This window comes from Camelina sativa, chromosome 9 (genome assembly GCF_030686135.1).
Source record: "Camelina sativa cultivar CO46 ecotype springtype chromosome 9, ASM3068613v1".
In the NCBI taxonomy this organism is placed as follows: domain Eukaryota; kingdom Viridiplantae; phylum Streptophyta; class Magnoliopsida; order Brassicales; family Brassicaceae; genus Camelina; species Camelina sativa.
In genome coordinates this window covers 20,826,682-20,887,629 of record NC_141888.1, presented here as the reverse complement: position 1 = coordinate 20,887,629, position 60,948 = coordinate 20,826,682, and the positions used below count along the sequence as shown (strand labels likewise).

At 36.9% G+C, this 60,948-nt stretch overlaps 6 protein-coding genes, 1 non-coding gene and 4 pseudogenes across 13 annotated transcripts; 5 read left to right on the top strand and 6 right to left on the bottom strand.

Moving 5' to 3' along the window:
• Nucleotides 1-3,311: 3,311 nt before the first annotated feature.
• LOC104711118 (transcription factor LUX-like) lies at nt 3,312-11,636 on the bottom strand. 5 transcript variants are annotated; one of them, XM_087465115.1, is made up of 4 exons: nt 10,327-11,573; nt 9,332-9,514; nt 8,266-8,704; nt 5,694-6,695 (listed from the first exon to the last, which is right to left on the bottom strand). In XM_087465115.1, exon 1 carries the CDS (start codon nt 11,385-11,387, stop codon nt 10,377-10,379), a length of 1,011 nt encoding a protein of 336 aa, XP_087321241.1. In that variant the 5' UTR covers nt 11,388-11,573; the 3' UTR covers nt 5,694-6,695; nt 8,266-8,704; nt 9,332-9,514; nt 10,327-10,376. The 5 variants fall into 5 exon arrangements, with proteins under 5 accessions (XP_087321242.1, XP_087321243.1, XP_087321241.1 ...); XM_087465116.1 differs by lacking the exons at nt 5,694-6,695; nt 8,266-8,704 and adding an exon at nt 3,312-4,205 and having other exon boundaries at nt 10,327-11,622; XM_087465117.1 differs by lacking the exons at nt 5,694-6,695; nt 8,266-8,704 and adding an exon at nt 3,312-4,694 and having other exon boundaries at nt 10,327-11,548.
• On the top strand, nt 3,642-5,392 carry LOC109126534 (UDP-glycosyltransferase 76E6-like; annotated as a pseudogene). The gene is made up of 2 exons (XR_015566110.1): nt 3,642-4,143; nt 4,431-5,392. The product of XR_015566110.1 is annotated as a UDP-glycosyltransferase 76E6-like (transcript).
• A 497-nt stretch (nt 11,637-12,133) lies between the features above and the next one.
• Nucleotides 12,134-13,914, top strand: LOC104711117 (protein DCL homolog, chloroplastic-like). Its single transcript, XM_010427800.3, has 3 exons — nt 12,134-12,685; nt 13,255-13,369; nt 13,596-13,914. The coding sequence occupies exons 1-3, from the start codon at nt 12,354-12,356 to the stop codon at nt 13,764-13,766; spliced, it is 618 nt and encodes a 205-aa protein (XP_010426102.1). The 5' UTR covers nt 12,134-12,353; the 3' UTR covers nt 13,767-13,914.
• A 127-nt stretch (nt 13,915-14,041) lies between these two features.
• On the top strand, nt 14,042-16,278 carry LOC104711116 (E3 ubiquitin-protein ligase RDUF1). Its single transcript, XM_010427799.3, has one exon. It carries the CDS (start codon nt 14,923-14,925, stop codon nt 16,144-16,146), a length of 1,224 nt encoding a protein of 407 aa, XP_010426101.2. The 5' UTR covers nt 14,042-14,922; the 3' UTR covers nt 16,147-16,278.
• A 1,420-nt stretch (nt 16,279-17,698) lies between these two features.
• LOC104711115 (small polypeptide DEVIL 15 pseudogene) lies at nt 17,699-18,622 on the bottom strand (annotated as a pseudogene).
• A 3,050-nt stretch (nt 18,623-21,672) lies between these two features.
• On the top strand, nt 21,673-24,294 carry LOC104711113 (protein LOW PHOTOSYNTHETIC EFFICIENCY 1, chloroplastic). The gene has a single exon (XM_010427795.3). It carries the CDS (start codon nt 21,964-21,966, stop codon nt 23,965-23,967), a length of 2,004 nt encoding a protein of 667 aa, XP_010426097.2. The 5' UTR covers nt 21,673-21,963; the 3' UTR covers nt 23,968-24,294.
• On the bottom strand, nt 24,265-26,758 carry LOC104711114 (scarecrow-like protein 30). The gene has a single exon (XM_010427796.3). The coding sequence runs from the start codon at nt 26,125-26,127 to the stop codon at nt 24,406-24,408; it is 1,722 nt and encodes a 573-aa protein (XP_010426098.2). The 5' UTR covers nt 26,128-26,758; the 3' UTR covers nt 24,265-24,405.
• A 69-nt stretch (nt 26,759-26,827) lies between these two features.
• Nucleotides 26,828-30,717, bottom strand: LOC104780467 (telomere repeat-binding protein 2). Of its 2 annotated transcripts, none has more exons than XM_019229231.2 (10): nt 30,038-30,717; nt 29,407-29,564; nt 28,663-29,281; nt 28,438-28,581; nt 28,285-28,347; nt 28,109-28,188; nt 27,832-28,028; nt 27,443-27,739; nt 27,296-27,359; nt 26,828-27,207 (listed from the first exon to the last, which is right to left on the bottom strand). In XM_019229231.2, the coding sequence occupies exons 2-10, from the start codon at nt 29,485-29,487 to the stop codon at nt 27,028-27,030; spliced, it is 1,725 nt and encodes a 574-aa protein (XP_019084776.2). In that variant the 5' UTR covers nt 29,488-29,564; nt 30,038-30,717; the 3' UTR covers nt 26,828-27,027. The 2 variants fall into 2 exon arrangements, with proteins under 2 accessions (XP_019084776.2, XP_019084775.2); XM_019229230.2 differs by having other exon boundaries at nt 28,438-28,584; nt 30,038-30,694.
• A 5,197-nt stretch (nt 30,718-35,914) lies between these two features.
• Nucleotides 35,915-35,986, bottom strand: TRNAG-UCC (transfer RNA glycine (anticodon UCC)). The gene has a single exon. It is a non-coding gene; the product is annotated as a tRNA-Gly (tRNA).
• A 1,555-nt stretch (nt 35,987-37,541) lies between these two features.
• LOC147938405 (putative F-box protein At1g50870 pseudogene) lies at nt 37,542-38,769 on the top strand (annotated as a pseudogene).
• A 3,137-nt stretch (nt 38,770-41,906) lies between these two features.
• On the bottom strand, nt 41,907-42,007 carry LOC147938404 (small nucleolar RNA R71; annotated as a pseudogene).
• Nucleotides 42,008-60,948: the final 18,941 nt, after the last annotated feature.

Below are 60,948 nucleotides of genomic sequence, written 5' to 3'. Positions count from 1 at the left end.
TTCAATTTTGTTGGTTTCATAACTTTCAAAATATTGAGAATTCGAGTTTGATTCCTTCTCCAATATTATAGATCTTTGCTTTATCTTTATATTGATGCAAGTTTCAGTATTTTCTGGGTTTATGACTTTGTTGTTCATCATGTGTTCTTGTGAGTAGTTGTTTAGGATCTTAGGATGGGTTAGGCTAGATTGTGTTTGTGGTTTGTTTGATTTGGTCAAGCTTGATTGTAGTAGATCTCTTCTAGGCTAGATGTTCTTAATGCTGATCATATAACTGAGAGGGTAGGGTTTGATTTCAAACCTCTTAGCATCACACCAATGTCTAAGGAGCATAGATAAGGCTAGATCTAGAGTTTATCATTAGGCTTACTAAGAGATTAGAGGTCTTGTTTGGTATTTGACATATTGCTTAATGTTTGCTTGTGTAGATTCTTTACTTTTTGAGAACAAGTCTAGAAATATATGAGCTTGATTGTTTTTTGCCATGAGAGTGGATTAAACATGTTCTTAGAAACTATTGTCTAGAGATTAGCTCAAGTTGTTTGAGATTTGTTGACCAAGTTAGATAACCACAATCATTAGTCCAGCCCATGAATCCCTCCTCAAGACCTTCCTTGTTTATTGATTTCCTAGCTTAAATCCTGTTGTTTGATCGTTGTTTGATTCGCTTTTGTATTGCTCTGTTTTACTTGCATTGCTCTGTTTTACGTTTCTGTCCAGCTCGACCCTGCACTCGATCTACACTCGATCGAGTGCTTGCTCGAGTTCATCCCCAAAATTCTTGTTTATGCTTTGTAGTTGTCCTGTCTCAATTCCTGTTTCATTCTAGTTGCATTTCAGTAGTATTCACTTAGTATTCTGTTCATTACTTGTCTTGCATTAGTCCTTTATTTGCATTATCATAGCTTCTATTTCAGTTCCTGTTTCATCATAGCTTTGATTAGTCTGTTCTCTTTACATTTAGCATCTAGTTCTAGTAGCTTTTACTTTCTGCATTTTACATTTCATCATTAGGTTGTTAGTGACAAACATCCTTCACATTTGGCTTGACTTAGACATAAATGCACATCCTGCTTGCTTGCAAACACTCAGATTGGATTGACACCTCTTATACTACAACTGCATAAGGGGAATTGAAACACTCTGCCTTCCATTCATTTCATATCTAATCATTCCATACATTCATCATCACACCCACAAATAGATGTGTTTCATTACACGTGAGCGACATTTGTTCAAGAGATTTGAAGAGCAGTTTTGCCATAAATTAAAGACACCTAAGCCAAAAAACTTGAGAAAGTATAGGAAGAACAGAAAGTAGGTTAAAGTGAAAGAAGATGGAGGTAAAGTAGGTGTAAGTAAGTTCTAATCTCCCATATTTATATCAGAAACATACTTCTTTGAATAAATCTCAGAGGTACATTCAAAGAAGGTGAGGACCCAAACTCACAAAGCACGGAGATTGTGTAAATTCTTTGGAGATTGAAGTGACACTTATCTGTCAATTTCTTTATTTAAATGAAAGTTACATTAGCTGGTTTGTTGTGCTCTTCAACACACCAAAACAATTGTTAAATTCTGCTAAAGTTTAGTGTTATTAGTTTGCGATTTGTAAAAAGTCATTTAAAATCTTAACAAATTTGAGTTATTGGATTCAGAATTTTATAATGTCATTAAAAGTTTTGTGTTATTCAATTAGAACAAAAGAATCTAAGATTGTTAATGAATTTAATTATTGTGTTACTGATTCATGATTTTATACATTTTCTTTACAAAATAAAGTCATGCAAAGTATCACAAAAATACAGAGATTGTTTGGAACATCCTACTATATTAATTGAAAGTACAAATATGAAACTAACCTTAAAATGTGTAAAAAGTTACATTCAATTGCCATTAGACAAATTTAATTAAGATTAATTAATTAATTAAATAAATATAAGTAATTTAAAATAAAAACGCTGACAGATCAAATATATAAAAAATCTGAAAAAGCAAAAGAAATCTATTCAAATCAAAACTAATTTGAACTTGAAAAAAAATATATATATAACTGCTAATATAATAGAGTTTATTTTCTTCTTTAATTTTACATTGTCATGCCATTGATTTTAAATAATTATTAGTTTTTAAAAAATATTTTCTCTCTCTAATAAATTATAGACGAAAATTACAAAATATTTAAAAAATATATATAAACAAATCAGAATTTTAAAAACTAAGATTTTATATCCAAGAAGTCAATATAATTATTTTGAATAACAAGATTTCAAATATTTTGTTAAAATTTCAAATTATGATTCTCCTATCATCTTTCTTTTATTTTATTTACAAATTGTTTAGAATTTTCATATAATACTTATAATTAAATTTATGCAGATTTTTTTCTTCATATGTTGTGATTTAAACTTTTAGAAACAAATATATATTACTCGATCTGTAAAAATAAAATGTGTGTTTTAATTTTTACACTGGCGGTTTGGTAAAACTAAATTTATATAGCTGATAAAATAATAAATTTTATTTGAACATAATTGTAATATTAAAATTACTACTTCATATGTCACAAAATAATGATGCAAATACAACAAACAAACAATATAAAACTGTAAAATACGTCAAAAATAAAATACTATTATATTCTAAAATAATTAGTATTTAAAAATATATATAGATTTACAGAATAATTAAAAATAAATATTATCTCAAACAAAATAAAAAATACAACAATAACTTTTATTATTCTATTATAATTTTTTTTTAAATGGTGATTTGTGCTTTAAGCACGGGATATTGCCTAGTTTTACAAAATTTGAGAAAACTAATCAACAAAACTATAGAATACTCTCTAGCAATTCTTAAAAAATATATATTTATTTACTATAGGGATTATTGGTTTGAGATTTAAATAGAGTTTTAAAGACTTTAAATGTTATGCAGAATCTGTTGTTATTAGATCAAGATTTTGTTAAAATCTGCTTAAGTTTAGTGTTATTAGTTTGTGATTTGTAAAAAATCATTTAAAATCTTAACAAATTTGAGTTATTGGATTCAGACTTTTATAAAGTCATTAAAAGTTTTGTGTTATTCAATTAGAACAAAAGAATCTAGGATTGTTAATGAATTCAATTATTGAGTTACTCATTCATGATTTTATATATTTTCTTTACAAAATAAAGTCATGCAAAGTATCACAAAAATACAGATATTGTTCGGAATATTTTACAAAATTTTAAAAAACTAATCAACAAAAACTATAGAATATTTTCTAGCAATTTTAATTATCAATTTTATTTATTTATTTTTGATGATTATGTTGAAGTTTTTAAAATTTATTATAAATTAGAATCCAACAAGTGTGAAAAATGGTCACGCACCAATAAGTATATATCAACTCTTTGGACTCTCATGCAATAATTGAGTTAGCTTAGGTGGCTTCCACCAGGAAAAAGGAAACATGCACGTTTTTCTTGTTAAATAAATGTCACTTTCTCTTCCTTTAACTAAACGCCCATGCAAATTAATTTTCAATAATAGTAGTAAGTTGGATCAGTTATTTAAAGATGTTCCGCAATGCAAACCTGAAACGATAGAAAGAGCAAGAGAGTGAGAGAGAGAGAAATAGCCAAATAAGTTAAGCAATGGAGAATAAGGAAGCTGAGAGAAGGGTAGTGTTAGTTCCAGTTCCAGTTCCAGCACAAGGTCATGTAACTCCAATGATGCAACTTGGGAAAGCCCTTTACTCCATTGGTTTCTCGATTACAGTTGTTGAGGGACACTTCAATCAAGTAAGCTCTTCTTCTCAACACTTCCCTGGTTTTCAGTTTGTCACCATCAAAGAAAGCTTACCAGAGTCTGAATTCGAGAAACTTGGACCACTCGAGTTTGGGATGAAGCTCAACAGAACCAGTGAGGCAAGCTTCAAGGACTTTATAGCTCAGTTGTTGCTGCAACAAGGCAATGATATTGCATGTATCATCTACAACGAGTTCATGTACTTCAGTGCAGCAGCAGCTAAGGATTTCAACCTTCCGAGTGTCATCTTCAGCACTACTAGTGCTACAAATTATGCTTCCCGACGTGTACTAAGCGAACTCAATGCCGACAAGTTCTTGGTCGATATGGAAGGTGCCCAAAACCAGCTTAATAACCCATCCCGAAACCATTTGTTTCACTTAACCTTGGTTTGTCTTTTTTTGTAGATCCTGAAATGCAAGACCAGATGGTGATGCAGAGCCGGACTTGACCCCATTAAATTGAAACATTGCAATGGGGCCTCCACATTTTTTGCAAAATTTTTGGTTACAATGAGGCCCCTAAATACTCAAAAAATGTTATTTTTAGTCTATAGTTTTTAGACTATAAAAATTATGACTATAATTCTGTATAATTTGTATGGAACCCCCAAATACTTTGGCCCGGCTCTGTGGTGATGGAAAGTTTGTATCCATTACGATACAAAGACCTACCGGTTTCAGGAATGGGGCCACTAGAACAAGTTCTTGACGTCTGTAGGAAAGTAGCGAACAAAAGAACAGCTTCCGCTGATCAACACGGTGAGCTGTCTAGAGAACTCGTCTCTGTCATGGTCGGAACAAAACATTGGAATTCCGATGTACCCTATAGGCCCTCTTCACATGACATTTTCCCCACCTTCTAGCTTACTTGAAGAGGACAGGAGCTGCATTGAATGGCTGAACAAGCAGAAACCAAAGTCAGTCATTTACATAAGCCTGGGAAGCATATTTGACATGGTCACCAAGGAACTTTTGGAGATGGCTTGGGGGTTGTGTGATAGTAACCAATCTTTTTTATGGGTCATCCGACATGGCTCCGAGTCATTGCCAGAGGAACTCAGTACGGTGGTCTCAGAAAGAGGAGGATATATTGTGAAATGGGTACCGCAGATTAATGTACTTGGACATCCTGTAGTGGGAGGCTTCTGGAGCCACTGTGGATGGAACTCAATACTTGAGAGCATAGCAGAAGGAGTTCCAATGATTTGTAGGCCCTTTCATGGCGAGCAGAAATTGAACGCAATGTATATAGAAAGTGTTTGGAGAATAGGGTTTCAGGTGGAAGGTAGTAAAGTGGATAGAGGAGAGGTTGAGAGAGCTGTGAAAAGGTTGATGGTGGACGATGAAGGAGCCAGGATGCAGGAGAGAGCCCTCGTTCTAAAAGAGAAGCTCAAAGCCTCTATGAAAAGTGGGGGTACCTCATGCAACGCTTTTGATGAGCTTGTCAAGTACTTGAAGACAATGTAAAGATGTTGAACGACATGTATCTATCTATATATACATTCTGGATTCTACCTTTTTATTTGTACTTATTTAAACTTCTATTTTGCAATGTTGGTCCCTAAATAATTATCTATATATACATTTTTGAAGTACATTTTGGGTTCTACCTTTTTATTTGTACTTATTTAAACTTCTATTTTGCAATGTTGGTCCCTAAATAATTAAAAAAAAAAACTCAATTAAGACAATTAGAGAAATCAACCACAACTATTAAATTCTATTACCAAAATCTCTCAAACTCAGATTACTATATTCTCTCCAAATCTGAATTATACAACCGATTAGCAGCCTATTTCTTAAATCTAATGCATAATTAATACCCTGTTAAATTCATATTTTCCAAACAAATACATAACCTTACCACCAAGACAAACATTTAATTCTCTAAATATCTTCTTTGGAAAGTAAATCTTAGAATGTGTTAACATTTTAATAATAAATAAATGTTAACATTTTACAGTAAAATCGACAGAATGTGTTAACATCTCAATCACAGTTGTTCAAACCAAGTTCAATCACTTAATCCCTTCAGATGACTTCACTGATATTCAGTTTGTCACTATCCCAGAAAGCTTACCGGAGTCTGCTTTGAAGGATCTCGGAGCACTACGGTTTCTGCTTAAGCTCAACAAATAGTGTCAGGTAAGCTTCAAGAACTCTTTTGTGTCAGTTGCTGCTGCAACAAAGTAATGAGATCTCATGTGTTATCTACGATGTACTTTGCTGAAGCTGCAGCCAAGGAATTTAAGCTTCCAACTGTCATTTTCAGCACAACACGTGCCACGGCTTTTGCTTGTCGCTCCGTATTTGACAAACTCTATGCGAACAACGACCTGGCTGATTTGGAAAGGAACCCTAAAATTCTCTGTTTCGGGTTTTCCTAGTCTCTATACTGTTGTATCACAATGGTTTTGACCTTTCCGCAGAACCCAAAGGATAACAGGATGAGCTAGTTCCAGAGTTTCATCCTCTGAGATATAAAGACTTTCCGGTTTCACGATTTGCATCACTAGAAAGCACAATGGAGTTGTATAGGAATTCAGTTGACAAACGTACAGCTTCCACTGTGATAATCAACACATCAAGCTGTCTAGAGAGCTCATCTCTATCGTTTCTGCAACAACAGCTAGAAATTCCAGTATATCCTATAGGCCCTCTTCACATGGTAGCCTCAGCTACTACAAGTCTGCTTGAAGAGAACAATAGCTGTATCGAATGGTTGAACAAACACAAGGTAAACTCGGTGATATACATAAGCTTAGGAAGCTTAGAGGTGATGGAAACTGCTTTGGGATTAGTTGCTAGCAATCAACACTTCTTATGGGTGATCCGACCAGGGTCGATACATGGTTCAGAATGGACAGAGTCTTTGCCTGAAGAGTTTAGTAAGACGGTCTCGAATGAGACTAGACAACAATCCTTTCAAACCTGTGTGGAAACAATGGGAATTGAAGCTAAGGGTGATCTACTTTTAGATGTTTCAACTAGGTGGAACTCAACTCACCTTATGCTCTCAAGAGCAATCATCTATAAGGAAGCCCTTCGGCATCTTGCAGAGATTGATACAAGTTATCAATCTTTCCCTTCTGATGTTGAGTGGACAAGAGCAGAGTTGATCTTTGAGCTGTTGACCCCATTTGCAGAGATGACGAATCTGATCTCTGGTTCATCTTATCCAACTGCCAATTTGTATTTCAATCAGGTATGATCGACATAATAACTTTGATTTGTCATTGGTTTATGTATTAACTTTGATTTCGGTATTCAAAATATTAACTTTGATTTGTCATTGGTTTAGGTATGGAAAATTGAAACTTGGCTGAAAGCTCAAGAGTACTCTTATGACGATGTGATTTGTGAGATGGTGAAAGAGATGAAGGAGAAATTTGACAAGTATTGGGAGGATTACAGTGACGTACTTGCTTTAGCTGCTGTCTTTGATCCTAGATTGAAGTTTACTTATATAGAGTACTGCTTCAATACTCTTGATGCGTCAACTAGTAAAGCAAGGGTGGATCACTTGCGTAAGAAGCTGAAGAAGCTTTTTGATGTTTATAAGAAGAACCCGACAAAAACAGCAGCTGGAAGTTCAAAGTCAAACAAAACAGTTGGTGCTGGATATGATGTAAGTATTCTGTTCAAATTACTTTGTTTTTGTATCGATTGTGTTTTGAGCTGTTTCAGTTTTGAATCATAATTTCAGGGCTTTTATGCTTACATCTCCCAAACAATTGGTGCTAATGGTAAGTCAGCATTAGACAAGTACTTGGATGAACTAGCATTTAAGAGCTTGGATATTTTGAAGTATTGGAAGGACAATGCAAACCGTTTTCAAGAACTGTCTTCTATGGCTTGTGACATCCTTAGCATCCCTATTACAACCGTAGCTGCAGAATCATCATTCAGCATTGGAAGCCGAGTTTTAAGTAAGTATCGGAGTTCACTCCTTCCTTCTAATGTCCAAGCTCTAATTTGCGCTAGAAATTGGCTTAGAGGTTTTGAAGAGATTGTTGATCCATTCGAAGAAGGCAAAGAAGGACAAGGAGAAGGAGAAGGAGAAGGAGTTTGAAATATGTGTGTCATTGTGTTTGCTTTATTGCTTTTGGATGTTGATCATTGTGTTTTAGATGTTTATCATTGTGTTTTGGATGTTTATCATTGTGTTTTGGATGTTGATCATTGTGTTTGGATGTTTATCATTGTGTTTGGATGTTTATCATTACTTTTGGATCCATCTTTTATGTTTTATGTTTATGTTCTAAGCTAATTACACAATTTTTTCTCATTTTACAAAATCTGTTATATTTTTGTCCAATGGACATCCATGGAAAGCCCATAAAAAAATGGGCATAAGTGGGCATGGTCGTTAATGGACCGGACGTTAATAGACACGGACACCTATTTGTCCAAAATAAAAGTGGACAATATTGGACGGATCAAAATGGACGTGGACGCCCATTTTGACAGCTCTAGATAGAGGTTACATTGTGAAATGGGCTCCACAGAAGAAAGTACTTGCTCATCCCGCAATAGGAGGATTTTGGAGCCATTGTGGATGGAACTCAACACTAGAAAGCATCAGCGAAGGAGTTCCCATGATCTGCTGGCCATCTACGAGTGATCAAAAGGTGAACGCGAGATACTTGGAGTGTGTTTGGAAAATTGGGATTCAAGTGGAGGGTGAGCTAGACAGAGGAGTGGTCTAGAGAGCTGTGAAGAGATTAATGGTGGACGAAGAAGGAGAGGATATGAGGAAGATAGCTGTCAGTTTGAAAGAGCAGCTTAGAGCCTATGTTATAAGTGGAGGTTCATCACAGAGCTCGCTAGAAGAGCTTGTACACTTGATGAGGACTCTGTGAAGCAAATTAGAAATTAGTCTCTGTTTTACTTCACCATATCTGCCACTGAACACATAACGTTAAAATGTAATATGTTGAAGAGAATAATTACTTGTGTGGATATATTAAGTAATAAATGCACCTTTCTGTTCTAGAAGAATCTTGCTACTATATAAGAAATAAATCAAAGGGGTGGCAAAAGTGATATGAGGATAAGGTTCGTCACTAAATGTATGATGTTCTGAGAATCTTATATAAGTGATAAATAGATTACGATCTTATATTGGAGACGAAGAAAGCTTAAAATATTTATCTAAACCTCGAACTAGAACCCTACGTGGCTAAAACCAATATAACACTATGTCAGCAAGAAAAACAGAAAGAAAAAAAAAGAAGGCTTTTGCTTTTGTTGGAATGTCACTTTCTACTTTTTGGTTGGAACTTTCATTGGTTTGTGGCTCTCCAATCAATCGTAAGGTTATCAGTAAAGAGAAAAGGTCGTCATATGAATATGATTGTATTAAAAATGGCCTCTTTAGAAACATTTGATTGGTTTATAAAAATTTAAAGTAAATAAAAAGTAAAAAGATTGTGTCTGACGCCACCTCAAAGAAATAAACAATTAACAACAATGCGAACCAGATGCGCTCTTTCAATTATCTTTACAAGAAGCCTACAGAAAAAGGGAGTTACCTCACAAGAAAGTAAACGAGTATATGAAACTTGTCAAGAAGTCTTCAAGTATGCATTGGTGCTCCAAGAGTACTGACTGCTTTAACATGTTTGTTCGATCTCTCCTTGGGGTGGAAAACTCGACGTAAGATAAGAAATTTTTGAAGATGTGACAAAGTGGAAAAAGTACGAGAAGCCAAAAACCTGTACCAACAATCAAATATGATCAAGCCCTGTAAAGACGTAGATAACTTCGAAAAGTATAACTTATACCTACCTGAAGACATGGAATTTAACTGAGGGAAAACATACGAGAGATAACGATTCTGTGATTGGAAATAAACTTAACTATTTTGTAGTTGAAAGCAGATAAATAAATGCTCATTCTACCTAGAAGCTGGTAATATCTTTGTCTATATCGAAAAAAAATCATCATAAGACTTTCCCAATGAGGAATACCAAAACAAAATAAACATGGAAGTTTGAAACTATCACACTTTAGTAACTATCTTTCTATAAGCAAAGAATAAAAGTACGCTTGTGCAGCAACAACAATATCAAGCCACATTACACATATCGCTCTCTTGGGTTTAGAGCATATCTCATGCACAGGCATTCAGTGTTTAGTTACTTAATTCTGAAGAGTGAATTAAATACACAAAATTCTCAAGAAACAATCTGCAGAACAAGTTTATAATTCCATAGATGAATCAAACCTGATCTGGATTTACATTAGGTCTCAAGTCACATGAGAGCAATTTGAATACTACTTCTCAAGAACAGGTTCAACTAAGTACGAGACTCTTACAATCAAATTCTACTCAGTTGATGATGTTAAAACTTAAAACCACCAAACAAAGTGATTAAAAAAAGCCTTTAAGACTTTTATTGTATACCATTAATAGTTAAAAAAAAAAACACAGAAACTTGATGAAATTTCGATCAAATCTTGTAAGAATCCAACTGTACTCAACAGACACTATTTATCAGAGTAACACGAGCAAAAACAAGCTCACCTATCTCTTCTTCCCCACATTGAATCCATCTTCTTGTAGACTCAGTTTTTTTAATTCTCATTCGCGCTACCACCACCAACAGAAGGATAAGAAGCCATGGATCCAAACTTATTCTGTTGCATCATATAAGGATTTGATTCAAACGCACCAGATCCACCACCACCACCAGCTCCATGATGATGATGATGATGGTAAGGATCATGACCTTGATTTTGATGATGATACCCTTGCATACCCATATGATGTGCATAAACTGGCATCTGCATCATCGGCTGCCCTCCATACGGTACCGGAATTGGCACTCTAACATGGCCGGCCGATCCATTTCCCTGACCATTACCATTACCGTTACCGCCACCGATGTCTTGAAAGCTCTGTGGAGGCACAGGTGTTGAAGAGAAGAGCTTATCGGAAGCAGAGGGACCTTCGTTAGTCAATCCCTGCATCCGTTTAAGGTAAAGCCTATACTTCTGGAGATGAGACGCAACGTTCTCTCGAGTTAGCCCTTCTACGTTCATCAGCTGCATGATCGTCTTCGGAACCGCGTTTTTGATCCCTAAGTGAGCCACAACATCAACGAATCTCTTGTGCAGCTGCGGCGTCCACACTAAACGCGGTCGTTTCAGTGTTTTCCCAGATAGATCTTCAGTTCCTGAATCTCCTTCCTCCGCCACCATCGCTGTATCCGGATCCACACCGCCACCGCCGTCTCCATCTCCGTCCGATGTCTTCTGTTTCTTAGAATCCGATCCAGGACTACTCGATCCGACTCGATCTTCCTCCTCCTCCACCGCGTTGCTGTTATTGTTCGACGAAGATGTGTTGGGACCTGAAGATCCGCTTCGTAGAGACGAGAGCGTCGTCTCCGATGCGCGATTCACATCCTGAACCGTACGGCTCCGCTCCGGTGTGATACTAAACGCCATCGCCAGATTCGCCGGAATCAAAGAGTAAGAAAGCGATGCTAAATCCTCGTCGCTTGGTAATCCCATTTCCCATTCAAGAACTCTATCTCCGTCGCCGGAAACATCGTAATCGCTCATCCTCACTTCTTCTCCCATTTTTTTTTTTTTTACTTTCTAATTTCTCGAAATTCAGGTAGAGATTAGCTCAGATTCGTCGGAGATAAAAGCTAAGGATAGATATTTCGTGGAGAAGTTTGGTTTGTGAAGACGACGGACGATGAGAAGAAAAAATATTCAAAAGAGAGAAATAAAAATATCTTTTTAGTGGAAAAAAAAGAAAGCAAAAAGATAAGTGAAAAAGCGTAATATCTAATTCCAAATCGGCCTTTGTGTTAGTGCCAGCGTGGACGAGTTAACAAGATATTTTAGATCTTCTAATAAATCTCTCTACAACCGAACATTTGACACGTGTATTACAATCGACGAATCTCTTCACGACACGTCTTGAGTTCACGTTCTGTAACAGTAATCGCGTTGTAGGTGATTAGTTACTAAGGAAATTACCAAATTAGGCACAAAGGAGGAGTCACGTGGATTGAGAAGGACCAAGTCAGCTATCTTCGTGGGTATTTTTTAGTAATTTACTAAACGACTTAGCAAGTTGCATTTGTGGGGCGAAGGAGAGAAAAGTGGGCAAAGCCCGGTGGGTTCGGCCAGCTGGAGAGTGGAAAGAGGAGAAAAGATTCGGTGGTGAGTAATGTACATTACTGACACGCAATGGCGTTCTCTGAGCCGTTGGATTGTTTGTTTTAGATATTTTTAGAAGCATCTAAAGATCAATCTAACGGCACAGATTTGGCAGCAATTTTTGGAAAAATGAAAATAATTATTGTGGAAAAGCCGAGAGAATCTCTTTCGTCAGATGGTTTAGCCACTCTCTTGGTTTCTTTAACGTCACGGGTTCGATTCTGAACTCCGTAACCTGAGACAGAAATCTGAACGAAACGTTATCTTCTTCCCAAATTTCTGATTTTTTGAGATTCTCTCCAACTCATCTGTGACTTGTACAGATTAGGTCCTTAGGAATTTAACTCGTTATTGTTCTCTCCTTGATTGTGGTCGATGACCTCGCTACTCCTTCTCAGAAGTCTTCCGCTACTCCGTAACGGTTTTTTAAACAACCGTCATCAAGTCGGTATCGTAGCTGGTGGATTCCTCTCTCAGCGTCAGCGTTTATGGTGTTCGCTTGCTGATAAACCACAGTTTTACGGGGATAATGGCGACTCTGCGGCGGAGCGATCCGGTGCGGCTATGAATACGGCGTCACCGGTTGTTGATGACAGCTGGCGTTTTGAAGATCCTGATTATCGGAAATGGAAGAATCTAGAGGCGGAGATACTTCGAGATATCGAACCTATTTCTCTTCTCGCTAAAGAAATTCTTCATTCCGATAGGTAAATTCGAATTTCACGGTCTATTTTGTGGAGTTGTAGTTGTGTTAAAGTTAGAACTGAATCTTCAAACAGTAGTGTCAATGTTTATAATTACAATTCCAATCGAAGTTTAGGTTGTGGTTAATCCCTGATTGTTCTTAAAGTACTTGGAATGTATTCTACAGTAGTTGTTCCATGTTTGGATTAATCCTGAAGGTATATAATTATATATGCTCATAGATTCTTCCAATATACTTGATGAACATGGGGACACTATTTAGTCTTTGATGTGAACGAATCCAAATCATGACCTGAGGTAACCAAACTGCTGTGTGAAGAGGCCAAACTAATTGTACAGAAGTTTCCCCTGTTATCGTTATTAACTTATTATTTGCTTGGGAGCTTGATCGGATTATAATGTTCACTGCAGAATTAATGATAGATGCTCTTGTATCTTCAGTATACTGGAACCATAACTGTTGTGTAGTGAACTGTTGAGATTTGAAGCTAGCTGCAGTGCGTATTTGCCCTTTTGTATAGATTAGTAGTATTACAGTCCGAGTGAACTGCTTTCCTTATTTGATAAACAGGTATTTTGATGGAGAACGGTTAGAATTTGAGGATGAGAAGGTTATAATAGAAAAGCTTCTTGCTTATCACCCCTACTCGAAAGATAAAATTGGCTGTGGTCTTGATTTTATAATGGTACGTAAGGAACCGATCTTTCTTTTTCTTTAAGCTCTACGCATAAAGAGTTATCCGGAGTTATTGTGCATATTCTTGGACCACCATGAGAGATAGATATGATTCGCATACATTCTTTATCTAAAATTGTGAGAGAAATACATGTTTATATCCATCCACAACTCTTCATTGCTTTTTTTGTCTGTGCTTGGGAATTCTTATGAGTGGGGCTACTTGTTAATGGCAGGTTGATCGGCATCCTCAATTCAGGCACTCGAGGTGCCTCTTTGTTGTCAGAACAGATGGTGGATGGATAGATTTCTCGTACCAGAAGTGTCTTCGAGCCTATGTCCGAGATAGGTACCCGTCACACGCTGAGAGGTTTATTCGTGAACATTTTAAACGTGCTAGTAGCTAAAGTCTGTAATACCGTCCCTCTCTTCATCACACAGCAACTTCTCATATAAATTTTGCTGAAATCACACACACAATCAGCTCTAAAGCATTGTTGTACAAAATTTATAATTGCTCAAATCTATTGGAAAGGCCTGAATCAGTTAAGAAAATAACAGAATAGTAGTAGTTAATTGGTTCAGAACATTTCTAGATACTTAAATCTCCAGTCTTTGGAGAAAGAAATATTTGAATATTGTAAAATCTTTTTTTTTTTTTTAATCACAAACTCTTGCCGCAATTCGAAGTAAAAATATTCAAAGTCAAATAAACTAGTTCAGACAAAAGCCCAAGATGGACAACCTCAAAAAGAAACCCAAACCAGTTATACGCCTTTGTGTGTCCAAAGTCCAAACGTTGAGTCAGCCATAAGAGACGAATCTACCTTATTCCAACCCATAATTGACTCCATATTTATATATGCAACTCATAATAAAGTCATGTTTTGGTTAACAAACTAGCATTTAGTTGACAAAATAAAAAGCTAAACCAAAAAAACAATTTAGTCCAGCTGTTATAGTATTTACTATTTACCTAAGAAAAAAATTCAATATTATGTTGATGATCAAGATGATAATAATATACAAGAACTGCACAATCACATGATTTCCAATATTCAAAGATACTTTTATATATTTCCACATCAAGACAAACACAGACAGATCTTTTACCTTCTCTTTTTTCTTTTTATTTTTTTTTTGGTTCAAAATAGATCTTTTACCTTCTAAAACCAAAATATCTCTATACAAAATTACAAAATAAAACATACTTACCCCCAATAACGACGACGTTTAGTAACTTACCAAGAAAGAAACAAAAAGTGGGCCCACGCTGATTCTTCTGAAACTTCTTCGAAGGAAACACAGATTTCACATTTGGGTCAAATCTTTCGCACACGTCAATGACGCTCTTCACTACAAAAACACACACCGTTAATAACTCCGTCATCATCTCCCCCTAGTCAAAAACACTGTCACGTGTTATCACCGTCTAAATCTAACACCGTTAACACTAAACAAAACAACGCTATATAAACCAAAAACTTTTTTCTTCTTTCCTCTCTCATTAAACTTCAGATCCTTTTCACCAGCAACACAAGTTTCTTCCCCCTTTTTCAAAAGATGATGCCAAATTCTAGATCGGCGACTATAACTCCGGCGACCGAACCAACAACCACCACCACAACGACGGTTACGACGTCGTACTGGTGTTACAGTTGTACGCGATTCATCAGCGTTTGGGAAGACCAAGACGCGAACGCTGGAGTCTTATGTCCTTATTGCAACGGTGGATTCATCGAAGAGATCGAAGATTCTTCTTCTAATAATTCTTCCGTTGCGGCGATTCCGGCGACGACGACGAATCAGGAAGTTAGATCGGTTGGAGATAGTCATAGATCTGTAATTAGACGCCGTAGATCCAATCGTCGGACGTCGTTTAATCCGGTTATTGTTTTGCACGGAGGAGGAGGAGGAGGAGGAGGAGCTGGTGAGAGTGTTGAGAACGAAGAAGGAGACGGAGCTACTAGAGAACGACGCGCTTATGAGTTTTATTACGATGATGGATCTGGTTCAGGTCTTAGACCTCTTCCTGATTCTGTTTCCGAGATCTTGATGGGATCTGGATTTGAAAGGTTGCTTGAACAATTGAGTCAGATCGAAGCGTCTGGTAACGGAATCGGTAGATCTGGGAACCCGCCGGCGTCTAAATCGGCGATTGAGTCTTTACCTAGAGTCGAGATCTCAGATTGTCATATGAAAGCGGAAGCTAATTGCGCCGTGTGCACGGAGGTCTTCGAAGCAGGTGTCGAAGGTCGTGAGATGCCGTGTAAACACATTTTTCACGGTGATTGTATCGTTCCATGGCTCTCGATTCGGAACTCGTGTCCCGTTTGTAGATTCGAGTTACCTTCGGATCCGATTCAACGGAGTAACGAGGAAGAAAACGCTGTGGGGATGACGATTTGGAGATTACCGGGAGGTGGTTTCGCTGTTGGGAGGTTTAACGCGGCGATGAGAGAAGGAGAGAGGGTTTTGCCTGTGGTGTTGACGGAGATGGATGGTGGTGGACTTGGTAGTAATGAAGGACCGAGACGTATCTCGTGGGTTAGAGCACATGAGACACCGGAGATGAGTAGAAACGGTGGGAGTTCAGGTAATGGAGGTAGATTGAGAAGAGCTGTTCGTGGAATGGTTTCGTTTATGAGAAGAGTGAGACCAAATCGTGGCTCTTCTTCTTCTTCTTCTTCTCATTCGAATGCGAATTCGAATCTTATTGATTTGGATAGTGATGGTGAAACTAGAGTAATGAATCGATCGACTTCGTTGATCAGAAGATTTTTCTGATTAGGTGAAAAAAAGAAAACAAAAGTTCATTTTTTGGTTTGTTGATTCAACAATGTATGTATATATATTTATTCAGATTGGGAAATCTCGTGTTACAATCAGATTTTATGGGAAACAAATTTCTAAGTAGTAGTATTGGTTTGCCTTTTGTTTTGGACCAAATTCTTAAAACATTTTTTTTTCATTGGATTCTGAGAAAGTGAAAGGATTGTGTTTGTTTTGTGTTCCTCGGATGGTGAGACATGACATGAATGCACGGTTGTGAAATTGATTGTTTAAAGTTACCAAATTCGAATTCAAATTCATTGTGCGAGTCAGTAGTTTCATTTTCGGGCAAATCGGGTAATAATAATGATCTCTACAAACATCAATTCCATCAGACTAGATTGAGTTACGTGGATACAACAAATTTCTCAAGAAAAAAAAAAAAAAAAAAAAAAGTTTCCCGATTTAACACATAATCCTTACATTTGTTTATTTTTGTTGTTGAACGGGATATGTATGGCATTCGTCATGACTTACATCATCAAGCTGATGATTTAAATTATTGTAACATTTAATTTGACAAAGATAAACGAATGGATAGACTTCATTCATAGACAAGGTCTTATAAATGATATCTTTTTTTTTTTGTCTTGTGACAAAAACAATGTGTGAAAGGTTCTCATCTACTCTAAATGGGTGGTCCTATAATTGTTGGAACTAATAATAAAAGTCAAGAAGTTTTGTGTTAGATATTTTTGTAACAGTAAGTCCTTGTAAATATGTGTAACCAAAGAGATCTAGATGCTTGAATGTGAAGTAATGGTAGTGGAGCTACGAGGAGTTGAGCGGACCACTTGTTCTCTATTTTACATTCTTTTTTGAAGTAACGTACTATTTCATTTTTTTTTTCTCCTCCACTAAGGAAAGTTATTTGTATACATGCGGTCCAATAGTTTTAAACTAGATTCGGAAATTTATAAACCGATTATAAGTATCACTGTGTGGTCCTGCGGAGGCATATAAAACAGTAAACATAACTCTCTGCTAGTTGCAACAGAAACAATGTAAATGTCGTTAATGCAAGAAAAAGTGGTGTAGAACCAAAGTTGTTATTGCTGGCCCAATATTCAATAAGGACTCAAAAGCCAAATTGCCCCAACGAAAATGCTTTAATTTCCTCATTTCAATGAGAGACACTTCACAAAAACTTCATTCCTATATGGAGAGACTTTCTAAAGAACACGGTGATTCCACAGGAGATTTTACTATCATATTCTTAATTAAAAGGAATGTGCAATCTCTAAGTTAACGGAGGATGCATTGGATATTCCCTCTATGTGATCCGGTTTCGAGGATCACGCTTCTAAATCACTTGCTAAGGACGTTGACGGGCCTAGTATTTGTTACTTCTCTTAGGACCATTATTCGAATAACGGTGGTACTAGAGTCTCATTGTGGGAGCGGCATTGGCTTTTGGACCACGAGTTTTCTACCTCGCCCTACTTGTGAATCTGTGATCTATCTATCTATCCCACAAATTGGTGATCATGTATCCAATACCCGGCAAAAGTAAACGCAATACAAAAACACATTCTGTAAATTCATGTCAAAGTAACAATTGAATCTAACTTTATCTAAAAACATAATACTCTAAAAGTTCATAACACTCACTTAGAACTATAAAAATGCTCCGCAACCCATTCGGTTGCTTTTCTTTACAATCAAGTTCATTTATAAATTAAGTGTTTGAAGTTAATCGGTGGACAATGTATACAGTGAATATAAAAGAACTTCAACATATATATATATGGCAACCCATATATGTATTCTTTTTTGCTTCCACAAAGATTTTTCTTCTATGTCTGGATCCAATGCAAATGACTCTCAAGAATGTTTGTGCCAGCAAACGAGCATGAAAACGCAGCGTTTGATTATGTAGAACCGGGACTTATGCTCTTTCGCCACTTTCAAGCATTTTCGCGTCACCGAAGCTCCTTTATGAGACAAGCTTCTAGAGAGATCTAAAGAAGACTTGGAAGAGAAATGATCAGCTGAAGATTTCGTGGAACAGCTTCTAGACATGAGCAAAGACTTCGAATCTTTGGGCTTTGCTGAGAAACTCCGTCTGAAAACGGGCTCCGAAGAACAAGAAGACGACGAAGACGAAGGTTTAGTTGAGAAGCTTCTCATGAAATGGGATTTGGATGATGAAGGATGAGAAGATGAAGCTTTTGTTGAGAAGCTTCTTGTGAAAATGGGGTTTGAAGAAGAAGGAGAAGATGAATCTTTGGTTGAGAAGCTTCTTTTGAAAAAGGGTTTTGAAGAAGAAGAGAAATGAGTATTTTGAAAGATGGAGTCTTTCTTTGTATGGTTCCATAGCTTTTCGACATCCATGAATCAACAATGTGCTTCCTTCTATTGATCCGAACGTTTCTATATATGCGTAGTGTGCGTGGAGAGAGAGAGAGAGAGAGAGATAGTTTAGAACAAAAATGAGTTCAAGAGTCGATCATATCTATATATATACATGATGTATATATAATAGGGTCTACATGACTACATCCTTTGCATGGATGCGGCATAAATGTGGTTGCATATGGGAATCGAATCTAAGGAAAAAATCAATGTTTAAATCATTTTGTCTATTGAAGTGAACAAATATAAATTACGCATATAATATTATTGTCAAAAACATATTTTTGAGCTAAACGCAAGTGTTTTTTTTGTTTTGAATAACTTTTACATGTATACCTCTAGATTAGGTTAAATTTTAACTTGAATATGTGTGATATCCGGATGCAATAATCTTTAGTGATGATCATATACATAAATGGGTGTAAAACTAACTAGGTATATATGAAGTATTTTGAATTTACTAAAAGGTAGTTTTATATTTGCATAGATGATAGTATCATTGAGATTTATTTATTTATCTATATACGTATAAACTTAGTTAAGAAGATTCCAGCAAAAAAACTACATATAAAAAACGTTTGGCAGTCAACGAGTGTATAACTTTGACCGCATTTATAAATGTTATTTCACTGTCTGTGTCTGTCGAGTTTTAATTATTTTCTAGTAATCTGTCGGGTAGTGATCGAACGTAACATGATTACGTGAATATTCGATTAATAAATTTCCAACACAGTAATTTTTAGCAACTTTTATTAATCCATCTAAAACTAAATATAAAATGATCAAATTAATGTAGAGTGAACTTATAATTCACTTATTTGTTAGAGTAGTTAGTTTTGTTCTTGTTCTTCAACAACTTACCTACTTAAGATGACTCGAAATATAACATTTTAATAATTCACATGTTAGACACTTAAACTGAACGTTAGTTACAAGAGACATGTTTCTCTTTACATTGAATTCCCTATTTTTGACACATTACTACATGTGTTTTTTTTCCTTCTCTCTTAAAACTGTCACATGCGAAACAGGGCAAAATACGGAAGGATCCATATGAACATTGTGGTCGATGGTCATCTAACATTATTAAGTTGGATCGTAGATATATGTATATAAAGACACTAAACTTTTGGGACCAAAAGAACATTTAATGTTTTCGGAAAGAAAAAAAGAAAAACACTTCAGACCAATTTCACATTCACATGTGAGCATGTGAGTTCTTAAAAGGCATGGTCTATGGTAGACTTCTCAGTTCCCACTACTCACATTTATCAACTAATAGTAAAATCTTATTTTCACAAAAAATATTACAATTTCTGATGTAGGTAACACTAGTGATTGTCTTAGTAAACTCAACTCTGCCGTTAATCAAATATGTAAACATAACCCTGAAAAATACATGGTAATATTGACAATCTCAGCTAATTTCGTTTTTGGAAATTGATATTTTGTTAAAATGAATATGTGTAGGGGACAAGACCACAACGAATTTGTCCAATACCCTAGCTACTACGGGATACTTATCATGTAATATAACATGGGCGAACACAATTAACACAAATTTTTTTTTGTCAAAAAAACTATATATATATATATATATATATTTCTAAAAATATGGAAAAATTCTTGATATAAATTTTTGTTATTAAAATACATAATATAAAAATAAGCAAAAATCTAAAGTTATTACTTAAAACAAAAAGAATCTATCAATACATAATTTAATTATTATCATATAAAAAAGAAATGAGAATAAATTAATAAAAATAAGTAAGACATTGACATAGTATAAACAATATAAAAAATTGTGCAATAATCATATTGTCGGAAATAATCATATGAACATTTCTAAGATAATTATATAATTAGAAAAACAAATTCTTGATACTTATAGAGTTTGGTGAGCTTATTAACTTAAAATATTCGTATTTTTATGTAAACAAATAGAAAATATAAGTACAATAATCATCAAGTAACATATATATCACATAAAAATAATTTACTTTTGTTCGAATATCTATCATCTACATATTACAAAGAAAAAAGCTAAATAAATTAGTAATATTGCTCATTAAAATAGTAATAAATTAATCAAAACATTATTCAATCATAATAAATAAATTATTACAAATCAAACTATTTTTTTTATTTAAATTAAAGATTTCTTAATTACATAATCAAAATAAATGTTTTCCTTATAGTAATTTTATATTTTGGGTTAAAAACTGCCATTGTTGGTTATTTGTTAGATTTATATTTCTACCAACACCATATATAAATTAATATATTATCAATTATTGAATCGTATATAGTTTTAGTTTTCTTTCTTATTTAAAAATTGTTAAACACATAAATAAAGTATACTAAAAATGGAAATAAAAAAATATTTTGTAAAATAAATCATAATAAAACATTAAAAAGAAATATCATTATGATGCGAGTTTTGATCCAAAAAATCTCACAATAACAGCTGGATGGATCTGAGAAAATATTTCTATTAGGGTCATATGGACAACTCTCCTTGATGGAGATCTGTAATTCTACATATATCAAATTTGCAGAAGGTAAATCTTGATTTACGTCTATTCAACAAACATGGATTCGTGAATTGACGTCGGTTTGTTTTAAAGAAATAGTGAATTGCTCACAAAAATAATCAATAAAAATTATATGACATAGCTATTGCTATTATTTATCGAAAAACTATACTTTGGATCTCAAGATTACAACGTACAGAATTTGTGTTTGTTAAGAGAAATTGTAATAATGTAGCACATTTCTTTAGCTAAGCATGCTTGTACAACAAGTAATATTTTACTTTTCTTGTTTTTCACCTTTTATATGATTTACGGATTGTTTGTATCATAACTTTATTAATTCATAAATAAATTTCTGTTTTGCTAAAAAAAAAATATTAAAAAATTTGTATAGCTACTTAATTGGTAAACTAACAAATACATTACAATAACTAAAAAATTAATAAAAAAAATTAAAAATATGTCGGTAACATCGTAGTGGTTAATTTAAAAACAAATAGTTGACAAAAAATTATGAACCGAAAACGTTTTTTTTGTTTTTGTTTTTTTGTCAGACAAATAATGAAGCTTGATTGAAGCCCATATAAGCCCAATAGCGACAAATTCTATCTCTTCTCCGCCTTTCATCACGATGATCCGCCATTGAAGTTGTTCAACTTATTTTCTAGTTACTCCACTTTCCCTCTTCCCTGCCTCCTCAATTTCGTTTCTTGTTCATATTGTAAGAGATCTTTGAGCTTCCAATTTTGTAAAATTGGAAGCGAGTGCTTCTTCCATCACGCTTCCACACTATTACGATTCCGCTCCTCAAGCGTGAATCTTGTGTATCCTTTGACGCTTCCATGCTACATAGCTTGTGTGAGACTGGGTTGGAAAAAAGATGCAAGCTTTAACCATTTGGCCATTAAAGTCTGGTCTTTTGGTTGGATCAAGATTGGAATTTGAATTGGATTGTTCTTGTTCTGTTGTAGTTAGCCCTAAGACTCGAAATAGACATTGTTTTCTTGAACAGCCTTACTTTGGTAGTAGTAGTAGTAGTATCTCTAGCGGGTTTGCCATTAACCCTACTTCAAAAGTTCTGTTTTTGTGTGAGCCAAAGAGAAGTTTGTTGGGATCATCGGTTGGGGTAGGATGGGCCACGGAGCAACGAGAGCTCGGGGAAGAAGAAGATGTTTCCACGGAAGATTCAAGTTCAGCCGTAAATGGAGGAGAAAAGAACAACAAGTCAAGAGTTAATGTTAGAGAATTAGCGTTTAGTTTACGAGGTGCTAAGACAGCTGATGATGTGGATGATGTACTCAAGGATAAGGGAGAATTGCCTCTACAAGTCTTTTGTGCTATGATTAAGGGTTTTGGCAAGGACAAGAGATTGAAGCCTGCGGTGGCGGTAGTAGATTGGCTTAAGAGGAAGAAGAGTGAATCAGGAGGTGTCATAGGTCCAAACCTTTTCATATATAACAGTCTTTTGGGTGCGATGAAACAGTTGAGGGAAGCAGAGAAGATACTGAGTGATATGGAGGAACAAGGGATTGTTCCAAACATTGTTACTTACAATACTTTGATGGTTATTTACATGGAAGAAGGGGAGTTTCTCAAGTCCCTTGGGGTTCTTGATTTAGTCAAAGAAAAAGGTTTTGAGCCTAACCCGATAACATATTCAACGGCTTTGCTCGTCTACAGAAGAATGGAAGACGGTATGGGAGCTCTCGAGTTCTTTGTTGAGTTGAGAGAAAAATACTCAAAGAGGGAGATAGGGAACGACTCCAGTTACGATTGGGAGTTTGAGTTTGTTAAGCTCGAAAACTTCATTGGTAGAATATGCTACCAAGTGATGAGGCGGTGGCTGGTGAAAGATGAAAACTGGAGTACTAGAGTGTTGAAGCTTTTGAATGCAATGGACAGTGCAGGGATTAGACCGAGCAGGGAAGAGCACGAGAGGCTTATATGGGCGTGTACTCGTGAAGAGCATTATATTGTTGGTAAAGAGTTGTATAAAAGAATTAGAGAGAGGTTTCCTGAGATAAGTCTGTCTGTCTGCAACCATTTGATTTGGCTGATGGGTAAGGCTAAGAAATGGTGGGCAGCGTTAGAGATCTATGAGAATCTTCTTGATGAAGGACCTGAACCTAACAATTTGTCTTACGAGTTAGTGGTCTCTCATTTCAGTATCTTGCTGAGTGCAGCTAGCAAGAGAGGAATATGGAGATGGGGAGTTAGGTTACTTAACAAAATGGAAGATAAAGGATTGAAACCGCAGAGCAGACATTGGAACGCTGTTCTTGTAGCGTGTTCAAAAGCCTCTGAGACTGCAGCTGCGATCCAAATCTTTAAAGCAATGGTTGACAACGGTGAAAAGCCAACGGTAATCTCATACGGTGCACTGCTCAGTGCTCTTGAGAAAGGGAAGTTATATGATGAGGCGTTTCGGGTTTGGAACCATATGGTAAAGGTAGGGATTGAGCCAAATCTTTACGCGTACACGACAATGGCTTCAGTTTTGACAGGACAGCAAAAGTTCAATCTTTTGGATACCCTTCTCAAGGAAATGGCTTCAAAGGGTATTGAGCCGAGCGTTGTGACTTACAACGCGGTTATAAGTGGTTGCGCGAGGAACGGGTTAAGTGGTGTGGCTTATGAGTGGTTTCATAAATTGAGAAGTGAGAATGTTGAGCCTAATGAGATAACTTACGAGATGTTGATCGAGGCTCTTGCAAATGATGCAAAGCCAAGGCTTGCTTATGAGTTACATTTGAAGGCTCAAAACGAAGGGCTTAAGCTCTCTTCTAAGCCATACGATGCGGTTGTCAAGTCAGCTGAGACTTATGGAGCCACCATTGATCTTAATCTTTTGGGTCCTCGACCAGACAAAAAGAAGAAAGCTTAGTCTGATGAAACACATTGTACAAAATCCAATGTTACCGTGGGGTAAGGCACATCATCCAAGGATTGCCATGTCGGGGACAGAGAACAAAGAACAATTGCAGAGGACCCTTAAAAGGGAAGAAAATTGCTATTGCAGGGAAGAAGAAAGTGTCCAAGTAATCATCTTCATGATCTCCTTATTGTTCTGTAATACTCTTTTTAGTTTCTCTAGTCTCACTGTTTAATTGTGATTTGTAATCTTCAAAACTTGTTTCCAAATCTTTAATTGTGATTTGGTTGCCATATATGTACTTTCAGGTTTCAAGAAAGTAGAGAGACTCATTCCATATATATGAGAGCAAACAGATTGTACACACACTTTAAAACCAAAAAATAAAATAAAAAACAAAGAAATGGAAAGCTAACAAAATTATGCAAATGATGATTACAGAATTGTTTACTACTTCTTAGCAGGTTTCCAACAAGAAACAGCATAAAGGACTCTTCCTTTCCAGCCTTGAAGCATCCAGTGGTTATCTTTGTCAATCACAAAATCTTTATGGTAACGTTGTTTCACTATCTCTTTCGCGTGCTTTATGATCTCTTTGTTTAGTTTCGCCGGTTTAAACCCGGCTCTTAAAATCCTAACCTGCCATTGCTTGTAGGTTTCGGGCCTTGCAAACCGTTCAGACCCTTCACATGCTATCACACTCATTGCATCTCTTACGATTAGCTCCCTCTCCACCATGGTCCTGCAATTGTCTTCTTCTGGTAATGTGGCCTCATACATGTCAAAGAGAGCCGAGCAATGGAACAGAGCTTCTCTGAACCTTGTTAGGAAGAAGGGAGAATTGTACGTACCGTTGATCTCTGCAAACACAAAGAGGTCAGGATTGATATCTCTGAATAGTTTCAGAACCGTGTCTCTCGGAGAGTTGAGGGACATGGTTTCATCAGGAGTATACTGTAGCCGGAGGATGCAGTTAACAACTGTTGTCTCTCCAGTCTTGATCACAAGCTCATCAAGAGTTATGTCCTCCCAGTTTTTGGCTATGAAACTGTACTCAAACGGGACTTTGAACTTGTCACAGAACCTCTTCAGTCTTCTACCTGTCTCTTCTACCCGCTCTGATGGACGGAAACCTGACTGAGGCAGCTCGATACCAGTCACACGGAGCAGTGGTGGTCCGCCGTCACGGTTTGACAGGGCTTGTATCAGACAAGGCAACTGAAAACCATAGAGAATCCCAAAATCAATGATGTGAAGTGTGGTTGCTTTGGAAGCAAGCTCATAGATTGTTCTGTTTGCAGTGAAGTAACACATTCTTAAAGTGGGGCAAGCTTGAACAAACCCCTTGTAGGCTTTCAAAATGTCCACCATAGATGTTCTGCTATAAGTAGCAGATATTGGTGTAGCCATGGTTCCGGTGATACGTGCTTCAAGCGCCTCGGCTAAGTGATAACCAAGTCTCTGAGTTGCATCGCCGCGGATAGAAGAGTGTTCTCTTATCTCCTTCAGTTTCTCAGCAGCTCGAGACTGGTCAAAACTCGCCACTGCTTGCGCGCATTGCATCAGGAGATCTCGCATATCTACTGGCTGTTCTGTCTTTTGTTGTTTGGATCGGTTCGATGAGCCCTTTGCTGGTTTGGTTTTGTTTGGTGATGCTTCTCCATGAGTATTCTTTTGACAGATCAACAAAACTTCCTCGTACTTTTCAGCCAGCTCATCCATCGTGGATATTGCAGGGAGCTTTGATTTCCTTCCACCCTCAAGATAATCATCTTCATCACCATCCCTATGGCGATACCTTCTCGTTGACTCCTCTGAAACTACTTCAGGCGATCCAGTGACATCTGAGCTTTGATCAGAAGTAGGAGGAGATTGATCTTGAAGCACTTCGTAGAAAGATTTCTCGGCGGCTTGTAAAGCCAAACTGTCTACCAACATACAAGGCTGACCTTCAAGATCTTCCTCCATCAACATGTCATTGATGTACTTGAAGACTGGAAGGTAATCAGAACATACCTTAGACTCGGTAGGAGAAGAAGAGTCGCTCTGAGATTCAGATTCGTCGAAACAAGTGAAGCAAGATTCATCAAGATTGTTCATTGGTTTGCAGCAAGATCCAGAACCGTTTTCGAATTTGAACCCATCAACGGGTACTTGCAAAACAGCATCCATGTAGAATCTCAATGAAGATTAAAGAAGAAGAAGGAGAGGAGGAGAGAGATAAAGAAAGTGTAGAATAAGTCAACTAACAGAAGAAATGAGATATAAAACTAGAGGGAAGATTTATGTGAACACACAAGTGGAGAGATGTTGATATATATGATAAGGTATTGTTTATTTTGGTTATTGTTTATCTTTGTCTTGGCAAAGAAGAAAAATGAAGGTTCGAGGAAACAGAGAAATGTGTGGGGGTTGAGATAAACACTAAGCCGCCACCACAAAAGGTTAGTAATAATATGTCCAAAGACTTTATCTACTGTCGTGGGTCCAAGTGACTAAAATACTATTTGTTTTCTTGTTATTGTCTTCCTTTTTGGTCACTTGTCTGGTCAACAATTTGACTTGGTACTTTGAATATCTTTCGAACATATGACCAGAACAACCTAAACCTTTAGCGTTTGGTTTGTGTATGTGATCGCCTAAAGACTATATGTTGATCCTTTAATCGCTCTACATCTCTGTTGGAGATAGTGAAGAGACAGTTGTAGGAGGGAGACCAGATTTTAACTAGTTGGTTCAGGTTGCAATAGTTGTAAGATTCTAATTGCTAATCTATTTCGAATCTTGGTTTCATCAGGATTGGCCGAGTCATCATCAATCATAGAGAGAATAAAAAAGTCACCAAAGATTTACAACCAAATCCTTCACATTGTTAGGAAGAAAAACTCAACCTTATTCCATTCCTATAGAAATACTCAACCTTATTCCAATTTTATAAAACTTTACACTTGAAAGAAAGAAAGAAAGAAAAAAAAACCGAGAAGGACTGAGACCAGAGCTTCAAGTATGTCAGAATCTTACAATGTTGATGATCATAATAATACACAAAGGTTCTATAGAACAAGAACCTGTTCAGATTAGAGCCTCTACCTGAGAGGATGGTGGTGGCTCAATCTGCAGTTGATGCATTAGGTGTTGTGACCAGTAAGCGTGTGCCTTCAGAACACGGTCCAGAAGTTCCTGTGGCACCGGCTCTCCTCTCCGCTGCTGTGGGGATATCCTTGCCGTGTGGACCAGCGTCTTCCATTTATCCTACAAAAGGCAGAGACTCAATACCAACAACAATGATAGTAACTTTCCAATATGTCAAAACTAAGACAGTTTAAGTTTAAAATTTAACCTTGAGATCAACATAAGTACGGTGCTCCGCGTCCACAAAAGCATGAACCTTAACGTCTCTCCACCTGAAGTTAACAAACAAAGATACAAAACATGGTTACTATTCAAAGAAACATAAGATAAGAATGCTATTTATTTTGCGTATTACCTTCCGGTTCCGAGATTCTCAACAGCTTGGACTAGTGCTTCTACTTCAGTAACTGAGAAAGGTCGACGAATTCTGCGATGTGCAGCTTGCTGCTGCTCAGTCCTTTTAAACTTACGGTTAGGAGTTCGAGGAGCCAACAACGCTGATGACGCAATAGGAACCAAAGCTCTAGAATCATCAGTCGATCCTAGTTTTCCAAATGAGTCAGATGGGGATGGTGTTGAGTCATGATTAGGATCCACCAACACATTGTCGCGGCATAACATTAAATCATCACAGGCATTCTCTGACAGATAACTGGCAGAGAGAAAATGAGGCCCTTAAGCCGCAATAGACTGATTTTTTATATCGATGTGGCATCTCTGAGAGTGAAGAGAAGAGTACTGAACCTGGATAACAGCGGTTGAGAGGTGGTTCCTAAACTAGGCTCAAGGCTGAAACCGAGAGAATCCAAGTGCGTGTTCTCCTCAGAGATCCCAGTCTGAAGAAGGGTTTTGCTATCATCTCGAACTTTCTTTCCTTGAACCATCAACCCGACTCGGAGTCCATCACCTAGTATGGTTGTCACTGCTTCCATCACCATCCGCTAACAATCCCAACATAAAAATAAAAATAGGGTAAGTTCTTGATCGGGATTTTCATCACAACAAGATGTTGGTATTGCACCTTCAAGGAGCCAACAGTAGCAGTTTCTGGAATCTCTATGAAAAGCTCAGGCACCCTGAAAGACTTGATCCGCAGCCTCACTAAAGAGAAACAAAAGGAAAACATTTTTAGATTATACACTGTTTCAAAGAAACAAATAGCCAACAAATGATTCAGATTGAGACACCAGTAATTACCATGATGGTCCCTTGACACAAAAGATGCATTTCGACTTTTCATGGAAGATATTGTTCTGTTTCCTGCGGACAAATTTTGTGAAATCACGTTACTAACAGCAGAGACTTGCAAACATCCTAACAAGAGAATGAGAAGATGACAATATTTTGAACCTTTATGTGTCTTCCCTTGCAAACGGTAATCATCAGAGTTCGAATCGGAAATAGTGTCAAAGTATTTCCTTTTCTTGATGGGATAACTCCTCTGATGATTGTGCAAGTAATAACTCCTCTTTGAGCAATACCATGGCTTTGCATCTGCTAATACCAAACATCAAATCACACATTAACTTAGACAATAAAACTAAACAGAAAAAAACACTAGTTAGGCAATATTACCTGTGTTGCCTCCTTTCCAATGTCTAGAAGCCAATATCTTCCTGATTCTTCTGTCTCCAATACGAGGCACAGGCCTAGTCAGACGAGGGCGAATGTACCCAGAGAAGTTTTCATCATCATCATCATCATTATCATTATTTCTACTAAATAAATGTACATCATCATCATCCCGAGAATCATTGGGACTACCGCTCCCACATGCTCTTACCTCGGTACTACTGTTACTACCTATACTAGCTACAACATCAGGTTTTACATTCACACCCGGATGATTAAGATCCTTACTAAAGTTTCTGACTTTACAAGAATCACTACCAGCACAACCCAAGTTACTAAAACCCTCAACAACCTCCTTGTCTAACTTGTCACCTACTACCAACAAGTGATTAGGATTTGTGGTAATCACAGAGCTAAATCCACACTTGCCATTGTCAAATGGGCTCGGGGATCCTGATAACACGTTTTCTTCAGCCTGGAGTTCCTTCTTTACAGTATTTTGTACAACTAGACAGTTTTCTCCACCCGCATTCACCGAGCTTTCTCCCTCGAGCAGCAAGGTTCCAGCTACGGTGGCCAATAAGTCAATCGCGCACAGTTTCTTCTCGTAAATGCGCCTCTTCTGTCAACAAAAGTGAACAATGCGAATCAGTGGCCATGAAATGTGAATGATCATTATGTAAACAGAATTGATCATCCATGTAACACAATCTGTGATAAATTCTGTAACAGCTAAGGCCATTATACCCGGAGTGATCTGGGAGCTCGAGCTTGAGCAGGCAATTTGTAACCATCGTCTCCAAATTCTAAGACTTTATGCGACACCATTACTTGGATGCATAACAACACAATGATAGTGATTGCTACGAGCGATAGAGAAATGAATGAAACTCACGCCACGATCTCTGTAGATAAGAAACAGAAACAAGAACCATAAGAATTGAAAATATGAAATTCACAGATGGTAAGGATCTGGGTTTTATCAAAATCAAAATCTGATAAACCATCCTAAAACCCTGATCAACACAAGATCCAAATCAAGAACACAAAAAGCGTAATTCAAATAAAAGCTTCGATCTTTGAATTAAAAGAACATAACAGATCAAACGTTGAGCAAAAAAATAGAGAGACACTTACAGATCGGGTACACAGATCGATAGAATGAGATTTTTTTTTTTTTTGGTTTGTATAAACAAAACGACAAAGTATCAATCGACGAAGATGACGATAACTTCAAAAACAGAAACACACAAAAACCCTTTCAAGATCCAAACCCAAAACCAACGAATTTGAAAATTCTAAGACCAAAACACAAAACTTTCGACAAAATCGAGAACACAAAAAACCCATCAAGAACAAAAGTTTAAATCTTTCTCACCTTTCAATAAATCTTCAGCTTTCCAAGAACGAGTACTCCTAGACGATTCTTCAGAGAAAATGAGAGGAACAGAGATGAAGGAATCAGAATTCTTTACACAGTGGATCAAATCTCTAACCCATGTTTTTAACCCCAAGAAAGTGATTGAAACTTTTTTTTTTTTTTTTTTTTTTACTTGTATCAAACGCTACCTATATGATGATGTTCTCTCACCACAAAAAGGATTTGATCAAATTCTCTCTTTTCTTTTTTGCGATTACCAAATTATACAAAACCCCTTAAAAGAAGTGAAGTGAAGTGAACCACCACGTCTTTCTTGCTTAAACCCCTCTCAATCTCATAGATCGATATGTAACAATAACTCAACCACCGGAGCTACCGGTATTACCAGTCCCGTTCTTACCGGGTTATAATAACCAGTAAAAAAAACATTCACCCTAAAGACTCGGTTTTCTTACCCATCACGACACACACACACTCGTAAGTCCTTAGATTTATGACACGTTGGTAAAGAACTAAAGATGATGGCTTTGGTCCGTAGCCTTTTGAGTAAATTACGTCTTGTCACTGATTTTATTAAAAACAAAACTCATTTCGGGCAAAGAAAATGTTTTTTTTTTTTGGTAATAAATATTTTAGTTTCTGTTTGGAATATTCGTTTGTGCTTTTATATTTTTCCTAAGAGAAAATAACAAAATTTTCCAGAAATATTTATGTTTTAGGAATCACGTATAAGATAAGATGGTCCCTAGTTTCTTATATTGTAATTATGAGGTACTCGATTTCTATTAATTGGGAGTACTAATTTAAAACTGAACATGGTACAGTACCTGATTCCAATTTTTTTACAGAAAAATATTTTTAAAATTTTCTATTGAAAATCAATCATGAATGTAATCTATTTAGTATATATAATATGAACCATTTTACATTGTAGATGTGACAAGAAACGTAAAAAAAAAAAAACAATTAGAGTTGTACTCGATCCAATTGAATATGGTAAAGAGCAAAGAGCCCCAGCAGTTTATGAACTTGTGTTAAATGAACGATGAGATTATGAGAATGTATCATTGTCTAAACCCCTTGTGTTTTATATTTGTTTGCTCTAACTAAATATTTCCATGTGTAAATGAATACACTCTCATAATTAATTAAGTTCATACGTCGATGTTTCTAACGTTTAACGAATTTTATCCTGTGTTGAGAAAAATAAATTAAAAAGTCAACATTTACGTACAACAAGTTCGACATATTTATAATCCTGTGTTGGATACAATTACAAATGATTTCATTTAGCCCCACAATCATTATAATTTTTTTTTTTTTTAAAGGAAGGCCTACCTCTTTTCTTAAATTACAATAAAATAATTATGTCATCTTATCCTATCTCGAAAAAGTTCGAAAGGGATAAAAGGTGGGTGGTTTTGAATTTATATCATACAAACACCACCGTTCAATATTAAATTTGTTTGGAAAATACTTAAAAGAATATTCTAACATACATATACAACCAAAACATATGCGCAATTTCATGCATATTTTAGTTTTAAAAGGCTAAGATCGATGGTATATTTCAACCCAAAAATGAGTGCATATAGACTATAGTATACTTCAACTATATACGTAATAACAAATATACATTTATATGTGTTATGAGGATTTAGAGAACGGTTGTAAACTAGATTTTACTCAAACATTTTTAGATCATGATTGTGATAGACTTTTCATGAATTACTTTGAAATAAGAATAAGTTCACTATGAAAACTAATCAAGTTCGTTTTCTCATTTGTGATATGGTCCGATCAACGTCGAAAAAAGCATCAAACATTTGTTGGTTTTGACATTTTTTGAACTTTGAAGACTGAAGAGACATCAAATAGTCACTCTAGTTTTCTAAAAACTAAAATCGTTAAAATAACTTTTTTTTTGCTTTGAGAATTCACTATTTCAGTCAAATAATAATAAAGGCCAATTCGTTTTATCTGTGGCTCATATTCGTGGCAACACGAGCCTTTTACTCTTTGTTACGTTTTCCTTTGAAATACCGTTATTGTCGACGCATAATTGGTAAATTATTCAATGGATAATTTTAGGTTACAGTAATGACCCGTTTGTATCCACTGATCCCACACATAAGATAGGAAAAATATATAGTGCGTGAATAAAAATGTTCTTAATTGTATATCTCTAGAAGCATATGGAATTAAAGGTGATACACTTTTACAAAAAAAAAAAAAAAAAAAAATTCCATCATATTTTTTTTGGGTGATATTAGACCATCATTAGTGGAGTAACCCACCAAAATTACTCTCACATTTATTTATTATATAAATAATCATAAATTAAGTTAAGTAACTCTAAGAGAATCTAAACAAAATCACTCTATTACTAGAGAACCCCAAAGAGGTTACTCAAACATTTAAATATTATGTTTTGGCTTAATTTGAAATGGGTTTGAATATTTGAGAATATGAAATGATAATAAGAAGATTTGATGATAAGAAGAATAGAAAGATAAGAGAATACAAATGAGAAGAACATATAGCAAATGAGGTTGAACAAAACATTGTCATATATAGGACTTCCGAAAGACACAACCAAACCTAAACCCATTCACGGGTTACAAAAGACAACAAGTCACAACTCGTGATGATGGGTTACAAAGGACAACAAGTCACAACGAGTTACAAGAACAACAAGTTACTAAAACAGAACACAAGACGTGGTTAACCTACACTTACTAAAACAGAACAAGAACACAACCAACTCATTTACTACACTTACTTTATGTTTGCGGTTGGTTGTGTTCTTCGCCATTGATGTTAAACAGAACAAGAGCACAACCAAGCCGTGATGTTAAACAGAACAAGAACACAACCAAACAGAACAAGAACACAACCAAGAACAAAACAGAACAAGAACACAACCGCAAACAAAACAATATCTATCAAAATAGAACAAGAACAACAAAACCAACTCATTCATCCCAATCAAAACAGAACAAATTCTAACAATGCCTAACAACAACATTTGCAATCTAGAGTAACATACCTTTTCAAGTGAGAAAACACAACCGTTGTGTCCATTTCATGTTTCCCTTCACGTCACCATTGAACCGCTACATCCAGTTGATGAAAACCTCGCACAAAACAATAACATATGCTATTAAGAACAAAACTTATAACCAAACCCTAGACTCGCACAAAACAACTCGATTACTAAGAACAAAACATTTAAGCAATCCAACAAACTAATCTCATATGCTACACCTACCAATACAAATCGACACAAACATTTAACCACACTAATCTCATAATCTACACCTAATAAGTCAAATCGACACAAACATCAAACAAACCCTAAAATTCTACACCTAATAAGTCAAATCGACACAAATATTTAACCAATCTACCAATTATCAACCACCCAAGCCTAATTACAACCACATGCAATCAATCGCATCTAACGATTTCGCCAAATTACAAACACATGAGAAACGAACCTTCTCCCTCCGATTAGTTGTGATTTGGACCTTGCCGTTAGCTTCAGGGCACCACCAGAAACAGCCGCCGTCATTGTCCCACCATATAGCAACCTCCACCGTCGTTTGTCGTGACAAACGAACCGTTGCATCTAACAATTTCGCCGATCTAGATACCATCGCCTCCGGGTAAACAACCAACCATAAGATCTAAGTGAGAAAAATCATAGGATTCGACGAGAATCCGATTTCTCCGATTTCATCAACAATCGCCGTTTTTGTCTCCTTCAGAAACGAGAGAGAAGGGAGAGAGAGAGTCGGGAGGAAGGAGAAAAAAAATGAGAAGAAAAAAAAATCGATTTTATATTTACCTACCAGCCAATCATGTAACGCCACGCCTCGTTTTTAAGGCGTTTCTGGAAATCCTTCCGACGGTAACGATACTCTTAAAATGGACCCATTTATGGGGTTTTTAATATTTTTTTGGGGCCCAAATATATAAGAAACCCACTGAGTCACGCCCAGTAATCATGCTCTTAATCTATATACCCAATTGACCAGAAAATTAAATCTGTACCATCCTTTATTTCATAATTAGTTCTCTCTCCTCTCTATATTCTTTTTACCACATTTATCCTTCTTTTTTTATACTAACTACAAAAATGCCATTAAACATTTAAAAAATATTTAAACTTTAGAATATCAGTGTTAATGTTCATAAACCAATGTTACCGATAGTAAAAATGTTCATATGTAATCGACATACACTGTTCACTATACAAGATGATAAAACATTTTGCATTTTAGTGTATACTTATATGTTTATCATGCTAAATAAAATGATATCGCGATAAATTACTTACTAATATCAATATAAACATCAGAATTTAAATCAAAATTTGACGATATTTGTTTAAGTAAAAACATAATATGAGTTTGATGATTATTTATTGGACTAACACGTTAACAAAAAATATGTATCAATAACTTTATGAATATATATTTTTAAATTATATTATATCGCAATAAAGTTATGATTTAGGTGATAAATTTATATTTATCATGCTAACTCAATTATTATATTTTTATAAAACTACCGGTGAGGTGTTCAATTGTTATTTGAGATAGTTAACTATTTTATTAGCATGATATATATTAATATAGTTTTTAGTAACATGATAGAACATTAACAATGCAAAATACTGTTTGTTTAACGACGAAAACACTGTTTATAACCAATAACAAAAAAAACACATTGTTGAGTTGTGGTTATTTATTTTACTTATCATTGTAAATCACATTTTATTGCGATAAGTTTATAAATAATTTGGTAAAAATATATTTATCATGCTAAATTATTTATTATATGATAGTATTTGTTTGTATACATTTATAACGTAGTTATTGTGTTATTTTATATATTATGGTATATTTATTTACAAGATACTTTAATGGTTAGATTAAATTTATATGCTAACATTTTATATACGTTGTTAATTAATTTGTTATCTACACATCAAAATTGAACTCACAAAAATGTGACAATAGTAGCCATTGACGATTCATCTTTTTTGATTGATTAACAACACTAAAACCTTATTTCACGGCACGTCGGCACCTCTGCCATTTCCATCTCTGTTTCAGCCCACCGTTTCGTTTGATCTAAGTTCACAACACTACCTATTTCTCAGCTGTAACTACCGCAACGGAGAGAATCACCACCACCGAGAGAATCACCACCACCACCACCGATAGAATCGCCACCACCACCACCATCAAACACTCACAACTAATTTTATCAATAAAACTTAACCATCACTCTGCCAGAAAACTTAAACATATATTATCATCTTCATCGTCGTCGCATCCGTGTACGACTCTGTTTTGATTTTGTGTTGTTGAAACTTCACTCTGTTTTAATTTTGTCACGATGAAACTTTTGGCCAAAGGGATAAGGCCTTAAAAAAACAAAATAATAGAAAGGTTTTTGACCAAAACAAAAAAGAGAAAGAGAAAAAAAAGTATTTAAGGCTATTATTGTCTCATGCCTCTATACGTATATGTCAAACAGGGTGTAGGAGAGAGAACTAATTATCAAATCTTCTGATGGTACAGATTGCAATTTCCCTATTTTTTTTATACTTCTTCTCTAATTAATAAACTTGAAACTAGGCTTATCATAATTTAGTTATGATTTATGCGATAGAAAGGTTTTGTGTTTTTATATATAAAGGGATTGATTAAAATGTTTAAGTTACTTATGTTCTTGACCTCTGGTTCAGATGGTTTTTACATTTCACATTTATTAGTGTTCTCATTTTAATATGGTTTGATTGGAGACACATCTATGCTTTGGTACATGGCTCGATTTTGGCGTGGAAAAAAAAAAGTAAAATGCGTCTGCCGGGAGTCGAACCCGGGTCTATTGCTTGGAAGGCAATTATCCTAACCGTTGGACTACAGACGCTTTTGTGTAGATTTTCATACTATCTTTTATCAAACTAAACGATTCCAAATGATATACAGATAGGTAGAGTCTATGCACAAAGCTGATGCTTCTCTGATTTAAAGCAGAGAGTTAACTGAGAAGTGAAGTAACAAGGCTCATATAACTCCACACACTAAATTTCAGATTTCATAACTTTGTTACTCAATGATTCATAACTTTGATAGATATGATTCTCTAGCGCTTGTGTTATTTGATTTGAGTTGCAGCATCAGTAATCTTCTTCTAGAACGTTGTTTTCCAAGTCTTTTGGGTTGTGACAAGAGTGAATGCTTTGTCCCAATCTTGGCTGGCAGATTCTTGAATATTGGAGTCCCCAATTGAAGGCAACAACCAGTCCCCGTCCAAGTGACATTCTCCGGTTCATTCATAAAATCAAAGTTCAAAGGCTTTGGGGGTGGCTTATTACTTTTTTTGTTGGATTTGGTCTGCCGCCTACTATTGCTTCCTCGACCTTCAGAATGCTTAAAAAATATGCAAAATCATCAGTTCAAGTAAGGAACAAGGGGTTTAAACTTTTAAGGTGATGTCTGTCTACTAAATAAAGTTGGGAAGAGAGAAACGTTTCTGACTCGCTTCGGGATACAAGTCTCCGTTTTTTCTTTCTTAAAAGCCTTTTTAGGCATCCCGTATTCCCAGTAGTACAAAACCTTGTTCTTGGAAAACTACGTTACAAAACCAGACATTTCAAACATTACAAAATCATATTCTTTTCGAAACAATGGGCATTCTTCACGACTTCACCTTTTGATACTAGAATTTTTACCCTAGAAGGTCTCAATTAACCCTTGCAGTACTAAGGTGTCAATCCAATTGGGAATTTCACTAATAATTAAGATAGAACAAGCCAAGCCAAATTCAAAGAGGTTTAACTATCAAGTGAACAAACTTATTAAACTACTGCATGCAGAGTAATAGAGAACAATCTAGAGAACATGCAGAGTAATAGAGAACAACATGCATAAACAAAAGATAGAACAAGCAATAACAAGCTAAACTTGCATGCAGAGTATAATAGAGAACAATCTAGTGCAACAGAAATAAAAAACAAGTTCAATATTCAGAAACAATCAGATATATATATATATATATGCTTGTAATATGCTAGTACGTAATTATCATTGTGAAAAAATATTACCATTTCTAGAATCGAATAAAACAAAATATGCTAGTAGCAACATTCCCGATTTTTATGCAAATGTTATATTGTTTTCCTTGTTAATTTGCAGATAAATCGGAACTAAATATTGGATTTGTAAACTTTTCAAATTTTCTATTTAAGTTTTAAGAATCTTCATGTACATATCAGAGAATCTTTTCCAAGTCCATTTATATTTTTGCTCTTAGTCTTACGTCCATTCTGTTGCTTCTAACTTTCTAAACCAATCCAAACAACTAAAAACCAATACACACAACTTGCTTCTTACGTCATAATCCTTTAAATCTTTTGAAACCCTAATTTTCTGTCTCTTCTCGTGTGACTTATCTTTTGACAGGCTTGCTGTCGAAGAAATCGTTGAGGAAGACACTAAAGCCATAACTTGTGTTTATTGTCTCGTCTCCGATTAAAAGGGAGAGAGAGAGACAGCGAGAAACAGCCGTCAGGAAAACAGAGAGAGAAGAAATTAGGGTTGAGCGGCGTCGATGATGAAAGGAACCTCAATTCCTATGGATATAATCTCGGAGGTACTCGTACGGCTTCCTGCAAAATCTGTTGGCAAGTCGCGCTGCGTGTCGAAGCTGTGTTCATCAGCCACCACCCTTCCGTGTTTCATTAAGTCGTTTGCAGCTCGATCGAAAAGTCCCTGTCTTGTCATCTTGTTAAGAGAAAACGACAAGCTGTTTGTTCTGTCCTTGTTAGAAAACCAGTGTTCGAAGGAGAAGGACCCTCTAGTAGTGGCAGACAGTTATTCGATGACATATCCTAAATTTTGTCTCTTTGCAAGCGGCGAGCCAGTCAATGGCCTGATCTGCGTTAGGATATTAGGACACCCCCAAATCTGGAACCCAACCACAAGGCGTTTCTCGAATTTACCCGTCGCTGGAGACACTCGTTGAGCTTTCTAGGATATGATCCAATAGATGGTACATACAAAGTGTTGTCTATCCCTTCTTGTCATTTTCGTAAGTGCAGCAATTATCAGCCTCGGGCTCTTACACTGGGAGGAGGAGCTCAAGAATCATGGAGAGTCATCCAAGGTACCCCTGAACATTTCCCTTCTGGCTCTGGACGATGCATTGACGGGGTTGTCTACTATGTAGCCTCTCCGATTCATGATTTTCTTTGTCAGTTTTTGGTGAGCTTCCATGTCCGGTCAGAAAAGATGAGTGTAATAAAAGTACCATGGCCCTTTTCTCGTTGTTTCCTCATAGTTTATGAGGGGAAGTTAGTTAGTGTTTCTTCAAAAGCTGATGATATTACCATGTGGATTCTGGAAGATGCCGAGAAAGAGGAGTGGTCTTGTAAACATCTCCATTTACCTTTCACTCGCAATGATCCGATTTCAAAAACCCAATTACACTTGAGAGGTGTCAATGATGCCGGCGAATTTATTTACGTACCATCAGATTTGGAGAATCCGTTTCGGATTCTATATTTTGATCCCAAGGCTAACAGCTTCAGAACGGTTGTGGTTGAAGGAGTTGTGGATGACCAATTTAGACGCCGGAATGGACTCGGAGACGGACCTCTCAGCACCATATCTACTTATACAAATCACATAGAGAATTTCTTGTCTTTTTAAAATTGCAAACGTTTTGGTTTTGTTATTTTTGTTTCTGGCTCAATGATTCTCTCAAAGGCAATAATATTGACATACCTTGCCTTCAAAATCTCTACGACAAACGTTAAAAAGTATATTACAACCCAAATTAAACTGTTGCTAAACTATCACATGAGTAATTATATTAACCTACATTACATATGTTAAACAAATGAAGGAAAATCCAAAGTACCAAATAGATATGATTTTCTAGCGCTTCTGTTATTTGAGCTACAGCAGCAATCTTCTTCTAAAACATGGTTTTCCAAGGGTTTTGGGTTGTGACAAGAGTGAATGCTTTGTCCCAACCTTGGATTCTAGAATCTTGTAGTCCCCAATGGAAGGCCATCAAGCTTCTTCCGAACCATTAGTTCCCGTCCAAGTGACTTTCTCCGACACATTCATAAAATCAAAGTTCAACGGCTTTGGGCCTTTGGCGGTGGCTCATTACTTTTTTTGTTGGATTTGGTCTGCCGCCTACTATTGCTTCCTTGACCTTCAGAATGCTTGAAACATATGCAAAATCAACAGTTCAAGGAAGAAGCAAACAAGGGGTTTAAACTTTTAAGGTGATGTCTGTCTACTAATTAAGTTGGGAAGAGAGAAACGTTTCTGACTCGATTGGCGATGCGAGTCTCCGTTTATTCTTTCTTAACAGCCTTTTTAGGCATTCCGTATACCAAGAAGTATAAAACCTCGTTCTTGGACGTAGCAAAACTACATTACAAAACCAGACATTAATTTTCAAACATTACAAAATCATTTTCTTTTCGGAACAATGGGCATTCTTCACGACTTCACCTTTTGATACTAGAACTTTTACCATAGCAGGTCTCAGTTAATCCTATACAGTTGCAGTACTAAGGTGTCAATCCAATTGGGAATCTCACTAACAAGTAAGATGCATGAAGATAGAACAAGTCAAGTCAAATTCAAAGGGTTATAACTATCAAGTCTAAGTGAAAAAACTTATTAAATTACCGGACAAAAGCCAAACATGCATAAACAAAAGATAGAACAAGCAACACCAAGCTAAATAATATATCATGGTTTTTGTGGTTTTTAATCATGATATAAGGAGTCTTTTAGTGTCTTTTCATTTGTTTCTAGATTGTTTTTGAGTCTTTACAGATTTTTAGCATGAAAGGAGCAAAGTGGAGCAATTTAGATCAGTTTGGAGCAATAATCCGCAAGAAATCAACTTGGAATCGATCAGAGGAGATGGTGTCGATCGACACTGCCTTAGCATCGATCGACACCCAGTCCAAACCGACGAGAGAGCCAAATTTGGAAGTTTTACAAAGTTGCCCGAAGTTTTCCATATTTGCAAGACTAGTCCCTGACATGTTTTAGGACACATATATATAGTTTTTAGGTTTTCCAAACCCTTAGGTTTTATTCTATCAAGTTTTATTTTCCTGCAACCCTGTGAGATTTTGAGAGCTTTGGGAGAGAGAGATCAGATCTGCTTTGTAGAAAAGAATTCTTGAACTCCTTCTTACTCTTTATAATCTCAATTGCTTATTATTCAGAAAGATGTTTTGTTCTTCAATGATTATGTCTGAGTAATTTGCTTGTTAGGTTTAAGGTTTTTCACAGGGATTTTATGAATTATTAGATCTGATTATTTAGGATTCATTATCTATCTAGATCTTCATCTTAGGTTGTTCTTCATATTAATCCTTGATTGGCCATCTAGAATTAATACTCTAGGAAAATAAATTGATATGAGAATATAATTAATTTTCCTGATAAAACCTTTTGATGAGCAAAATTATTTCTTGCAAAGAGATTTGGTTTAATAATTTTGTGAACAATCTAAACATGATTTTATTGCTGATTTTTAACCTAGAATTTTACAAAGAGATTTGGATTTTCTGGTTTTAAATTTAAATATTATTTGCAGTAAGAACTGATTTAATTTACAAAAGTGTTTAGAGTTCTAGATCTGTTCTTAATTGTTTGAATCCTAATTTATTGATTGATTTAATATTTCATAATTTCCTGAGAAATTCCCTAGGCCTAGCTTTTTGATCTTCTGAATTTACAACAGCTTTTATTTTAATTCAATTTAATCTGTTTAGCTTAATTATAAAACTCTATAATTTATTGTATAGACTTGAGTCCTTGTGGAATTCGACCCCTAAGTACTGCTTTGATCTCTTAATTTGAGAGAGTAGCTCCAGGGATTAATTTGAGCATATCAAATTTTGGCGCCGTTGCCGGGGACTCTTTGATCTACCATTAGATTTGAGTTTTAGATTTTGTCTAAATTTTTCTTTTTATTTTCAAACTAACACGCTTTTGTTTTCTTTTCTCTTGTGTGTTTCAGGTGTATGCCTAATAAGCCTAACACAAGGAGCAACAAGACTGGTCCAATTCTGAAGATTTCAAACCAAGAGTTGGGAAAACTTGAGCGTGAGAACAGAAAAGCAGCCAAATCTCTAAAGATGGTTAATACGATCATTCTGATGCGTGATGAGGCTGGTGTTTTGAGGGATCAAGAGGGCCACTTGCGCAATGAGCAGGGCCAAAAGCTTGATGCAGAAGGAAACGTGATTCCTGAACCTGTTGTCAACGAGCAGGCTGTCGTGAACCAGCAAGCTGGTGTCGTTGATGAGCCGGATCTTGGTGTCGATCGACACCAACCAGGTGGCATCGATCGACACCCACCTGCAGACGTGCGTGGAGCTGCCAACCACGTACAGAACCCCGTTCGACGACAGGAGAACAACCGGGATCTGATCAGGACCATTGCTGACTACAATCGGGCTGATCTGGTGTATGAGAACTGGTCTGCTATTGTTCCTCCCCCTTTTCAGAGGAATGATTTTGAGTTGAAACCTGCGTACTTTCAACTAGTTGGGCAAAGACCTTTCTCTGCTTTGCCCAATGAGAAGCCCTTGGATCACATTGAGCATTTTGAGGATCTGGTGACTAGCATCAAGGCTAATGGGGTGACTGAGGACTACATCTTCTGCAAACTCTTCCCTTACTCACTTGCGGGAGAGGCATCTCAGTGGTAGAAACAGCTGCCTGCTGGATCATTGACAAGCTGGCGTGATGTCAAGGTGGCCTTCCTCAACCACTTCTATGATGATGCAATGTCAGATGAGTTGAGAATCAAGCTGTCTTCTTTCAAGCAAAGACCAGATGAAGCCTTCAAAGCAGCTTGGGTGAGATTCAAGGCTTACCAAAGGGACTGTCCACACCATGGTTTCTCAAGGGTTCAATTGCTAAGTATCTTCTTCAGAGGGTGTGACTGGGAGTATCAGTTGGCTTTAGATGCTGCAAGTCATGGGAATTTCAAGACAAGAATGCCAGAAGATGCTGAATTGTTGATTGAGAACTTAGCTGCTAGCAATAGTACTAAGAGAGCAGATGCTGAAAGGAAGAGATTACATGAAGGATATGATTCAAATTAGCTAGCTTCTGTTAATGCTAAGTTTGATTCAGTGCACAATCTTCTTGATACCAATAAAATATAGGGTTTCGTGCCTTTTTGCTATAGTTGATACACCCTTTAGTTTTAGATAGTTGATATACACTTTAGTTGCTAAAGTGTAAACACTATGTTTGATTAAGACACGAGAGCAATGTGAAAAACGCTATTAAAAGTGGTGGACCTATCATAGAACACAACTTAAAAGGCTATAATATCGTTAGATAGTAATGATTATATATGTCTCCTAACATAGTAATGATTTCTGTATATTAAAAAAAAAAGGATGAGTTACTAGAATATTGCATAAAAGCTTCCTTATTACAAATGTAACATACAATTGTTTGTAATTACTAGAATAAACCATTGTACCTATACTACCCCTGAAATTAGTGTTGGAAAAAAACGTAATTACGGCTAATGCCATTAGAAAAAAAAACATTGGAAGTTGGGACTAAGTCTACCGATCCTTTGATGGTAGATTTATACACGTGGACTGATTAAAGGTGTACGTCAGATATTTTTGGTACACTTAATTGTAGTGCTGGTACACTTTGCCGTCGACGTAGATGGTACACTTAGTTGTAGTGTTGGTACACTTATCGGTCGACGTATATGAAATCGTTTCGTTAGATTAAGTTGGTAGAGGAATTTCCCTTTGATGATAGACTTTTGTTTTTAGCGCGTGTAGCGGCAAACATAAAAGGGTGGGAAGATATTTATGGTAGACTAATGGCCTGTTGCGACAGATTTATGCGACAGCCTTCTCTCCTTACAGATATTTTTGGTATACTTTGTTTGTTTTTTGAAATAGTTTTCGTAGTGTTGTGGTAGGCTTCTTGTCCGTGGTAGATTTAGTAAGCAAGATTGACAGCTGTAAAGTCTTACCAGAATAACACGAATTTGTTTGAGCTGGCAAAGACAGTCAAGCGTTGCGATAGACTTATTGGAAGAAGATCTACCTTTCCTGTTCTTTCGATCTATGGTGTTCATGTAATAAAGTTTGTAGCAGATTCATCAATCGTGTTCTGTTTGTCTGCCGGAGCAAACATCTTTTTCCTACTCAGTTTTGTTAATCTTTCCTCTCGGTTCATCCATGGAAAAGCAAGATATCGTTTTGGCGTGTGGGAGGTGGAGGGTAGACAAAAAGCGATGGTTGTTTGATGTTGATACTAGCAAAGGGTGCAGGATTATAGTTGCCGATAAAGAAACAAAGTTTGAAGACTTTACTGCTATGGTGTACGATGACTTTGGTTTCTGTGAAAGAACTTTCGCGATAAAGTTGAGCTATATGTTAGATAGATATAAAAAAAGCGGATGTTATATGCCACCGGTGATTGTTTTGAATGGTCGGCAGTTTCAAAACTTTCTCAAACAGCATAGGAGTGAACTCATCCGGCTATGCGTTGAGATCGAAGCTAAATCTGGTGAAACCTTGTTCGAGGAAGTTAAACCAAAAACCCCAGAACCAACACCCAAGACCCCTGAAGTCGTTGTAGATGATTTCGTAGGCGTGGCAGAGGAAATGGGAGAGAAAGATAATGAGTACGAGAGTCGGAAGGAAGACGGTGAAGATAATGTAGGAAATGATCTAGATGAAGATGAAGCAGATGACGAGGACAACAGTAGATTTGATTACTGTGACGACAGCGATGGTGCAAGTTCAGGGGATGAAGACTATCTGCTGTACTCCAACTTCGCCCCGGATGAAGCAGAGGAATCATTAGACGACGGACCTGGGGGTGGGTCGTGTATAGAGGAAAATGTGTGTAACACAGAATCAAATAACCGTACCCGCAAGACTAACTCTGCAGCTGATGCAACTGAGAAGGAGGTTCGCAAAATAGAAAACGGAGATGGTGATATTGCTGTGGGGGATAAGTTTGATAGCAAAGAAACGTTGGTGGCAAGGTTGAGGGTGCTGAGTGTATTAGATAAATATGATTACAATGTTCGATATTCAACGCCCATTTTGTTAATCGTTGAGTGTTGGGTAAAAGGTTGTAAATGGAAAATACGGGCTTCAACCATGGGTGATTCGCCGGTGTTTCATATTTGCAGATATTATCGTGAACATACTTGCTCTGTTACGGAACGATATGGCCGTAGCCGTAATGCTAAACCACCAATCCTAGCTCAATTATACAAGGATTATGTTGGTGGTGTGGGAGGTTCTGTTGTGCCAAATCTTGTTGGGGATGGGCTCAACCTACGATATGGTGTACAGGTTGGCTACTGGAATACTTTAATATGTTTGTTTTATGGTTGGCTGTGTGAGTGTACTTGTTTATAGGGTGTACAAACAGATCGTAGCTTAAGTTTGTTGGGTTTGTCAGAAATTAGTTGATTCTATGGCCTGCACTGCACATATATATAATTCGATCTAGTTGATATTGTTTAGTGCTGATGTCTTTTACTGACCATTTTCATATAATAGCTTGGCTACTGGAAGGCACATCGTACACTTATAAAGGCGCGGGAGTATGTTAGGGGTACACCTGAAAGTGGATACGCTGAATTACCTGCATATTTATACAGGCTGAGGTCCTCTAATCCGGGGACCCTTACTAGACTGGTCGTTGATGCAGAAGACAGATTCAAGTATGTTTTCATTGCGATTGCTGGATGCATTAAGGGTTTCAGGTATATGCGGAAAGTTGTAGTTGTAGATGGAACCTTTTTGAAAGGTGAATTCAAAGGGACTCTTCTGATAGCGACAACACAAGATGGGAATTTTAATATTTTCCCTCTGGCGTATGCGGTTGTTGATACAGAGAACGACGTGTCGTGGGAATGGTTCTTTACTCAAGTAAGTAGTGTAATTCCTGATGATGAAGAGCTTGCACTGATATCTGACCGGCATAAATCTATTGCTAAAGCTATCGCTAAAGTGTACCCCCTGGCAAGTCGAGGAATCTGCACTTATCATCTTCACAAGAATATTATCCTGAGATTTAGTGGGAGCGAAACATTTCGGCTGGTAAAACAAAGCAGCTGCAGCGTACCGTGTAGTTGATTTCGAAGAAATCTTCCAGCAAATTCAAGAAGCTAATCTGCAACTGCATGCTTACTTGGTTCGTGCAGATGTAACCAAGTGGAGCAGGGCGCACTTTCCTGGTGATAGGTACAACTTCACCACGAGCAACATTGCAGAATCGCTAAACAAAGTACTGAATCCTGCGAGAGCCTATCCCAATGTAGAGTTATTAGAAGCTGTTCGGAATATGTTGACACGTTGGTTTGCTACAAGGAGAAAACAAGCTGCCGCAATGCCAACTTTACTCACCAAAGGAGTGGAGAACCTGTTACAGGTGTGACATTCATTAACATATCCATCGATATATATGTTAACGAAAGGCCTGGAAAATGTTAGTGGATATGTTGTGTTGCTTTGGTTATATGAACTTACGCTTTGATTTACTCATAGGCACGTATTGAACATTCAAGGCGTCTAAAGGTTCAAGAAATTGATGAAGATCGATTTGAAGTAAGTGGTGGTACCTCAACGCATGTTGTCAATCTGAGGTATAAGAGGTGTTCATGTAGGCGTTTTGATCTAGAGAGGATGTCATGCGTACATGCTATCGCAGCCGCATATACGGCCAACATATCAGTTATAAACCAGCACCATCCATACTTCCGCAGAGACAGCCTCTACAGAGGGTATGCGGAGGCGATAATGCCGATAGATACATCCTGCATCGTTCCTACTGATATTACACCGTCCAGATGTAAACCGCCTTTTGTTAGGAATCCTCCAGGAAGGCTAAAGATGACGAGGAGGAAGTCTTTTGTCGAGGTTGCGTTGGAGACGAAGCGGCCCCGCAAACAGCATGCTTGTTCTCAGTGTCAACAGGTTGGCCACAACCGTACAACATGTCAAGCTAATACGTAGTGCATGGGTGACAATAGACGTATTATCTTTTCTTGGCGTAAGGATAATACTCTTTTTTCCTAAGTGCCAACATAGCTTTTTGTAATGATGGACCTTTTTAATTTCTAAGCCCACATTGTTGTTTAACTATAATTGTTGGAGAAGTTGTCCCCGGCTGCCCTAGTTGGGCCTATTACTCGTGTGGGCTTTTTAGAAATCTCAAGCAAACGGTTTTCTGTTTGAATAAGAAGATTAGAAAAGCGAAATATATCTGTTTGTGTATTTTATATGGTCCATTAGAGAGGACATAATGCGAGGGAAGGATAGACACATACTTTAAACGTTACAACCTATGTATTTTGATTGTCTACTAACTTATTTATTTAGTATCAGGATTAAAAACTAGTAATGTGCACTAATATATCATTTAGCAAACGTTTTTAACGTTGTTTCAAACGATTTGTGTAATTGAAAATTGAAGATAAGCGTACCGAATGATATGGGATGGGTAATTCTCCCTCGAGATATATCACCCAAATCCTCGAAACGGAAGTAGTGTTTTTGATTCACCGGTGAGAGCAGGCCCATCATCGACTCATCAATAAATTTGATTTGGAAAGGATGATGTGTATTCCTCTCCTTAAGTGTTGGCTGGATGACCTTGAAATTCCTAATTTCATACCAATCACCATCATAGATATACTTCCTCATTTTCTTATAGGTCCCTGGTAAAAACGCCACCTCGATTGTGTCACTCTACAAATTGCATATCAATTGTGTATAAGACAACTGCTTTGGTTAACAACTTCGTGCAAATATTTTACAAAGCAAAGTGGACTAACCCGTGTATCAGCAAGGAGCAGAACCCGCTTTTGAAAGAACTCAGTAACATACCACGAATTCAAGACCTTCGCTTGGATAATCCAATTCGTTTTTCCTGGTCTAAAATCAGCGTTGGCATCAACTCTAAACTCCATGGTTTTTTCTGATAATTTCCTGTTACTCGTTTCTACCCTGGGTTTGGAAAGGAGACAGGGTGATGCTATTTAAATAAAACAAAACGTCGCCACTGGTAGTTGCGTCTTTCTACCGACTCCCCCTCTCTCCTTCTCTAATAAGCGCGACTCTCCGCTTTCTTTGTTTTTCTTCGGGTTTATATTTTAAATTTACTTTAATTCGTAGTGTACGTACAGACAACTAATTTACATTTTGTACGTGGTTTTATTTTATTTTCTTGTTGATGTATGCTTTCCCCCCCCCCCCATACTTTCTTAATTACGTTATGGCGCCCACCCACTACGACAAAATTGATTCAATGGTTGATATTGTAGAGTTATCCTAGTCACAATTTGGTTTAAACAACCCAAAATTTCATTGCCGGTCCATCAACATTGGAGGCCCAATACGAAAAGAAATTGTATTGTTTACTTTTAAATTGTTTTTCTCAGTAAGTCCGATGTAATTTTTTAATTTTTAAATGGGGCCTCAACTCAAACTCTTAAATTGAGGCCTTATTTTTAAGAAAATAAACAAAAAATCCTTACCGAATAGGCTTACTAAAATTGAGGCCCGATACCTATGTATCATAGGGATGTGTACACATCCGACTTCACCAACCGAATGCACAGTTGTAACAAAACAATACATTACTCGTACCAAACTTAAGCACCCATCTACCCAAACACACTTTGTTGTACATACACAATAGGCAGATATATCAATTGTGTACAATTGTTTTGCAAGAAAGAACAGTAAAAAAAGGAAAGGATACAACATCAATTGGTACATGCTTAAAAATAACTAGAAGAGAAAACCATGGAAACAAAAGGCCGGATTTAGTGCGCGTAAACCCTATGACGTAGATATTAGTACGGCGTTTATAAAAGAAGACATTTAGATGAAACTTTTAGGGCGAAACATCTAAAGAGATAATATAACTAAAGGATCTCGGATATAGATTTCGCTAACCACCAAAGGCCGCAATTGTTGCACATCATGTCATAGTCTTGATACTTGAGAGAGTACAGACCATGCTCCAATAAACACAATTTAGCACATTCCGGAGAAGGGATCAAAGGGGCAATCGGATAGACGAATGTATCCTTGTACGTGTTTTCTCGCGCCGTTTGATATCTACCCAGCAACATGAACAACTCCCTGCCCAAAATCCTTGTTTGAGTTGTATTTAGTTGGTAGTGGTATGCAAAAAACAAATAAAGATAATGACCCGCCATGTCGAGGTTCCCATGTAACATAGAAAAAAACCCACATGCTAATGTGGCATTATCTTCTGCGGGTACGTTACGAGTTAGAAGTGCAATACCTCCCTTAATGTCGCTTTCCTCGGCAACAACCCGGAGACCTTCGTAATAGATTGCCTTTTTGTTCCCAGCGTCAAGGCATTTTTCGAAGATACGCCGGTGCATCCCTTCCTCTTTTATTCTACGATTTCGATGATGTAATTTTTGGAACCAAGAAGGATGGCAAGTAATGCTGGAGATGTTAGCATCCTTGAGAACTTGAGGCCTAAGCGCTGTTTTGACTCCTCGAGGTCCTGCCTTGACTATTGGAGCTAGGTAGTTCAAACCATCAACTGCAAGAAACCCGAAGATGATAATCAACATCTCATCTGGTAGATGAGGCATTTTTTGAGATGCAGACGCCATCTTGCTGTGATTTTTCAGTAGGAACTGCAACTTGTACAGAAGGGTGTTTGAAGAACTCAAAGTTCAGGTTGCACTCAGTGGGACTGGTAATTATAATTTATAGAACGCTAACGAGATACTTATTTAGCTAACACCCTACCCGTTTATTGTTGTAATGTGCCGAGACATACGTCACTTACTACTGTTTAATTAAAACTCGCTGAGATATAAATCACATCACGCTGAGATAACACGACTTTGGGGGTAGGAGTTGTCACTTCGTCCAACCTACTGCTGTCATGTCTACCCTAAGTAGAGCCTAGTGGAATTTAAGAGAAATAATTGTCTAAGTAGTGTATAACGCATTTGACATCCGTTATTATGGTGGCGCCACATATATACTAATACGAAATAGAAGAATCTGCGTCAGCGGATTTATTTATAATTAATTTGCATAAAGGGGGTTTTGCTCACCCAAACAAAAATTGCATAAAGGGAGATAATGCCCGAACTATTCCTTCCCATTCTACGTACACGCAAATTGCAAACTCTAATACGTACAAGGCCTTAAAGTATATACTATTGTACGTACACTAAACGTACATTCTCTTGAACGTACACTGAAATTATAAACGTTGTTATTACACAAACATCTTTCAGGTTGTGTACGTCTTAGTATTATATTTAAATGGTTTTGCAATGGGAAGGTACGAGTTATATAGTTTTATATTCATAATTCATCTCCGATGGTCACGTTTAGGCACCCAACCTCTTAGCTTTCGTAAACAACATATTAAGTAGCAATAGATTCCGCGTTCTTATAAAGGATACAATATTAGGTGTTACATGAACCAAAATGTAGTACAACAGGGAGACATTCTAAACGGATTTATATGCCGTACAAGGATTCTAGAAGATATAAGAACTGCGTTGATAACAGGATATTCGTTAGATATTACATTGAGGGCGAAACATATTATGAGAAAAAATAACTATAGGATCTTGGACATAGCTTTCGCCAACCACCAGAGGCCGCAATTTGTGCAGACAATATCATAATCTTCATACCGGAGAGAGTAGAAACCATGCTCCAATAAACACAATCGACCACATTCCGGAGAAGGGATCAAGGGAGCAATAGGATAGACGAATGTGTCCCTGTATGTGTCTACTCGCGCCGTCTGATATCTACATAGCAACCGGAACACCCCCTTGGCCAGAAAACTTGTTCGTTCCGATTTAAGTGGGTAGTGATGTGAATCAAACAGTTCAAGAAAATTAGTAGCCATCTCGCAGTTCCCAACTAACATAGAAAAAACCCACAAGCTAGTGTCGAGATAGGTTCCGCGGGAATGTTACGAGTTAGAAGTGCGATACCTTGCTTAATGTCTTCCACCTTGGCAACAACCCGGAAACCTTCGAAAAAAATTGCCTGTTTGTTGCCAGCATCTAGGCATTTTTCGAAGATACGCCTATGGATCCCTTCACTTTGGACTCTACCATTTGGGTGATGTGGTGTTTGGAACATCGTCGGATGCCAGCATAAGCTGAAGATGCTAGCAACCTTTAAAACTTCGGGAGAGAGTGTTGTTTCTACACCTCGATGACCTGCCTTCAGTATTGGAGCAAGGTACTCCAAACCATCAACTGCGAGAAAGCCGAGGATTTTAATCAATATTTCATCGGGTATATCAAGCATTTTTCCAGTTGCATGCGACATTTTCACTTCCTTTTTCTAAAACAATGTTTCGTAGGTGTTGCAACTTGTGGTTGGTGTTCAACACCTACATACAATAATAAAGGGAGAGTTGTAGGTGGGAGTTACATGTTTTTAAATTATTATATATATAGAATGCTAACCAGAAACTTATTTAGTTCACACTGTGGTCGTTTAGTACAATTGTGACCAGATTTCGGAATTTAGTAATGATTACAAATAAATCATATTAAACGTACTCATCAAGACACATCGATGAGATATAAGTCACATCCCTCTACTTACTTGTAAAACAACTCTTCTACGTCTTCGCATATAAGACTTTTGCGGGTATCAGTTGTCACATCGCAGTTGCCAACTGGTGTCATGTCTGCCACTACGTTAAGCTGAGCGGGTAGTGAATAATCGAGATTGAGATAGTAGATTATAGTAGAATTCAAATCCGTAATATGGTTATGACACGTGTATACTAATAGGGGATGTGGGGGATCATATATTGTTATGATATAAAGAGGCCTAAAATATTAACGGCCCATTAAGATTCTCAAAACGACACTCCATCTATTTTGTTAGTGGATGTTTTAAAATCTTAATAATTAGTGGTTTGATGTCACCTCGCCATCTTGTCACGCAGTTATATCAAATATCATTTATATCCATACCAAATAATTCCCCAACCATATCATCAAGTTCATATTATAAATCGTTTGCATTCCTATGTGCACATAATACTTTCATTACAAAGATGACCAACCCAAATCTTCCTGACGATCTGTTGGCGCGAATAGCTAAACTAATGGCAGCAAAACACTGGTGGTACATGCAGTCACTTCTACGTTCGGGAAATAGAGGCAAAACTATAGTTTACCATTCCGATGTCTTGAAAGAGGCAAACATCTTCAACATGTGCAGTGACCCCGATGATATCATGTTTGGTGGTCGACACAGGAAGTTTTTTGAAAGGTGCCTAGATGCAGATAATCCAACGGCCATATATTATGAAGGCCTTCATCTTGCAACAAAAGATGGGGACATTGAAGGGGCCGTAAATTTACTCATGCGTAACGTACCAACACATGCCGACGCTACTCTTGCGTCTGCCATGTTGTGCATCTGTAAAGGATCCGGAGTCCAGGCGGGTCATTTGCTTCAGCTGTTTTCTATAAAACACTACCCACTTGACTCCGAAGAGGTTGGAGATATGTGTGAAGAACTCATCACTGAGCTTATTCACTATGGAGCATCACACAATACAACTTATGGTGTGTTTTTTGACTACCCTGATGATGGGGAAATAACAACTCCTTCGTGCGCAATAAAATGCGCGCTCACAATGACGAGGAAAGACGTGGACAATATGGTGGGCCCTTACAAGCATCGTTGCAGGAAATGCACAATCTGGTGGTGCGCTCGCCGAATTAGTCAAATGCTTTGGTAGTTATAACGAAACATGTTTGCATTTCCTCGTTTCCTTGTACACCTTATCTCCTATCAATTCTAATTTTAATATTAAACGAAGTATTTTGTCAGTGATGCACCTTTGCAGAATAAGGCAAGCTAATAAAGCTAACCACGAACTTTGTTAGATGTGATAACTGGACAATTGATTTAATTTTCGTACACAAATATATTTAACGAAGTTGATAACACATGCAAAGCATAGGTATGAAGCAATATGGTAGATTTACAATACACTTTAGGTTGCTCTCCTATTCTCCACAAGCTGAACATAGTAAAATGTTTAGTTCCATGAAAACTAATAGTTTCTCGAATATCTTATTTTGTACGATACATGGCTAAGACCTACATCAACAGTTACATGCCCGTGTAGCTTGTATTGAATTGTACCCTTTTATACTTAAAATTGAAATCACTATATTTAATATATAATATAGAGAAATTAACAATGTATTTGTATCTATTAGTAGTCGTATTTAATGCAATGACATGTTGCCAATTTAATGCAATGGCCAACTGATTTGACGTCCATATAAGTCAATTTTAATCGATATGACTTGCAGGGTTGTAGATGTCAAATATCAGTTATGTAATTTTACTTATATACGTACACGAGTACCAAAGAACCAACAGAGCTTGTTGAATACTTTTGGCGTGGCTAATAAACAGACTTAAATCATTACATTTTTATATAAATATATTCCTATACAATCATTACATTTTACTGTTAAATACCATCGAGTTAATTACCTGTTATAGTAAAAATAAAATTACCACTGTTCTCACTATATATAGAGGTGTGTGCGTAAGAAGATGTTTTATTCCCTACACACAGCAAATACCATCCACAGCCCATATCGTCTCCAACAAAAAAAAAAAAAAAAACAATGAACACCCCTCCGAAGGAGATATTCCTGGCCATCAAGCTGCCAAACCCTACAAGCCTCCTTGTCAATTTTATACCCGTATCTGTCACTCCTATCCCCGCCTTGGTCGAGGCGCTGAACACTGTCGACCTCCAAACTGTTCAACTTCGTCCGTTCATCACTTGGCCACAGTTCATCACTATGGAGTCTAAGTTCAGGCCCTACTTTGAGCTTCTCCTCTACAGGGGCCACATCGTAGCGAACTATCTTGAGGGCATCAGGCTAGCTTCAAACTCCCCCACCGTTGCTAAAGGTATGGCGTTGCTACGCTTTTTTGCACCAACGGATCCGTATGCGAACCTCGCTTATGTGCTGATCGCAACGTTTACCGGCCAAGTGATGGAGGCCGAGGCGTTTGGCAATATTTTCTGGTTCATGGTCCCTCACATGAACACCGCCGTTGAAGTCGCTGGCCTGGTTATGTTCCATGTTGCGAACCTCCATCTCCGTGGTCCCCTTTTTGAAGTGAGATCATCGCCTTCTCTCCTCCACCACCGTAGGTGTACTTGCAGTAGCTACCTCACCGGGTGTAAGTCCTGTTTTTTCTACTGGTATGCACAGGAGTTGCGCTTGTTCTTTTAAGATCCTCTTTTCATGTTTTTAATTTTTTGCGGCTTAACCTTAGTGACGACGTTTTCAACTAGGTTAATGTTGAAATATTATGTACTTGATGGTTGTTTTTTTCTTTTTGGAACCTCGAACTGTTATCCGGTGTATGCCGGAGTTTATTTTATAATCAACGAATGTATTCTATTTAGTGTTATCCGCCATCGTACACGGTGCCACAACTATGTATTTGTGTACGTACACCAAAACAGGGCATCGTACATAAATACATAGTTGTACGCGGTGCCAAACTAGTTCTATTGTGTGTGACGTGTACGTACACATGGACTAGTCCCGTTCATATCGTTCTGTTTTATTTAATAACATACCCTACAAATTATCGATGTACGTACCACCGCTCATATAAGTTCACATGTATGTACCAGACGTATACAACCGTACATTACAACAAAAAACTAAAAACTTTAAAGAGCAGCCATTGCAGATTACAGAACTAAAGGATTTCACATATAGATTTCGCCAACCACCAAAGTCCGCAATTAGTACACAAGATGTCGTAATCTCAAAAGTTTATAGAGAAGAAACCGGATTGGATAAAACAGATGGCGGCACAGTCCGGGTTAGGGATCAGGTGAGTAGATGGATAGACTAGTTTATCTATGAAGGTGTTTTGAAGTGCCACCTGGTATGTAAACAACAGGCGAAACACAGACTTACCTACAAATCTGACCCCATGCGATTTTAGAGGAAAGTGATGTGCATCAAATAAGTGAAGAAAATGAACCGCCATCTGTTCGCTTCCATATAACATAGAAAAGATACCACATGCCAGTGTTGCCTCAACGTCTGCGGGAACGTTACGAGATAGAACAGAAATGCCTCGCTTGATGTCTCTCTCCTCCGCAACAATCCGGAGGCCCTCGTAGTAGATTGCAACTTCGTTTCCAGCTTTGAAGCATTTTTTGAATATACGCCTATGAATCCCTTTATCTTTAGGGCCACCAGTTGGGTCGTCTGACGTTTGGATCAATAACGGATGCCAACAGATGTTGTAGATGTTTGCATCCTTTAGAACATAGGGGTCGAGCACCTTCTTCAGTCCTCGCCGACCCAACTTTAAAATTGGAGCAAGGTGCGACAGCCCATCTACTGCGAGAAGCCTAAAGATTTCGAGTAAAATATCATCAGGGAGATATGGGAGTTTATTGTGTGCTTTCACCATTTTTTCTTTTTTTGAGATTTCGTTACCGGAGCTATTATATATGCTTCAACAACAGAGGAGGTAGGTTGTGAAATTTGTATATATACTGTACAATATAATTACTCTACGTGTCCTTTTAGCACAATGCATAATGAAGAATAAGTTACACTGTATTAGTTGGTAAAAGGTGTACGTAATGCTTACGCAACATCATACTGGTTCACACGATAAAGGTTGTTCTCTCGTCGTCTCGGTAACCAAAAATATATTTCGTTCAGATAAAAAGTATACTGTACTCGTTGGGCAAAGTTTATAATTATTACTTGCTTAAAAAGTGTTTAGTAAACACTATGATGAGATAATAGTCATTTCAAAATTTAAGTAATAACGACTTTCCACAAAAGAAGATGTCAAATCCCTGCATGTACTTGTCGCATTTAATGCTATAGCTATTGGCTGTTCCGGACGTGAAATTGGAAAGTTGTGTAGTTCGTATATAATTCGACTCAAATCCGGTTTGTAGAAAAAGACACGTTTTCGTACTAGCATATTTTACAAATAAATTTACAAGAGTAAGGCCTTGAATGGGGAAAAGCATGAAGTTCTCTTATCACTTTATAAATCAAATATGTGGCTGTTCAAGTGCAGATCAAGGGTGAAAAGCATCAAGTCCTCTTATCACTTTATAAGTTACCATTCAAGATAGATATTATTTTTAACTGCAGTTTATTTGTCTTTTTTGTGGTTAACGCATGAGAAATACATGCATAAATTGTATACCTTTTTTTATGCTCTTCACCCTTAATCTGGACCTGAACAGCTAAATATTTGATATACCTTTATTCTGCTTGTAAATCTGAAACCGCTAATCACCGAATATTATTTAAAACAAGCCCGATTAAACCATCTCTTGAAGTGTTTATCACAATTATGGTACATGGTTTCGAATTGAGGGAAACATAATTATGGTCTATCGATGCTTGTTAATATTTAGGAGTTTAATGGTTAAGGTGTCGGCTTAGCGGTACCTGGTACGATATTCGGGAGTTTAAATTAATCAATCCAATTCTCAAGGAGAGGAATACTCATCACCCATACCAAATCAAGTTTACGCATGAGTCAACCATGGATGTGATCCAACCTTTGAATCACAAAAATTACTTCCGCTTCGAGGATATCGATGATATAACTCGTGGCAGAGTTACTCATCCCGTATCTTTCGGTATGTTTTATTTATAATTTCTTTAATATGTATATATTAATGTCCGTGGAATTATGAACTTGCGATGGTTGCTGAGATTCATTTAGTGGCCGTTTGGTCAGTTGAGGACGTTACTTTTAAGTATATCTGCAAAAGTACAAAATAAACGTTACATCCCCATTTTATTTTTCCCGCGCTAGATGTTTGTGGGTGCATCGTAAATGTAGACGTCATAAGAAGACGTTACGATGGCAGGTGTATTGAAGTTGTCTTCACTCTCCTGAATGGCAGGTTAAGGACCTATTATGCTATAAACATAGTAATATACACATATATATTTGAACTTCATAGATTTAACTTTGATAGTAACTGTGCGTTAATGCATGAATGAAAGTGTCAAATGTCGTCTCACAGACTTTTATGCCCATCAATTCCTCTCTGATTGGGAATCAAAGGGAAGTCATGTTCTCCACAAATCCGAACCAGTGTTTTGTGTCTTCCGGTTCTTTAAGGTTGGGAGTTATGAAGGTACGTCAGAGGAAATTGATATTATGATAGAAGCAAGTACATGTAATTTGTCTAGCAACTCAATTACGTAAATGTGTGTAGGTGTACAATGTCTTGTACACACCAAAGCGTCTTCTAAAATCTTCATTCGAGCAGATTTCGAAGGACTTGGACATCACAAGCATATGTAAGTTGATATTATATTAATAATTGGTATGAAAGCGTATGTGTTCATATCTGTTCACAGTCTCACATGTACATTTTTTTTTAACTTATAGAAGTGAGTTTGCTGCACATTACCACATTAACAATGTGATGGGACACGATGGGACACGATGGGACAAAAATTGAAACAATTGCCCAGGAAGGAGAAAGCTCTGGAACCCATACAGAAACAATGCAGACATTCGTCAGACTGTCCGGGGAATGAGGAATGAAAAAATGACTAGAAATAGAAATCAAATGTTGTTTTCTATTTCAAATATTGGTTTAATTTCGTCAGACTATGTACAATGGTTTTATTATTAAAACTTACTCTATCCTTTTATTTTATATTCTAATAATTATTGAAATTGAGATAGAAAATAATATGTAGAATTTTGAATATTAAAATTGTTATTATTAGAATCTGTTTCACAAAAATAATTTATTTAAAGCTATAAAATGACATCCTTTATAAAATGTTCATTCGTTTTTGGACATTAAATAAAGTAAAAGAAATGACCGAATGCTTGTACTATCTCCTAATAATAAGTAGAATCTTTAATGTTGTATTGTTTTATCAGAAGGATAATTTATTCCCCACACCATAGTTGATGTACGTTGGGAGTCATAATATATTGTGGTAGTCGTCTACGTACAGAAGCTTAAATAATCGTACAATCAAAACAAGTGAATAGCAACCCTTTGGATTGATCTCGTTGAGAGGAAGTGATGATAATTTCGTAACTGGATACACATCAAATAAACATAATGATGAGAAAACTAATAAGCAACAATAAATACGACTCACTTCTTTATTGTGTCACATCAGAGAACCTACAAATGTCATAGTCTAAGCTTAGGGTTAGCTGATGGGTGAGTTACAGCCGATATTTAACGAATTCGAATATAAGGAATTTGAAATCCGATAACACGAAACTGACACGTGGTTCGCACTACTTATTTGTTTTAGTAATTCTAATCGAGTAGGCGTGCATGAGAGCTCATAAACCTAAAATGGGTTCCTTCGTAATTAAGTAGTTAACAATAGGCTAATTTAAAACGACGTCATATAGAAACTAGTATAAATTCCCAGGAACTTCGCCAAACTCCCCAACCCCCTCTCACATCGTAGGTTTTATTAGTGGGCAGGCTGTAGTTTCCGTCTATTTGTATCTGCACATATTGCTATTAGTTTACTTAACTGCAAAAAAATGGCGACTTCTAGGCGTAAGAAGACTGATCTGCCAGACGAGATCTTGATAAAAATAGCCAAGCATCTCGAAATTGATGGGTTGTGGTTCCTTGGCCCATTATAAAAGGCTGGTCGGTGAGGAGTGGAAACGGTGCTTGCCCTAGAAGTTCTAAAGGTTGCCAGCATCTACCAAATCTGTGAACATCCTTCTTCATTCCAAACGACAAGGAAGCCAAATGGTGAACGCCAGGAAGAAGGGATTCACAGGCGTATTTTCGAAAAATGCTTGGACGCAGGGAACAGAATAGCAATCTACAACGAGGGGCTACGGATCGTTGCCGAGGAGCGAGACATTCAGCGCGGTATCGCACTACTAAAAAAAACGTTCCCGAAGATGCGGAGTCCACTCTTGCATGTGGAATTTTCTCTATGTTATATGGGGACAAGCATATGGCAGTTCGTTTTCTTCACCAATTTGATGCACATCACTATCCACTCCAATCTGAGGGAGTACGGCTTATCGGGGAAGATCTGTTCCAACGGTTGAGTATGTTTAAGACGGCGCGTAAAAACACGTACAAAGATTCTTTTGTATATCCCTCCAGTTCGTTGATCCCTTTCCCGGACTGTGCCATGCGTAGTTGTTTGAGATGGGGCAGGTTATCGACCAACACACGTTATTATGACATCATCTGTGTAAATTGCGGAGTGTGGTGGGTGGCCAAATCTATATGTGAAATCCTCTAGGTGTATCGTCGGTTCCCTTCTGTGTTGTGTTTCACCTCGCCACGTATGTTTCATCTGTCGTTTTGGTCGTTTTGCAACTTTTATTCCGAAAATGTCTACTAGATGTCGTATTGCTCCTTATATTCCAAAAAAGGTCTAAAATGGCAATTCCCTAGCTTTGAACCCACCGTATAGACGACGTGTACTTAGTTTCACCGGGCAAACACACAAAACTATCAACAGTGCCGGCCCAACCAATTTTGCCCATTCACAAACATTAGAAAAAAAAAGTTACAAAAACAACTATACAAGGGCTCGAACTCGTGACACTGAAGGACAGTCAAGGCCAATCCTACCACTGTACCACCGCACCGTTTTTGATATTGATTCCCCTAAAATCGCTAATATAATCTATAGCATAAAGCCCTCGATTTACGGGCTTTATGTCAGGACCGGCACTGTATCAAGCTTACGACGCCGTTCGTATCTATTGGAAAACGACACAACTTGGAAAAGTTCATGTTGTTTTACAATACAAAAAACGACACAAAACAGAATGTTCTATAAAAGCTAACCGAATATAATCGATATCTTATAAGATTCAGGGAAATTAGGGTTCATTGAACTGATTTGGGGGAAACAGAGAGAGCCGCTGCCATAGATGTTGGATTAGATTTAGAGAGTTGGATATTCGGTTAATAGTTTAACGTTCCTCTTTTCTTTATTTTCCCTCCTTCAATTACGTTATCAGTTTCGTTCTTAATGTCTGCTTTGGCAAACACGAGTCCAGTCGAGTATGACGATGCGGAGTATGGGATCCCGGCTGTTTGTTACTATAGTGAAAGGCCAAACCTACAACCTTCTTTTACAAGGACAAACCCAGGGAGGCTCCACTACACTTGTAGAAATAGAGAGGTAAGTGACGTACAGTTTCCCCGAGGTTGATTAAAGATCAGATTTATTTACATAACTTGAGGTTTTCGTTTAAAAAATTAAAAAAAAATGCAGGATGGGGACTATCACATTTTTAAATGGTGGGGTGAAGCTATGATGGAGGAACTGAAAACAGTGAAGGAAGATCTTCTAAAGTTAACTAGTTTGAATCAAATGCGTGAAGCGCTTCAGGGACAAAAAGAGGAGATTGCTAACATCTTAAATATGCACAAGGAAAATCAGATGGAGTTGGAAAGGATGAAGGCGTTGATTGCGTACAAGAGTGATGGATTAACTATGGAATTAAAACTGACAAATGTGTTTGTTGCGACTTTGGTTATACTAGCAACAATGACCTATTTTTTAAAGTAGTTTGGTTGTTTTATTAGCAGTACTTTGGGTTGTGGTTTAATTGTTTAACATCAAGTTTTAAACGTTATATTTGGTTTAGTCACATTTTTTTATCGTCTAAAAAAGGCTGTTTGAAACCTTGTCGTGTTATTATTATCGACCAAACCCTTGAAATTAAACATAAACATTTGTACACGTTTGTACACATACGTCTAACATTAAAGGTTGGCAGTATTAGGAAGATGCTTACCAAATAAAAATAAAAATATATAATTAACCATGCGTAATACACACAAATATTTTACATCAAATTATTCCTATCCACGTAAGATAGATTGTTGGGATGTAGGTAATGAAGATAATATAAAGAGTTCAGCAACGTGGTTTAGAAGTTTGGAATGTAAGCAACATTGACAAATGGAAACATAGGCTACGAATCGTCGTCACTCCGCTCGCGCTGGTCGAAGTATTCCAACCGGAGTTTGAAATCTCTAACCTCAGGGAAGGGTGGTTCAAATATCACTTTAGAGACACCCGGTTGACTAACCACTTCCATCCCTCCTGCGGTGTGGAAAAATAAGGAAATCGGTAATTTCATACCCTAGCTTAGGGGGTATGTTCAATTCCTACACCATGTTTAATACTGTCCAAATTTATACATTAAGTTAAATAAATTTTAAATTAACAGCCTTAACTCATAAAATTTGGTAAATCCATACATAATCTGTAACGGTGTTAAAAAATAGTTAACGACTGCTTATGTGGACGCCACGTATGAAACGGTGTTGTTTTGAGAAACAAAAGAAAAAACATTTTTTGTTAAAACGGCATCGTTTGTTGTTACTTTTCTTATTTCTTTTTCGAGTTCTTCCTCCTTCTTTCCCGAGTTCTTTGTTCAATTCTCGATTTAGGGATTTCTTCTCTTCTCTACATCCATAGTTCAATTGATTCAATTAGTAATGAGTATCGATTCTGATGTGTGTCTGATAGTAGAGAAGAGAAGAAATCTGCTTATGAATTATCTTTCGACGATTATTCTCTTCACCCAACGAACTTTTGATGACCTAAGCTCGTATGCGGAATCCAAATCGAATTTTGGATCAAATTCACCGATTTCAAACAAATCCAATATCGGCATAGCACCATTCCGTCGATGATTCGATTCCGGTTCACTCTCGGTGGAAGCTTAGAAGTTAGAAGGAGAAATCTTAAGATGC

Bases quoted from the DNA above. Each gene is read 5' to 3' on its own strand.
- LOC104711118 (XM_087465113.1), bottom strand. From the start codon at position 11,387: ATGGGAGAAGAAGTGAGGATGAGCGATTACGATGTTTCCGGCGACGGA.
- LOC104711114 (XM_010427796.3), bottom strand. From the start codon at position 26,127: ATGGATGCTGTTTTGCAAGTACCCGTTGATGGGTTCAAATTCGAAAAC.
- LOC104711116 (XM_010427799.3), top strand. From the start codon at position 14,923: ATGATGCCAAATTCTAGATCGGCGACTATAACTCCGGCGACCGAACCA.
- LOC104711113 (XM_010427795.3), top strand. From the start codon at position 21,964: ATGCAAGCTTTAACCATTTGGCCATTAAAGTCTGGTCTTTTGGTTGGA.
- LOC104780467 (XM_019229230.2), bottom strand. From the start codon at position 29,487: ATGGTGTCGCATAAAGTCTTAGAATTTGGAGACGATGGTTACAAATTG. The intron at 27,360-27,442 runs GTAATACGCAAA...TGTTAACTTCAG, and splicing joins GAGAATCTCGGAACCGGAAG to GTGGAGAGACGTTAAGGTTC. The intron at 27,208-27,295 runs GTTAAATTTTAA...TGCCTTTTGTAG, and splicing joins GTACTTATGTTGATCTCAAG to GATAAATGGAAGACGCTGGT.
- LOC104711117 (XM_010427800.3), top strand. From the start codon at position 12,354: ATGACCTCGCTACTCCTTCTCAGAAGTCTTCCGCTACTCCGTAACGGT. The intron at 12,686-13,254 runs GTAAATTCGAAT...TTTGATAAACAG, and splicing joins GAAATTCTTCATTCCGATAG to GTATTTTGATGGAGAACGGT. The intron at 13,370-13,595 runs GTACGTAAGGAA...TGTTAATGGCAG, and splicing joins GTGGTCTTGATTTTATAATG to GTTGATCGGCATCCTCAATT.